Here is a 72089-nt window from a genome sequence, read left to right on the forward strand (position 1 = left end):
TAAATTTCTTGTCGATATTAATAATATTAATATGTCTCTTTTGAATTATATAATTTACGACTAAATCAACATTTTTTAATTCTTTAAATTTCTCAATAATTTCCCTTTTACTAATTCCCTTTTTTTCTACATTTACAATCAACTTTTAACTAAATAACAAAAAGAAGTTAAATATACGTAAGAGCTTTCACCATAAAGCAAAACACAAAAACAATTCTCTTCTTTAAATTATAAATAATAAAATTAAAAATGTGCTTCTGTAACACTTTTATTAACAGTTTAAATAGAGAATGTACAATAAAATGTAACGTCTCTATGTGCGGGGAGTAATAAAAACAAAAGAACCCAAGTAGAAATATCCGTAGCTCGCCGTAATTAAACACCGGCATGGTACTGATCCAATACTGGCTGTCGGTACTGACTTTCAGTACTGGCAGTGTACTGACTAATACACCGAATCAGTACTATGTCGGAGGTAAAAAAATATTAAAACCAGTACTGGCAGTACACTGTCATTCACACCGAATCAGTACTATGTCGGTGATATAAAACATTAAATGAAAAAGTCTTCAAATTATTTCACTAGGTAGAAAACGATGATTTTTTATTTAAAAAAATGTATATTAATTTCTTTCGAATACTTTCCCTCAAAATTTTGGATGTAATTGTAATGTATTATTATATACCTATATAAAATATATTTATGTTTTTTTAGTTATTTTAGTACTCATTGAAATATGTGCATTAAGTTATTTATCATGCATGCAATAACAATAAGTTGAGAATTTTTTTCTAATAGTTTTAAAAATAAAGCAAATGTAATTTTTTCACTGTAATTTTTAAATATTATTAATAATTAAATATTAAATTTAAAAATTTTTTTACCATTCATATTTTACAGTCGTCTTTTATTAACTTATTTTTAATTATGTAATTCATCAATCATTTTTGTCTGTTTTAATATTATTTACGGTAAAAATAATTTATTAAAAATATTTAACTGAAATTGATATCCAGTTTTATTTCATTAAATCTTTGTAAAAATTGAAAAAATTTTGTGAGTTTAAAAAATTTAAGAATAAATTCATTTTATTTTCGTGATCAATAGATAATACAAACTTTGAAATCAAAACTTTTGTATTAGGTGAACTACTTCAAGTCAGCACATTTAAGCCAGCGCGGCTGTGCGGTATGCGTATCTGACTTGCGTTCTAAGGGTTTAGGGTTCGATCCCCCATGCGTGCGAGATTTTTCGTTCTTAGTTTTAAGTGTTATAAGTACAATATTTGTTCATGTGTAATATCAATTATTAAATAATTATTAAATTAAGTATAAGTGCAAAGTAAAAAAAATTAAATATTATGAATTTAAAAAAATAAAAAAATTTACAACACAAATTATTTTTTGTAAAATAATTTATTAAAAATAAAATAATTTAATTAATATAAATGATAATTATTATTTTAATTATTTATTGTTAATAATATTTTATATATTCTAAATAACATTAACTATTATTGGCTTCACATTACCTGTTCGTGGTAAAAATGGGAGTAATAAGCTAATAAGGATGAAATTTGCATTGGAAAGCGTGTTTTAGCATTTTGTAAAAAAGTGAGATTTTAAGTCCGGATGAGTACTTTGCCAGTATTATGCCAGTATTATTCTAGTACTACGTTAGTACTGGTGAGCGGGACAAAATCAGTACTGGACAGCGTTACCAGCCAGGGTTGGTCCACTACTGGACCAGTACGGCAGTCAGTACTATTATACTGACTGGCAGTGTTGGGTCAGTACTATGCCAGTGGCACATTTCTACTTGGGAAAGATATATATAAATTAAAAGAGCATTGATGTACGTAGACCAAAATATGTCTTTGTAAAAAATGATTTTCAATGAAAAAATGTTTACCTTATTTTGTATATAACTCCACTAAATTAAAAAAGTAGCAAATTTAATTGAAAGTACATTTAATTAAGAAGAGATTACACGCTTAGTGAGCTTTATATCTTGCGGAAGTAAGGAGAACTAACAAGCAAGTGCATTTCAAAAAAATTAACATTTTTAGATGTTAACTGTCCTTTATTTTTAGGGTTCCGTACCTGAAGGGAAAACCCTATTAATGAGACTAGTGAAGCAAGGCATGTACCCCCCCCCCCTAGCGGTCACACGAATTTATCTAGAGGGCTGAAATTTGGTACACATATGTATTTTAACGTGTAGATTACAGGAAAAATATAACGAATCTCATAGGAATTGATTATCATAGCGTTGTCAAGGAAAAACCATGAATTTTTACGAAAAATCCATAAAAATGACTATGTACCCCCCCCCTGGTGGACACAGTTTTTCACATAGAGATCTCAAATTTGGTACACATATGTATTTTTACGTGAAAATTACAGGAAAAAAATAGCAAACATGATTCGGATCGATTTACATAACGTTGTCAAGGAAAAATAAAAAATTTTGAAAAAAAGCGTTTAATCCTCCTAGCGCACACACTATTTGACCTAGACAGTTAATATTTGGTATACATACGTATTTTTGCGTATAGATTACAGAAAAAATATAGCGAGCACGATTGGAGTTGATGATCATATTGTTTTTAAGGAAAACTCATATTTGTAGAAAAAATCATGGATTTTTCGAATAAAAAAAAGAAGAAAATTTTATCTTAAGGGCTTCAAATTTATACATTTTTAGGTATTTTACGTGTAGATTACAAGAAAAATATAGTGAGCATGATTGGAGTTGATAATCATAGAGTTTTCAAGGAAAAACTGATAATTTTCGTTACATGTGACTATGTGTCTATCTATGTGTTTTTATGCTCACATTACAGAAAAAATTAAGCAAAATTGGAATTTTTCCACCCGCCTTTACACTTTAACCCCCTTAAATTTTAGGTTTAAGGGTACGGAACCCTCGGTTTTAATGCGAGTGTAACTCGCACTTGTCCGATTTTTTATTTACAATATACAGTAATTTTAATTTAATATTAATATTTTTCAACATAATAAATGTCATTTAAAATAAATAACATTTAAACGTCAGAAAAATAATCATTTATAAAAACTAAATGAATATTTAAGAGGACAATGTCCTTTAAATTTTCGAATCAAATTTTCTAACAAACATACAACCACTGCAATAATCTTTGACAAATAACTATAATATTTTACAAAAAGTTACATAAAATTTAGGTAATTAGATTCAAAATTCTAAAGTCGACTTTTAGCCGCTTTTGGATGCGTTCTGGCCCACTGTGGACTGTCATGTAAATAGTAGGACGAATTCAATTTGACATAAATATATATGATATATCCGAATTTTTTATTTAATTTTACTATTGAGTATTAACCAAAGTATAAGTTGATAAAAATATATTTATTTGCCTATAATTACAAAATATCACAAAAGTATCTACAATTTTTTGAAATTAATTTTTACACAAATTATGATATACAATTTTAAGAATCATAGTATCTTTTCTTTAATGTTCGATATTTTCGTAGCATATAAAGTGTTTTAAGTTCTTTTTTCACAAACTCTCCATGTGCAATCATTTTGTCGATTTCCTCAGAACTCTGCTCATCTTTGTTTTTTCTAAAAGCTTTACGCAAATTTGTTCGAAAAAACTCATAACCTTTCGGATAGTCTCGGCCCATAAATAGTAACTATAATTGAAAAAATATTTTAGCAAATATGTTGTTTTATTTCTTATCAGTAAGTAATTGGATATAAATCTAGTTAACTGTAAATATAATTGCCATATTCGATCCACTATTTTGAGTTTTCAAATCCTAGTCAAACATCATATTTTAAACTTTTTTGTGCTAAAAATAATTTTTTCACCTAGTTGTCATAGGGTAAAAATTATAACAGGTGGTTGCTTTTTAGGATAAAAAACAGTTAAAAAGAAATGACTATAGGGTTATAAATTTTAAAAAACAATAAATTTTGTTTAATAGTTTGAATATTTTTTTTAATAATAAAATACTTATAATAGCAAACTAGGTATAAAAATATATAATAAATATTAAAATTATGTATATTATCCTTTTCTATTTTTCTTTTCTCTCGCATCTTATTTTTTTACATTATTAATATTCTTGGATCCATTATTCTGTGCAAATAAATATATAGAAATAAACATTAAAACTGAAAATTTTTAACAGTTTTAAAAATTGAGTATTTAAATTGGAATTATTATTTACCATTTTAATAAATTAATGTAAAATGGTTTGGAAATGATTGCTCGTATCAAGCAATATTATTTCCAACAAAAACCAAACAAAAATGTATTAAAATTACCAAAATATATCAAAGCTACATAAAAGTTAAAGGTTTTTAGAGATATATGCCCATAAAACATTTAATTTCAATCGTGCTTATGCTTACAGGTACTTTTTTAAATTAAATAATAAAATAAAGTTGTTCGACTAGGCAGGAGGGTAAGTCTGTTCCTTCCGAAAAATATGTATGTAAATATTAGTTTAAATGGAAAATATTTTTACGTCCAATTACTATCCAATAGAATTACAAATTACCGAAGTTTGAGTACGATTAGAGAAAATTGTTTTTCACACTTGTTATAAAAATAGTATTTTTTACATAAAGTTTTAATAAAATAAATTAAAATGACTATAATTATTACTGTTAATAAAAATATATGAAAAAATTATTTATGATACGCGTTAGGTTATATTGTAGACCAAAAAATTTGTTATTTACAAAAATATTGAATACAAAATTATATGAAAATAATTTAAATGAAATTCTTTTTTCAAGTAATAAATATTATATCGTAAAATGGCATTCTAAAATAAACCAAATTTTTATATTGATTCCAATTTGAAATTTGTAAATTATATATCAAATGACGATTATTATGTCTTGTGAAGTGACGAGGATAGTTATAACCTAACCTATCCTATATATGATTAAAATAAATTTGATATAATCAGTAACATTAAATGATTTAACATGTTAAATATGACATTTTATATATACTGTCACATAACAAAATATATTCTATTCCTTAAAAAAATTTGTTTTTTACATAAAAGGAGATTAATAAAATGTGAATAAAAATACTTGTGATTAATTATATATTGTTTTAAATTTGTATATGATTATCAAGAAACAAATTTGTATTATTAAAGAATTGAATAAATGTATATTATATTTTCATATATACTTTTTTATACTGACTATATATTAAATGTTACCTTTTTGTTAATAAAGAAATGTTATTTCATGCTATTAAATTGAAATAAACCGAATCTGTTTCTCACTCACAGTTTTGTAAAGATCGATAACTTTTCTCTTTTGACACATATTTACAATAAAGATTAGAATCGTCAGGAAGATTATCAATTTTCTATTTTCCAAAAGTTTGTATTTTCGAGAAATGTTGTAATTACTTTGAAACATACAAAAATGATGTAAACGTTATGACAAAAAGAATAATTATAATATAGCCAAGTTATTGTATCTTTTTTTATGACACTGATATTTTACTGTATTTTACTATAATGAACTAACAGATGATAAATTTCCAAGAATTATTCTCTTGTTCTTTTTTATTACATGAAATGTGATAAGGAAGAAATAATCAAAATGTAGATAGCGCTGAACATTTTTGTTGATAAACAAATATTTTTGAAAGAAAGTTCTGAAAAATTATGGGAGATGGAGTCACTATTACTTTTTACAGCAACTAATGAAAATTATTTTTCGTCTTAAATAATACTAAAAAATTTATTATTGATATTTTTAATATTATTATTATTATTATTAAAATTATAATAATTTTAATAATAATGTAAATTTTTTTAAAAAATTTTATTTATAGAAATTGGTTAACATTTTTTGCTATTTATTAAAAATGTTTTAAGACAGTACTATATTTTAAAATCGGTTATTTACGTTAAAAATATTTTTTCTTATTTTGCTCACTTAAAAGTTAAAATAAAACCATTTGTCATCCTAATGCAACACTTTATTTTATTTATACATTGTATACATGAGATTTATATTGAACACTTTGACAATTTTACAAGGTGATTTTTTTTTAATTTTTTGTAATTGAAAGCCCTCATTTTACTGGCAGCCAAATTTCTCCATCATTCATGTTTAAAGCTCTTTGTAACATTTCATTAAAAGTAACATCTCCTTGCTTGCCATATTGTCTTTGAATATCTTTAGCAGATTTTAGATATCTATAAGAAAATTTAAATTAAAAATTACTTCCTTCAATATGTTTATATTTAATTTGTGTTAAGTGAAATTCTTATACTTTTTACGATCAAAGACAATAATTAATAATTAATTATCTATAATTATTTATCACAATATAAGTTAAATTGTAAAAAGTTAAAAAGAACTAAATTATAAAATTTATTTTTATATAGGGGGTAAAATTACTGTAGCGAACTAAGTGAAAAAAAAGTTGATCGGATCAGGCTGTAACTTGCACATAGTTTAGTCCTAGGGGTGAGTTCTTTAACCACTAAGTATTGTTAGGTTTTTTTAAAACCTGTCGAAGAGGGAGGGGGTTGAATTTGTTTGAAAAATTTAAACAGTGAACATTTGAAGACTTGTAACTTTTAAACAGAAAGAAAAAGAAAAATTTGTCCTATATGTTTTTGAAAGGTTTATTCCTGCTCTTTCGAATAATGCAAAAAAATTTTCAAAAAATTCAAATTTTGACCCTTTTTTGAAAATTAAACATTTTTCGAATTTTTTTTAAGTTCGGTCCTTTTTATTTTTTTTTATTAATTTTTTTTTAAAGCTAACAATGTGTATTTCACCACAAAAAATATTGAGATGTTCTTTTTTGTTATTTTCGAGATATTAATTAATTAATTAATGTTAATAAAAAATGAAATATTTCACAAATTGCAATAACTTTATTTATTTGTGAAATATTTCATGTTTTATTAACATTAATTAATTAATTAATATCTCGAAAATAACAAAAAAGAACATCTCAATATTTTTTGTGGTGAAAATACACATTATTAGCTTTCAAAAAAAAAATAAATAAAAAAAAAGAAAATGACCGAACTTAAAAAAAACTTTGAAAAAATGTTTAATTTTCAAAAAAAGGGTCAAAATTTGATTTTTTGAAATTTTTTTGCATTATTCGAAAGAGCAGGAATAAACCTTTGGAAAACATATAGGACAAATTTTTATTCTTCTTTCTGTTTAAAAGTTACAAGTCTTCAAATATTCATTGTTTAAATTTTTCAAAAAAATTCAACCCTCTCCCTCTTCGATAGTTTTTAAAAAAACCTAACAATCCCAAGTAGAAATGTCCGTAGCTCGCCGTAATTAAACACCGGTATGGTACTGATCCAATACTGGCTGTCGGTATTGACTTTCAGTACTGGCAGTGTACTGACTAATACACCGAATCAATACTATATCGGAGGTAAAAAAATATTAAAACCAGTACTGGTAGTACCCTGTCATTCACACCGAATCAGTACTATGTCGGTGGTAAAAAAACATTAAATGAAAAAGTCTTTAAATTATTCCAATAGGTAGAAAACGATGATTTTTTATTAAAAAATATGTTTATTAATTTCTTTCCAATACTTTCTCTCAAAATTTTTGATGTAATTGTAATGTATTATTATTACATATATAAAATCTATTTATGTTTTTATTAGTTATTTTAATACTCTTTGAAATATGTGCATTAAGTTATTTATCATACATACAACAATAAGTTGAGAATTGTTTTCTAATAGTTATAAAATAAAGAAAATGTTCATACCAGTCAATAAAATTTTGCATATTAGAACATGCTTGTTTTGCTTCTTTACGCAAATTTTTTGCTTGAACTGTGTTTTCAGTCGTGTCAGAACCGTCATATTCAAAATTTGTTTCTTTTTCTAAGTCAGCGTCCGTTTCAACCGTACTGTCGAGAATTTCTTCATCCGTCAGCAATACATTGCCATCTAATGCTTCATCGCAAACTAACCACTCGCGAATTTCACCTTCATCCAGTAAGAAAATATTAGCTGATGCTGCAAAAATGTCATTTGTTACACCATCACTTTCAGAGACATTTGTCACTTGACACTCGTCAGGTGATTCAGGCCACAATTTATTCTAACATCTTTTGAGAGTTTCTTCAGACACTTCAGCCCAAGCATCCGATGAGTTATCGACAACATGTTTCAAATTGTATGCTTTCCAGTATTCCTGCAAAGACATATGTTTTTCAATCACGAGATTTTGAATGAATTTATTTCGGTATCGACGCTTAAGGCCAGGTCCAAGTGAGGCAGCGCCATCTACATTGATACTAAAATTTTGGAAATTTTTCAACAGCCTTTTCTTGAAAACAAGATGGTAAAATGCTTTTTCCTTTATGGATAATTGATTATTGGCAAGATATACACCAGCTAAAACTTTTTTTGAGTTAAAATAATAAAAAAAATTTCATGTCAATAAATTAAATATGAGCACTTTTTTCACAAAAACTGTAACAGTACTTTCTCAGAAATTACACTCAAAAATGCAATTTCCATTTGGAAAATTAATAAACGCTAAAAAATACACGACCTAAGATTTACCAATCACGAAAATAACAAAAAAAATTTTATTAAATATTTAACATATTGATACTGCTTTACTGATTGTGACAGCCCTTTGGTAGATTATGTATTTCAGGTGGTTAAGCAACAGCGCCAATCTCCTCCTTTCGGCAAAACTGCGAAACGTCTGGTGACATATATAACCTGCCAAACGGCTGTCATAATGAGTAAAATATGTTATGTTAAAATACTTTTTTTTTTGTTATTTTCGTGATTGGTAAATCTTAGGTCGTGTATTTTTTAGCGTTTATTAATTTTCCAAATGGAAATTGCATTTTTGATTGTAATTTCTGAGAAAGTACTGTTACAGTTTTTGTGAAAAAAGTGCTCATATTTAATTTATTGACATGAAATTTTTTTTATTATCTAAACTCAAAAAAAGTTTTAGCTGGTGTATATCTTGCCAATAATCAATTATCCATAAAGGAAAAAGCATTTTACCATCTTGTTTTCAAGAAAAGGCTGCTGAAAATTTTCCAAAATTTTAGTATTAATGTAGATGACGCTGCCTCACTTGGACCTGGCCTTAAATGTCTCGATAACCGATTGATCCATTGGTTACATCAATGATGTTGTATTTGCTGGCAAAAAGTAGCACGTGATATTTCCATCATCACTTATTAGTGAATTGACTTCAGGATGGCTAGGCGCATTGTCTAAAATCAAAATTGCTTTTGGTGGCAAATTCTTTGATTTCAAATCTTTTTGTACATTTGTCACGAACACCTAAAAAAAATTTAAACTCAACATTTTTAAAAATTAAATTAAGAAAAAAAAAGTTGAAAAAATTTTCTTACTTTTTTAAACCATTCCGTGAATAATTCTTGGACATCCACGCGTTTTTTTGTGCCGCATATGTGCACGGAAGTGCATTCATGTTTAATCCTTTGAAGCAACGTGGACGTTTCGATTTGCCAATCAATAGCAAAGGGATTCGATTTTTCCCGCTTGCATTAGCGCACACCATTACTGTAATTCGTTGTTTTTGCATTTTGAATCCTGGTGCATATTTTTCACAGATAGAAGCAAGTGTTTTCGTTGGCAATGCTTTGTAATTCAAACCAGTTTCATCTGCGTTGTATACTTGGTCACGTGTCAAATCATTTTCATTAATAATTTTTTGCAACTTCATTTTGAAATCGTTAACAGTTTCCACACTAGCAGCACTCATTTTTTCACCTTCAATATTTAATTCGCGTATACCGTGACGATTTTTAAATTTTTTCAACCAATCGTTGCTTGCTTTAAAATTAACACCGCCATTTAATTTCTCATTAAAAAATAATGCTTTTGCAGCCACAATAGGTCCCGAAAGTGGAATTCCTTCACTTCTTTTCTGAAGAAACCATGAATAAAGTGCCGCATCCAGCGTTGAATTTGATGCTTCTTTCATTGTTCTCTTTTTTTTGCTGGGGCCACTGAAAGATTCCATTCGCGAAGCATACTGCACGATTTCGTCTGCGCGTTTTTTTAAGTCGTTAATCGCAGTTCGCGGAACATTATACATTGAACTCAAAGAAACTGCAGTTGCACCTTTTTTTAGTAGCTCGATGATCTCTACTTTTTTTTCAACTGTGAGAACGTTTCTTTTTCGTTTTTGTTTACTTGAAGTGGACGCAACAATTTCCATTTTAAGTTAATAAATTTGATAAATTTTGTCAAAGGAACACTTGACACAATGTTTCAATTCAGACTAAATCAAATTCTCGAAAAGTTCACAATACATTGTGTGTACACGCAGTATACAAAAGTAAAAGTAAACAATGTGACCAATACAAACAAACAAAATACTAATGGTACAAATTTCATTAATAGATAAATAAAGTAAAAGTAATATTATGCAGATAGAAATTAATTTTTAAAAAAACCCATCTCGGAATGAGGACGGTTAACAGAGGTGACGGTTAAACGAGAGACGGATAATGGAGGTTCCACTGTATTACAGTATTTTGTAAAAAAATGAGATTTTAACTCCGATTGAGTACTTTGCCAGTATTATTCTAGTACTACGTTAGTACTGGTGAGCGGGACAAAATCAGTACTGGACAGCGTTACCAGCCAGGGCTGCAGTCCACTACTAGTCCAGTACGGCAGTCAGTACTGTTATACTGACTGTCAGTGTTGGGTCAGTACTATGCCAGTGGCACATTTCTACTTGGGATACTTCGTGGTTAAAGTACTCACCCCTAGGGTTAAACTATATGCAAGTTACTGCCCGATCTGATCAACTTTTGTTTCACTTAGTTCGCTACAGGAATTTTACCCCATAGGTATATTTACCTTCATTTAATAATTATTATTTTCTATGTCTCTAATACACATTTATATACTTTTATATAATCTTCTTTAAAATTATAATATAATTGTTATAAGAATTATATTTATTAATATCTCTTTCAGTTAGATGTTATTTCATATTTAACTCTTAACTGGCACAATTCCGCGTTCGAACGTAAATGGCACAACGGGTCTTGAATACAATTCAATACAACGGTATTGAATATTTTTGCACAAAAATTTAATCTGAGGTAGCTTATGATGTGTTTTTAAAATGTAATTAGTTTTATTAAAAATTCATGAGTTATTTAAATTTTAATATTATGACTTAAAAATTTAAGTTTATATTATTGATGTATTAATCTTTAAGGAAAAAATTAAGACAACAGTAATACTTGCAAAAAAGGTATTTATTTTGGAGAATAAAATGTGAATTTTTAGGTTAAAATTATGAATTTATAATTATTAATGTTTGAAGCTAATTTATTCTTTTGTATCGAATTATTTTTATCAAAAAAGTTGCAAAATTACTAAGAATATTTCAAACTAATATATTAAATTATAAAAAATATTGAAAAGCTACACATTCAATTAATTTGATCTCGAAAAGATGCTCGGGTCTAGTGGACCCATGGTGTCAGTAAAGGGGTTACACCACTTTGACCGCATGAAAAATACGCGTTTTTCAAGAATTTTTTTTAATAAAATTAAAATATATAACAATAATAAAAATGATGATGTCGATCACTCCGAGTCAAGATTAAAATGAATAAAAAAAACTATTCTTTACGTTTCAACTACACAGTCGTTCTTTTCAGAAACTAAAATTTTATTGTAGATGGGTGATTCTACAAACGAAGGAATTATGAGCGGTCAAGCTTATTTTGTATCTTAATTTTGAAAAAAAAAATTTTTTTTATGAAAATTGTATATTTAATTGGTTTCTATTATGGCACTAAGAAGCAGCCGATGAAAAAAAAATTTCTTGCAAAAAATACACATCAAAGTGCTCAATTCTCATTCGTCTGGCATGTCCCGCAGTGTAATTGACAGTTCATATTGTGAAAAAATATTATTTTTCAAGTGTTTGGCGGAAAATTCATACTGGATTAGTAATTTTGAATAGTTGTAGATTATTAATATGGAAACAATTATGACATTACTCTATACCTTATTTATAAAATATCTTCTTGAATTTTGTCCCTGGATTTTGTTATCATTCGTCTGGCAGTTGAAAACACGTTAAAATTATTAAAAATCAACATTCTAATGAAGTTACAGTTCGTTATTGTTGTTAATTAAACTAAACTAAATGTGATACCACGCGCGTTTTATTTAATTTGTTATTCTATTAACCAAGATTTCTCAATTTGTGACCAAGATTGCGTTGTGACCAGACAAATTCTCATTCGTCTGGCATCTATTTTTTTGAAAAAAATATTATTTTTAGGTCCTTTTATAGGCTTATGGATTGCAACTTTGAATTCTCTATCGGGTAGAATTGCTTATTTTTTTATTTAATGTTGTTTCTACCTTTTTTTTAAAAAGAACTGCTAAATTCTCATTCGTCTGGTTCTCATTCGTCTGGCACTTTTGAGACAGGATATACATTAAGCACTAAAAACAGCGTAAAACTAATAATTTTTTAACAATTTTCGATTTTCTTGACTTAAAATAATCGTCACTAAAATTTTAAGATATTACTAAACCCCAATCTTTAATTTTCATTTTGTATATATAATTATATTAATATAAATAAACAAATAAAAAGTACTTTTTTCCTGTGAATCGTATGAATATTACAATAAAATCGAAATATTTTTTATTATTAGACACTTAAAGTACTCCTACACATTTGTGATTTGTAAAATTGTGTTCTAGTAGAACACACGTAACTTGTTATAAACAAATTAAATAAACAAATTACTAATTAAAGCGATACCTTTTATTGATCCTTGTAAAATTTATTACTCGGGGGTTTTCGGGGTCGCTGATTACGAATCCGAGGTCAGTTTTTTAAAATTCAAAATGACGGATCCAATATGGCGGACTTTTTTTAAAAAATCGTTCGGATTTGCTTGAAACTCTCTACTCGGGGGTTTTTGGGGTCGCTGAAAATGAATCCGGAGTCAGTTTTTCGAAATTCAAAATTGCGGATGTAACATGGCGGTCAAATATTTAAAATCACTGGAAACTACTTACTTCAGACAAATATATTAAGTTTTTTCAAAAGTTGTCCGACATATTGGATCCGCCATTTTGAATTTTGAAAAACTGACCTCGGATTCGTAATCAGCGACCCCGAAAACCCCCGAGTAATAAATTTTGTATAAATCCATCCATTATTTTTTTATGTTAATGTGAATTTTCTATACACCATCTTAATTTCCTGGATAAATTGTTTATAAACAACCATAACTCTTGATATTTTTAATATTTTGTCTGGCCACTTTCAGATATCTTTTTTAGTGTCATTAACTTGAAGTTAAAGTACTTTTTAGACCTTAAATGAGAAAAAATGTTGTGTCCATATTTTCTTCATTTTCGTCCTTCGTTTGTAGAATCACCCAGATATAAGATACAAAAAATTGAAAAAAAGAATGACTTATAAGTAATTTTTAAATATACTTTACCTTAAAGATAATTAACATTTTTTAGAAAAAATATAAACTGAATAATAAATACGAAAGTTAAGATATAATGAGACATTTAAAGATCGTCAGTAATTAGACGTCTATATCGATACAATTGTGAATAGACGCACTAATCAGTTCCGAAAATATTACAGGAAATGACACGTGTGAAGATAGGGTCATTGAACCTATTCTAATAAGTAAATAGATATAGAAGGAGAAACGTCAGGGCGCGATCAAATAAAGATAGACGTTACGAAGTTTTCCTATCGTTTATTTAAAAATTATTTATAAGTCATTTTTTAAAAACATTTTTTGTATCTTATATCTACAATAAAATTTCAGTTTCTGAAAAGGACGACTGTGTTGTTGAAGCAGAAAGAATAGTTTTTTATTCATTTTAATCTTGATTCGGAGTGATCGATATTATCATTTTTATTATTTAATACTGCCGAGAAATAAATTAAAAATAATATTAAAATATATAACGTTATTATGATACAATTAAACTATAAAAAATATTTATAAATTTTTTTTAATTGCCTGTTTGACAGGTGATTTAGCGGAGTGCTGCAAAACTCGATGGTCGTGCGGTGGGCTAGATAACTCAGTCCAGAATTGAGCTAAAATAAAAGACCAAAAATCATTAGTTTCTGTAGCCCAAAATCTGGAGAAATACATATCCGTTTTTAAAAATATTAATATTTACAATTTCTGGCCAACTTTAGCTAACGGAAATTTAATCCAAAAGAAGTATTTTTTCATTCAAATCGATGCCCTATTTTTCACAAATTACGTAAGTCTCTTCCATTAAAAGGTAATATTTGCGGTGTTATGAGTTTAAGTTGTTATTTACACTCCCAGGATTAATTTTATTCAGCAGAAAAAAATTTAAAAAAGCTTTAAACGCATGAAACTGACTATCCTCATTTACCCCCAGATTTAGAAAATTTCCTAAAATTTGGGGTAAATGAGGACAGCATAGTTTTTGAGAAAGGTTTAAGAAAAAAGTTTCCTTAAGTATATTAATGTAGGGGAGAGTGGGGCAAAACCGCAGGTAGGCGGGTCAAACTGGGTATCCCCAGTTTTCCATGATAGGTATTTCCATTAGTGTTACCCATTATATATATCTTTTATATTACAACCAACATCATTTTAATTATATAACCACTATATAAAAATTTATTTATTATATTTTATGCGACTTTTAAATTTTATGTCAAAAGAAAATCCATTTTTTATCAAAAGTAAATCCCTTATAATAATTGAATAAAAAGTTAAATAGTATTTCATGATTTATATATTTTCTTGATAGTAACCGGTTTTGCTCCACCATCGGGGCAAAACCGGGTACTTTGCATTTTTTGAAAAACCTGGTTTAAATTCAAAAAAAAAATTTTTTCCATGCCATCGACCTTATTTTCTCATTCTCTAATGTTCAAGGAAGAATTTTCAACGAGACTTGAACTAATTTGTTTGATGGCACGACTATCGAGTTTTGCAGCACTCCGCTAAATCACCTGTCAATTAATGAAAAATTTCTAAATATTTTTTTTATAGTTTAATTGTAGCATAATAACGTTATGTATTTTAATTTTATTAAAAAAAATTCTTAAAAAACGCGTATTTTTTCATGTGGTCAAAGTGGTGTAACCCCTTAAAATTGGTTGTAAGTAGGGTAATGTATTCATGACTAGACCACCAAATTACTCAAATAATTTTTTTCAGTGAAGGAAATTAAAAACTATAATACACAGTTAAAAAGGTATTGTCCTCAGCTATAAGTTATATATATTGAGAATTTTTCCAGCTTCAAGGAAAAGATCGACTTTCTGAAGTAATGTTTTTTTGACAAAAAAATTGTATCCAGGAGTGTACCACCTGCTCAAATAGCTTAAAAATGATTAAAAATCAAATAAATATTGAAGGATTTTAATGTTTATAGAATATTTGTTAATTATAAACACTTAGAACATTCAAACAAACAAAAATATTAGTGGATTTCAATTAATTTCAATGTTAAAAATGTTGTCAATGAAAAACCTTTTTTCTATTTAATTTAAGGGAATTGTAAACAACGAATCAATTTCAATTACCTTTTTTTCTTCGTCAGATTTCTTTTTTAACGATTTTATTAATGACATTTTAAAAATTTGTAAACGCAAAATGTCATATTTACCACAGTGGTGTGAATTTAGTATCATTTTTGGATACAAAACAATCGACAATTATATACGGTCCATTCATGGATATAAAAGGTGGTTTACCACGGGCCGTTTGTACTAGATTTAACCCGAAGGTTCTGGCACTTCAGATTTTTTTGTGCAAAAGTGTTCTCTGTTATTAGAATGTTAAGAAATCTTTTTTGAAACTTTTTTTTCCTTACGGCCCTGAAAAAACAAATGAACCTATAATAATTTTTTTTGACAACTTCTCTGTTTGTGAAATTAATTTTGCCAACTAAATAATAATCGTTTTGTATTATATACGACTGTGAATTAGGAAAATATTATAAGACTAAAATTTTAGTGTTTTCGTTAATGGAAACATCTCTTTTATCTTGCAAAAGTATAATAAATTCACTTTTAAATGATTTTCATCTCACTGTAAAAAGTCATAAGGGAATTTTCCTGCATATTTTTTACTATCACTGATAGTATTATATTACCGAGAATAAATACGAGCTCGGAGAAAACCTACTTCGTTAGTAATCTGATCAATTTCAATTTCTTGCTCTACATCTTCGTCATATTCATCTATTTCTGCTCTCAAGCTAGAGTCCTGTATGTAAGGTGGTGCAAGATTTAATTTGTAGGTGCCAACAGTTAATTCCTTTAAAAAATCGATAGTTAATCGAGGAAAAAGTGACAAATGATCCAGAGTTAATGTAACCCATCTTCCTCTACGTCCTCTAAGATTCTGTTCTTCCACCCTTGCTTGCACAATATTGGCTTGCCGACTTCGCCTTAAAATATCCTCAGCCATTTGTGCATTTGCACCGTTCATTGTTATTGGGCCAAAATATCTACTAATAATCGCACCTGCAATTCGCAGAAAATTTTTTAAGTGAGGTACATGAGGGGTGGATATTTGTTGAGAAAAGAATTTAAGAATGCTTTTTAAATGTCCATTTCTTGCTTCCACTATCCACCTGGTTTTAGTTATTAAACGCGATTCATTAGCTTCATTCGTCGAAAGCTGATTTTCATTTTGAAGAAGCAAGTGTGGCATTTTTACATTGATTCCATGTCTTTGAAGGAAAGCAATTGAATCTCGGTAACCACGATCGACTATGAAAATATCATTTTGGTGAAACCATTCACGCATTCCACTCATATCATCTTGAAATTCGCTCAGCAATATTCTTGTGTCATTATTACTTGCATTTGAAAAATACGGTTCTTGAATGTCCAACATGTAAACGTCTGAAGCTACTAGTACCGATGGCTTGAGTAAATGTTTTTTTATGCATGCAATAGGATTGGTGCAAAACTTTGAAACATGAACTTTTCTCAATGTCTAGGTAAGTATAATCCGCGTATATTATAGCTTTAGGATCTTGAGGTTCCTTATTATACAAATGATTAGAAAAATCATTTACGTGTCTCTGAATATATTCATCTCTTCTTATAGATCGAAAACCTATATTCTCTGCAACAAATCGTGTCATCAAAGATTGTCAAACGTTCGAAATCGCAAGACTAGTAGCTTGCCTGGAGGTATAATTAAACATTATGCACAAAAATTCATCACTAACGCCCTGACGTAATTTGCAGAGGAAGCACACAAGATCATTTTTTGTTATATAACGACGTCCTCCTGGTATAATGACAGGTTCTCGAAAAGTAAACAGGTCAAGATATTGTTCCTTAAACGTTCCACTGATTGTCTTAAATTCATCATCTGTTAAGTGAGTCTCAATATTGAATTTATTGAAAGAATTGTAAATCATTTCCAGACGAGCACCTTGCATAAAACGCTGCAATTCACTACCTCTTATAATAATGTAAGGTCTATTCGTATAACGCAGTTGTTCAATAATATCTTCCTCTAGAAAACCTATTTCGTTTAAATGATTATTGCAACACAATACTTTTCAGGCACATAAATATTCCTTAAAACATATATGTTAATTCGGCAAGCTACACTTTACTGGTGAATTTCATTGTGATTATTACAAATTAAACTAGTACTATTCTAATACTATACTATTACTATACTACTACTACTATACTACTACTATTCCACTAGTACTATTCTAATACTATACTACTACTATACTACTATTACTACTATACTACTGCTATACTATTACTATACTACTACTAATATACTACTACTATACTACTACTATACTACTGCTATACTACTACTGCTATACAACTACTATAATACTACTACTATAATTCTACTATAATAATAATATTTTATTTGTTTTAAATCATCAGATTTGTACAAAGAGGTTTAGCTTTACATTTATCTATTACAAAGTTATTCAATTATAATTCTTCGCAATATTTTGGTTTTATATTAATTCTTATCGAGGCGTTACATCGGTGTTTAAAATTTCTGTTACAAACGATACTATTTTTTTAACATTGATTTTATTTAATGTGTTTAATACATCCATCCAATCATCTCTTTTCTCACTCGATTCCGATTTCTCGCTTATATTCCATCTGTTCAAAGAAAATCTCGCACAATCTACCAGAACATGATACAACAGGTCATCAAATTCATAAAGCCTCTGACAGCAAAAGTCACAATAACAATTTAGACTAAATTTAAAAGATCTCCCCCCATTTGAATTATTGGTTGAAATTTATTAATTAATCTCAGCTGAGCAATTAGTTTACCCTGTCTTAGAGGGATGCCCGTCAAGAAAAGATACTTCTGCGGACCTTTTGTCAAACCAGTCACCAAATGCGGGTAAAGAGGAAGGGAGGAGGAGTCTTGAGCTCTCCTTACGTCCATCTCTCTACTTTTTTCTATATATTTATTAATCCATTTTTGTTTATTTTCTTTTATAGAGTGCACTGTAAGGTTTTCCCACTCCCCCTCCGCTCCAATTTCAATAAAAAAGTTCCTGACCTGCCTTGCCCAATTAAATTTTCCCATTGATTTATCTCCTCTTCTCCGTCCCTCTAATACTTTCAATCTCATGAAACTCTTTTTTGGATATCGATCATCCATCATGTTCAGAACTTTTGCAATCCAATTAAGTATAAGCTTAAAAACTTCACATGACAGATGATTTTGTCCTGTTTCTAACCTAACTGCATAGCCAGGTGTGTTAATTGGAACATTTAAGATTCTCTTAAAAAAATTTGTTTGTATTTTTTCAATATTATCAAGATATCTCAAACTCCAAATCATGACAGCATAAAGAGGAACACTGAAAACAAGACTCTTGTACAGACGTGTGATTGGATCTAATGAATCCAATTTCATTCCCGAGATCAAGGAGATTGTCGAGTTCACGGCCAAATTAGACTTCTTGACAATCTCTTCAGTTGCATTTAGAAAAAGCGAAGATTGTGAAAACATTACTCCCAAATACACATAATTTTTAACTATTTCAACTTCTCTGTTTCCATATTTAAAATTCGATAATTTCTTATTGTGACAATGCCCTCCTCTCCTAAAAATAACAATCTTCGTTTTTTTCAAGTTAACTTCAAGGTCATTCAGTTTGCAATATTCCTCCAGGCACAAAAGTATCTTTCTCATATCCACCAAGGAGTGAGCAGGAATAGCTATATCGTCAGCATATGCTAAAAGAACAATCTCAGTTAAATGATCAATCGAAATACCTCTTATTCCTTTGGACTTAAGAAATTTCTCGAAATCTGCAATAAAAAGTGAAAACATTATCGGATTCAAGATCTCTCCCTGCATGACTCCTTTCGTGATATCGATTGGCTCCGAGATCCCACTTTTCAGTTTGACCGAAACATTAGCTTTACTATAAAACTCTTTCATAATATTAACAAACTTTTTACCACATCCCATTGCATATAATTTATTTAATAACAAACTGTGATTCAAAGACGGGAATGACGATTTAAAGTCTATAAAAAGTACAAATAATTTTCTACCATCCATGCTCAGTCTATTTTGAATTAGTGCATTTAATGTAAAGATATGATCAACACAACCCCTCTTTTTTCTAAAGCCAGCCTGCCTTTCCGGTATCTTATTTGTCTCTTCTGCCCAAGTTGTTAATCTATTTGCTAATATTTGCGTAAAAACTTTTGTAACATTATTAACTAAATATATAGGTCTGTAATTATCCGTGTCTGTTAAATTACCTTTTTTGTGCAACATTCTTACCAAAGTATCCGACCAACAATTTGGCATCTTTTCTTCTTTTAAAATTTTATTAAAAAGTGAATTGAGATATAAGATAAGATTGGCATGCAGGTTTTTTAAAAATTCATACGAGATACCGTCAGGACCAGGAGATTTTCCCTCTTTACATTTGTTCAAACTGGATACCGTTTCCTCCATAGTAATCTGTGAGTCCAAAAATGGGTTCTGTAAAGAATCCATGTGATTTATCAGGTTGTTATAATTACTTCGAGGAGGAAATAAAGATTTAAAATGATTTAACCAGTCATTCATTTCTATACATTCAGGAGGTTGGTGTCGAAATTTAAATTTGTTAACTATGTACCAAAAATGTTTAGAATTCTTCGTTTGATCTAGAGAGTCAATTAGAGTTTTATTATATACTTTTTTTTTGATTGCTATTAAATTATTAAAAAATTTTTTTGCTTCACAATATTTGACAACCTCAATTTCTTCAAATCCTGATTGTTTACATTGTTTAAGTAATAATTTGAGATTTTTTTTTCTTTCTTTGCATTCCTTATCATACCAGGGTTTTGAAGGAGTAAATTTTCCCGGGGTAACAATAGCCATTTCAGATTTCACTGCTGCTGTTTTAATAGAGTTCATTAAATTAAGTGTGAGAGAATCAATCGATGACATTTCAATTTCAGTGTTTTTAGGATATTGTATGTTTGAATTATATAACTCAACCTTATCTGAATTCCATTTATACAAAGGAAAATTTTGATTACTATTATTACTACAGTTTTTTTCATTTATGCCCAATAATCCCGGTTTGATGCAACCTATGTCCCCTACAGTGCGTCTGATGTTCCTTACAGTGCTTCGGACGTTCCAAATCAGGAAAACAGTTGTCCTTAACCTATAGTACAAGCACATAGTTTTGCATAGTTTTACATAGTTTCCATAGTACATAGTTTTACCATAGATTGCACGTCACGAAGTTTTACTGTCACGAAGTTTCAAACAATTTGACCGAAAGGGATTTTTAATGTATTTTGTGCGGGGTCCTTTTTGAAAAAGTAGTACGCCATATTAAATCCGCCATTTTGAATTTTCAAGAAGTAAGATCAGATTCGTAATCAGCGACCCCGAAAACCCCCGAGTAAGAATTTTGGGACAAATATGTCTGTTTATCTAGCTAAAAATCTGCTTGCGTGTATACACGTCATCGACAGTTTGAGCCCATACTTATTTTATGACGTTTATACACGTCATCAACTGCCAAGGGGTTATGAACATTTTTAGAACATTTTATGTCTGGCACATAATGTTCTAGAACATTGAAAATTAAAAATTGTTTATAATAAATTGATTTATATGTAAAGTTAAAGATTATTAAAAACGACAAAATTGAAAATTGTTTATAATAAAACGACTTATATGTAAAGTTGAAAATTGTAATATAAGAAAAAAGTTGTTTCTTTCTTTTTTTTATTTTTTAATAAAGGAGAAAAAAAGCCCTGATTATGGCACTCAGTCCAGAGGCCGAAACGTTGGCTATATAAATGAGATTAAGTACCTGTCTCTTTATGTAAAAACCTAAACTGATCCAAAATTGATGTTGATTTATATTTTATATTTTGACACAAAAAAACTTTTTCTCATTAAAAAAATTTTTATTCGTTATAAAAATTTTTTTTTATATTTGTACAAATCAAAAAGTTGTTTTAATAAATTGATCTATTTTTTAAAACTTATATATTCACTTACACATTTGACACTCAAGGGCTTAATTTTAGAAATTCATTCACAAAGTCATCCTTAACGCCATCTAGGGTTTAACGCGCGTATCACAGCTGCCGCTGATGGTAATGTACATATATATGGTAATTCAACAACTGTAAATCCCGATTCGTTAAAAATTATGAAAGTTATAATAAACCAAAAAATAATTACAAAAAATTTAAATGTGCAATATTTTGAAAAATATTTTGAATTTTTTAAAAATACTTAGGATTTATTTTTTGGCCCTTAAAGGAACCCAAATTATCAATATAAAAATTTATCAAAATAGCCTAAATCGTTACGATCACTTGACGTGGAGTCGCTCATTTGACATGTAAGAAGAACAAATTTTCTACGGAAACGAAAGATGAAAAGAAAGTGCGTCAAGAAAATAATTTGGCATGTAAAAACGATAATTGGAATAAAAAAAGTGTAGGAGTTGCAATAATGTCTTTTAAAGATTTTAATGAAAGTAAAGTTCCACAAAATTATTTATGTTTGATGAATGTAGAATGTAACTTTTGTAATGCGTTACATTATCTGTGTGAAAGACCGTCACATAGATTATTTGTTAGTTTCTATCATAAAGGAAAAGTTAAGTTAAGCGCCCAAGTAGCACGGAATATTGGTTAAATATCACGTTGATATCAAGTGGGAATACTCCTGTGACATTCAGGCAATATCATAATGTCCGCTTCACGGGGACATTCCTCGGTGATATTCCTGTGACATTCAGTGAGATTCGTATGATATTCAGGGAATATTCCCGTGAAATTTGTGTGATATTGAGTGCAATATTCCTATGATATTGAGGTAATATTTCTCTGATATTGAGGGAATATTCCAGTGATATTGATGAGATAATTTATAAAATTCTAAAAAAATTTGCTTTTTTTCATTTATTTATTTTTTTATTTAAATATTTAAAACAAACAACATTTTACAATATTATAAATTACAGAAATTTTCTCTCAATATCACAGGAATATTCCCTTAATATCACAGGAATATTCCCTCAATATCACAAGAATATTTTGCTCAATATTACAGGTATAACCCCATAATATTACGTGAATTTCACAGGAATATTACCGAGGAATGTCCCCATGAAGCGAACATTATGATATCGCCTGAATATCACAAAAATATTCCCGCTTCATATCACCTTGACATTCAAGCAATATTCCGTACTACTTGGATGGTAGATCCAATATGAAGAAATATTTTTTTAATTTCTAATATTAAATTTTTTTGGAAAAATAGAATTGAATAAAAGATATGATTAATGCACACGAACAACGTAGTCGGCCGCTTGCGGACGACAAAGTTGCTAGTAAGAGAAATAAGCAATAAAATATGGAGAACTGTCATATGAGTGTATTCTGTCAAATTTTTATATAATTCAATGAAAAGAGTTCTAAACATGATTTTTTAATAATAGAAAAACAGTCAAAAAATATTAATTTATTATTTTAAAGAGTTTGAAAGAGTAATAAATAGAGAAAATTAATGTGTTTACTGTGTACTATTTGTGTGTAGCGGGCAGCGAGTTACAAGTTACTTCGGTGAACGCCATATTTAACCCACTCTGCCAGCGCAAAAACTGAAAAACAGTAACTTCATTTCTCAAATATTTTATGTTGACCATTACATCTGAAAGCCCGTTATTTATAATTGTTATATAATCTTTCAGATACTATTATAGCAGATGAAAATATGGATTTTTAAAATTTTGCTGTTATTATTAATTTTTTTGATGTGATCTGTCTGAGTTATCAACAAGTAGTTTAAAAAATCAATTATTTTTAAGATAGAAATTCGGAAAATATTTTAATTTTTACAAACTTTACAAATTACCTGATTATGAAACATTTTAGTATGTAAGTTTACTTTCTATTGAGTATGTAGTTTTGTCGGTATAGAGAGAGATGTACACACTTCCTTTTATTACAGTGCCTTCTAGGTCTACTTTACTGAAAAGACTATGTACTCAATATAAAGTGATCTCACATACTAAAATGGTGTCGGTTAAATGACATTTCGGAAAAACTACAATTCTGTTAAATGACGTGTCGGTTAAAAAAAAATTTTGGTTAACTAACGTTTCGGTTAAATTACAATTCTGTTACTAGACATGTCGGTTAATTGACATTTCTGTTAATTGACGTCTCGTTTAAATGCTGATTCTGTTAATTTAATTTTCGGTTAATTAAATTTTCGGTTAAATGACGATTCAGTTAATTGACTAATCGGTTAAATGACATTTCTGTTAAATGGCGTGTCGGTTTATTGTCATTTCTGTTAATTGATGTGTCGGTGAAATAAAAATTCTGTTACTTGACTTAGCGGTTAAATGACAATTCTATTCTCTGGAAATTCAGTTACTTAACATTTCTGTTAAGTGTCATTTCGGTAAGATGTCAGTTCGGTCGGTCGAAAATTCTGTTAAGTGATTTTTGGTTCAATGACACTTCGGTTAAGTGACGATCCGGTCAAATGACAATTCGGTTAATTGGCCTTTCGGTTAAATGACTTTTTGGTTAATTGACATGTGGTACATATTCATGCGTCCCGAGTACATAATTGTAATTAATATATCTTCTTTATATTAGCTTAATATTATAGCATTTATTAGAAAACAAACGACTGATAAATAAAAAAGTTATTCAAATAAAAGACACTTAATTTAAATCAATAAATGACTAATTAATGAAGAAAACATTTTTTTCGCAGAAAAATGTGGTATTCATCATTATTAATGTTTAATTTTTTTGATCCTCCATATTGGATCTGCCATTTTGAAAATCTGTTATTATATTCGTAATCAGCGACTCCAAAAACCACGGAGTAACAAGCTTCTGGAGAATTTGATTATATATTAATTTTTTCTTTCCGCTTTATTGTATTCGCTATTTTGAATTTTGGAAATCTGATATTAAATTTGTAATTAGCGACCCCGAAAACCCCCTAGTATCATGTTTTAGGAATATTTAATAAGTATTTGTAAATTTTTTATGCATCATCGATGGTCAGTGTGTTAAATATTTTTCTCGTCAATGTCTTATTAATGGTTTACTGTGCTGCCATCTGGCGTTCAGCGAAGTAACCTGTAACTCGCTGTCGACGAACGCTTTCCGAACGAATTCCTACTCTAAAAATTTTTTTCTTACATATTTTTGCACTAAAATGAATAATCAATATGAGGACATCGAAAAAGTTGAATAGTTTTTTATTTTTTTGAAGGAAACTTCATTTTTTGCTGCGTTACGCAACAGCTTTTTTCTTAGGTTTGGGCTGATTTTTATTATTTTACTAGTATTTAGGATAGATGAGGCAGTATGATGAAATACATACGTTACGTACAGTATGTAAGTTACGGATTCTACGTAAATTAGACAAAGATACGAAAAAACTTACGCGGACGCTTGGGCCGCTATGCTACTGCGGATAGCGGATCTTGGGGAGAGGGGTCGTATATGACTGAAAGTATTTTGCGGACAATGTCGGGAGGGATCCGCAACAGCAGCCCAAGTGACCGCGTAAGTTTTTTTCGTACGTGTGTCTAATTTATGTTTAATACGTAAAATTACGTAAAATACGTAAAGTACGTATTATACTTAAATTAGACACACGTACGAAAAAACTGACGCGGTCAATTAGGCCGCTGATCCCTCTTAACCCCCTCGCCAAGATTTCTTTAAAACGCAAAAGAAAAGAACATTCCGCGGCCTTCGGCCGCGTACATCGACTTCCTTTTAAAAACCTTGGCGGTGCACAGTGTGTTATTTTTGTATTTTCATTTTCAAAACCTAATTTCTCTTAAAGAAATTGACCAAATCGAATAAACCTTGGAGCAAAATAAAGCTAAATAAATGTAGAATACAGCAAAATTATAGAGAATCCTTGATTTACTTTTTTGAGCTCCTAAAAATTGAGTGAAGTTAGCATTTTTTATAAAAAACCTGTAAACCATGGTAAAACTTAATAAAACATTTTTTGTAAGCATGTGGGATCATTGAATATAAAAAAAGTTTAAGTATTGAAATTCAAAATGGCGGTCTAAATTACCCAAATTTTGAAAAACTTTCTGATTTGTTCAAAGTACAGTATTCTAATGTTTTCGAGGTGCGTAATGAAAATTAATGCTCAAATACGTTGTCCGGTTGTCTTTTTAAGAACTCCTTCGAGAAGTTTTTGGTCAAATCGAATATTTAAGCCATGAGGATGACAAAATCAGTCACCCCGATGTCCAGGTATCTCTTTAACAACTTTTCTCAATATTCAATTCAAATATTTAACGAACCAGGATGACAAAAGTAGTGACCTCAAAGTTTAGGTGTCTGTTTAAGGACATCTTCCAGAAGTTTTTGGTCAAATCAAATATTTGTGGCATCAGGATCACAAAAATACATAACCTGTTGTCCAAGTGTCTTTTAGATAATTGTTTCTAGAAAATTTTTGATCATATTTGTAAATTGTGAGTTATCTTCTATTATTAATAGAAGATCAAGAAAGCTAATAGATTTTTCAATTGTGAATTTTAATTTTGAATGAGCTGAATTGAAAGTATTAAAAATAATGTCAACCTTGTTAGTTGGGGCACCAATTAAAATATCATATAACAAAAATAAAATAATATTTTAAAGTTAAACTTTCTTAAAATTTCGTCTTCTAAATCTTCCATGGCCATATTAGCGGCTACTGGAGAGATATGAGAGCCCATTGGTAGGCCATAAATTTGTTTGTAATATTTATCATTAAAAGAACAATATGAAGAACTTAAACAGAAATCTAAAATTTATATGAAATCATTTTTCGAAAAATTGGTGTGCCTTTTTCCATCTATTTTTAACTGCAGAAATAATTGAAACCCAAGAAATGTTAGTATACATTGATGTTACGTCTAAAGAAAAAATGGTAAAATTATCTGGAATAAATTTAAAACAATCTATTTTATTTTTAAATGTCCAACTGTCTTTAATGTAGTGTGTACTTTGTTTATTTAAAGAATTTTGTAAAACATTAGAAATATATTTAGAGATATTATAGATTGGATTACTATAGAAAGCTGTAATTGGTCTTAAAGGGCTACCTGGTTTGTGAATCTTTGGTAATTCATAAAATTTGGGAGCCTGTCCATTTGTACAATTAAAAAAATTATAAGTATTCATATTAAAATATTTTTTAAGCATGAAATTCTTTAAAATAACTTTTAATGCAGATTGTATTTTTTTGTGGAGTCTAATTTTAAAACGTTATATGTAGAAGTGTCACTCAAAAAAAGTCATCTATGTGATAGAGTTCAAGAGCACGAGAGACCCGTCCAAAATGGAAATGCAAACACTGGCCTTTGCTCACACGCTACCCTATATAAAGATTCTTTCAATTTTCAAGATATTTCAATCTTGGATGTTGAAACTAATGAGTATAAAGGAAAATATCTGGAAATGATACACATACAAAAAAATTTAAACTCAACAGTAAATTTTTATACTGATGTTGCAGGTTTGAGTCAATCGTATACTTTATTAATTTCAAATTTTCACTATTATCTCAAATCTCCACTATTATTTTTAAAAAATTTCTACTATTATTTTCAAATTAAACTCTTTTTACTTTAAATCTAGATCAATAATCGAATACCAACAATCGAACTTTAATAATCGATAATCGATTACCTCACATTTTAGATATTGTAATCGATTTTCACATAACCTGTACTTATCTGATTATCACTCTACTTCATTTCTTTCAACTTAACCCTAAATTTTTTGTTTTTGCTTCCTCGTGGAGGAAGCTATGTAGTCCTTTCGTTTATAAACTTTTTAAAAATGGTGAAAACAAATTTTCCTCTATATAGAAACATGTTATATGAGATCCTGATCAATTGTCCGGATGTATGTATGTGTGTGTGTATGTGTGTGTGGATCGTTTTTGTGAACACGATATCTTTAACAGGTTTTAATGGATTTGGATAAAATTTGGTAGGCTTATTTAACACATTAATCTCTCAAAAATGACGAGAGGATTTTTAAAAATACCCCAAAAAAAAATTTTATCGTCTTTTTTCCAAAAATTTTTTTTTAATTGAAAAAATTTTTAAATCGAAAAATTTAAGGTAATATATAATATAATCGTCTTCTTTATGTCAAGATGAATCGATTGATATATATAAAGTATAGATTTGATTGAAATTTAAAGAATTAAAGAAAGTTAAAAAATCAAAAATTCTCATTTTAGCTAAAAAATGATGTGTTTATTTAAATTCATGTTTATATATGAAATAATTTTATTCCCTGCATTGAAACGAATTGGTTGGTATATATAAAGTATAGATTTGATTTAAAATTTGAGAATTAATAAAAATTGAAAAATCGAAAATTCATATTTTAGCTAAAAAATTTTGTGTTTTTTTTAAATTCAAGTTGATGAATAAAATAATTGTATTCCTTGCATTAAAACGAATCGATTCGTATATATAAAGTTTATGTTACACTCAAAATTAATTAAAATTTTCTTTATTTTTCAAAAAATTTAATTAATTTAAAACATTTTTAACTCGAAATTTTTTAAATCAATCAATTGAATTGGACAAATTCATTGCTTCCTTCACGAGGAAGCGAATTTTTTGCTTCACACAATGAGGAAGCATAATGTTTATGAAATAAACATAAAGGACCCCCTCCTTGTTTGACTTTTTTCTTACACTTTTTAACATATAAAAAAATGTAAATTATAAATTTTTAGAAACCCTCTTTATGAGGTAAGTTTAATATGTGTATCACTTTTAAATCCAAATGTCGTGTAGGATCGCTCTTGCTAATGTATTCTAATAATGGGTGTTTTCGGCAAATCCTGCGATTTACTGCTAGTAGTACTCAGTGGTGATCAAATTATTTTTTCGTAAATTTGTGATCGAAATTGCAGCCTAGTTCACAGGTTTGCAATTTATTTGTTTGCTCATGCGCAATTAGACTTGTTTATACCACGCTTTCCGTTTGCCGGTTTTTGTTTGCTGCATGCATTAACTGTGATAATTAAATAATTAAAACTAAGAAAAGCAAGAAAAATGAGTGATCCAAATAATGAAGTGTTATGTGTAACAGCCTTCGTGGATCCCGAAACAGGTGGGCTGGTTGTTCGGAAAGAAGATCAGTTTTTACTTTGCGAAGTTTTAAGAGCCGATGGTAAGTATAAATAATTGTACTATTAATTGTATATATATTCTTTTTTATTTTTCGTCACCTATTGTTAAAATATTCCTTATTTCATTAATTTTTTTAATTTTTCACCTTGTTTACATTTTTAAATTTTGATCTGTATCAAAATTTTAATCAATTTAGGGGCTGGATGCTATAAGGGGATACGCGCCATTTACTTAGCATGGCGCATATCTCCTTATAGCATCCAGCTCCTCGTAAAAATTTAATTCTTCCACTTATTGTAATCCATAAAAAAATCTTCAATTTACTATAAAGTCAATGTAATTTCAATCAAGTATGAAATTAAATTTTTCATAACTCCAAATATTTATAATTAATTTAATTTCTATGTATTCTAAATTCAATTATTTTGAAGTCAAATCAATGAAAAATTTATTAATTCAAAAATTTAATCAATTAGAAGTTGAACTATTTGAAATTTTATTCGATAAGATTCTGATGTTCACATTTTTTATTTAAGGAATAGAGTCAATGCAGTACATGTCGCCTGCTTCAGTCATAGAAATTCACGATGTCACCGAGTCTCAAGCATCTGCTTCAGGAGAAAATGATCAGAACTTTGAAGACGACTATTGTGTGGACAATTTTCAAGACGACAATGAACAAAATTTCGAAAAGTACTATGGGGATGATGTCGTCCAACCAGAACCTGAAGTTAAAGTAAAACCTAGTGTAAAAACAAAAAATCAATTAACAGAAACACATGAAGAAGACGATGATGATGACGAGGATGATGATGATGAAAAAGAGGAGGAAGCAGAAAACAAAAATCGAAGTACGTTTAATTCATTGATTCATTCAATCATATTGATTATTTTAGTTAATTTAAATATTCATAGTTTATTAAAATTATTCATATTTATTTTTTATAATTTTTTTTATTTATTTTTTTATTTTATTCATTTATTTTTTTTGTCATTCATTTTATTTTTTTATTATTATTTTTATTTTATTTATTTTACTATTATTTATTTTATCATTTATTCATATTTAAAAATAAAAAATGTTTTTCTTATTTTTTTAGAAAAAGCAATTATTGTTTGGACAATTAAGATGACAAAAGCCTTAATTGTGACATACGCCGATGTGGAAAAAAATTCGTTTTTAAAAGATGCAAAATTGTGGAAAAGAGTTAGCAGTCTGCTAAATGATCTAGGTCACAATGTACCTCAAGAGAAATGTAAGTCCAAGTGGGATGCTTTGTGCAGAAGGTATAAAAAAACATTGGAAAATATTAAAAAAACAGGATCAAGTCCCGACAACAGCTTTAAACACTTTAATGAGATGAATTCAATTTTATATCGACGACCTACCATCAACCCACCAGCGATGGCATCGAGTATTAGAGGCTATCAAAATTTCTTTGGAATTACTTCCCTTACGCCAGCTAATAAGCGTCGTAAAATTTCTTGTTCTTCTTCCTCGTCCTCATCATCGATGAGCATGTTGACAGCGGCAATAGTCGCAATCGCAGCTGCTGCTTCTTCTTCCCCTAGAGGAGCTATTGCATAAAAAAGATAATAAATAATAATCAAATATGATGCAGTCAAAATGTTTTAAGTAAAATAAAACATTAAATTTACTTAAAAAATTCTATGTTAAGAAAGATGTAACGGATAGTAAACTAAATTTTTTAATGTTAATTGCAATCCACAAATGTTCAAAACATTTATAAAAAATGTATATAATTAAAATATTTTTTCAATCTTGTACATTAAATTTTTGCACCAATAAAAATACCTAATTTCATCCAATTAGATAATTTTCTATCCATTTTTCAGGTAGGGGAATAGTGTCAGGGTTGGACACTTGTCAGGGTTGGACACTTGGCTTTTTTTAAATAAGAACACTAGCGCCACCTGTGTGCGTAAGTGACGAAACTTCTAGTAGTATAACCTAACTTTTTGTGGCATTACATTTTTGGAGAATCAAAAGTAGCGTCTCTTGTGACTTCGGTGCAATCGAAGAGACAAAAAAAGTTTTGTTTGACTTGTGAATAAACCTAAAAAATGTGTAAAAAAAGCAAGAATTCGGCAAGATAAGCTTATTGAATGTATTGTGGGGTACATAATTTAAGAAGAAAAAAAGTGAAAAATCGAATCGCGACACATGTCTAGTTATGGTTAGCACAATTCGAAAATGATGCTTCTAGTTAGGGTTGGACACTTTATACAGTTAGGGTTGGACACCCATATTAATTATGAATCTGACACAATTTATAAATAAATTTTATTTTATTGATATTTCAGTGCAAAATTGTGCCAAAGATATTAGAAAAATAATACTTAAATTGTATAAATTTTGTTCATCATTTCATTGAGTTATTTGGAACAATAAAGCGTTATTTTTTATAATTTAAGTTCATTCCTTTTTTAAACCCATGAAGCATTACAATTTGTAAACAATAAGTAAAGATAAACATGAAAAAATAAGAATAAAAAACATTACAAATGTTATTTTACGTTTTTACCAATAATGCGTTTCGATTTTCAAAAAGTGTCCAACCCTGACTGAAAAGTCCAATCCTGACTAGATTTTTTTTTTTTTTAAATGTTTATAACTTTTTTAATTTTGGACCAATCAATTTACGGTCCACAGCAAAAGTATTCCTCTTTTGTAGATCTTTCCACCCATATACCACAATTGACTGAATTTATCTAAACAAAATATTTATAAACAAAAAACCAAAACTGTGTCCAACCCTGACACTATTCCCCTATTATTTAGAATCTAAATTTAATGCAAAGTATTAAAATTTCAAAAAATTGTTTTTGGTCATGCTAGAAATTTTATGTTTGAAAACATTAGAAGCAAAAGCAAATAAAAAATTTAGCAAAAAAAATGATAAAAATTGTGAAAAAAATTGAATTTTTGAAAAAAAGCAATTTAAACATTTTTTAAATTGCACTTCTTGGAAAAAATAAAAATTTTTTAAAACACACTCGCTTAATTGTTTAGAGTAATTACAAAAGCGTCTCTTTAAAAAATCTAGCAATGAAAAGTAATAAACCTTCTCAGAGAAGTTTAAAAATACGTTACAGATTTCATGTGAAAATAACCTTAAAAAAATGTTTCCCTTCATTTCCCTGCAAATTCCTTTACTTGTTCATATAAAGCAAATTTTAATCAATCGTAATTCTTATTGGTAAATATATTGACTTATCATATAAAAAATTTTATGGATTGTAAGTTTCCAGACATTTAAAATTATACAAATTTCAATCGTTGTTAATTTTCAACAATAACGCAAATGTAACTCGCATTGAAACTTTCAATTTTCAAACAAAATTTAATTTATATCTAAATATAAATCTTAAAAAATTTTGACATTTATTTTTCGATAAAATAATTTATAAAAAATATTTTTTTTTACTGTTATAAGAACATTTAGTTATAACCTCAAAAGACACATTTTTTGACAACAAAAAATATACCTATAACTTAGTATTTGCTTAATGGATCAATGAATTAATTAAAATATTTAGAAATAATTAAATTTATGGTTTAATGAATTAAATTAACATCCATTAAAAGGTACATTTTTGTTTGTATCTTAAAAAAATACATAAAAATAACAAACTCTCTTAACCAAAGTTTATTGAAAATCATATCAAAAAAGTTCATTCTCGATAACATTAATTATCTAATTACTTATTTAATTATATAATTAAATTTTAAATACATAATATTAAATACATACCTGCTGCCATTTTTGTTATATTATTTTTATTTTTACTGCTTTTTTTGCAACTTAACCGAACCAAGAAGCTACTGCGAGACAGTCTAGAGATTTTTCACTAACAAAGTTTTGGGGAAATTTTGGGGGAAACGTGAAAATTAGGTTATGTTTTTACAAAATTTACAGCACTTTTCACATTTTATCACAATTTGCAATTTTGGCACCAATTGCATGGATGGATATTAAAATATAGCCAATTGCGTTAAACGACAAAAAAAATATCACTTTTAGCATTTGAGCACCACTGAGTACTGCTAGCAGTAAATCGCAGGATTTGCCGAAAACACCCAATTTACAGGTGTTTCTTTTAATATCCACGTAATATTTGATGTTCGATGTTCAATATTTTTGAGATTTTGAAATAACAAAATTGTACCTGAAGAGGATGCATAATGCATCGAAACGTTGTACATTAATTTTTCAATAAACAGCAAACATAATAACCGTTTAATAGGCCTTGTAAAAAATTTGCTCAATCAATAAGATGTCATGTTGAAAAAAATCTGAATTTGTTATTTACGTTAAAAATTTAACAATTTTAAAAAAGTATATTTTTATTTAGAAAGTAGTAATCCATATCATCTCTATCCATCCATACTTCATGAAAGTGATTAATTATTCAAATAAAAAAGCAAAAAGATTTTCATTTTTAATAATATATTTTTTAAATATTTTTCTAATAATATTAAGAACATAATTGTTAACAAAAGTTACTTATTCTTAAAAGATTCATATTAATTTGTTAAAATTAAAAATAATAATAATTATTATTATAATCACAAGGATGATGAAAACTACAACCAATTTTTCAAAATTTAAGCACTTTTTTTTCGTTTGCGCTTCTTATTTTGGCCATTTTTGAATTGAGACTGGAAATTACTTTTTCACTGGACAAAGGATTTTTTATGTTGACGCTGCCCCATATTTGAACGTATCCTATAACAATTATGAATTAAAATTTTCTGTTTACTTTTTAGTAGACTTTTTGTTAGATTTGAGAAAATCTTCTAAAGATAAGAAATTTTGTTAAGTGAAAAAGACTTACAATATGCGAAAATAAAAGTTTAAAGTAAAAAGAAAAATAAAATTTTTTTAAGATTAAATCAATAGTTATAAGATTTAATGTCAGGAGTGATAACTTTTACAATAATAAATTTTTTTTTACTCATGAGAGTGTTGGCTCCATTTTTATTTAACCCTGGGTGTCGATTATGTAATTTGATTTGACGTCAAAATCAAATTCATTTTAAATTCAATGTCAAAATTAATTCAACAAATTCATTGTTTTATTTAACTTAGACGTTAAATTAAAATTTGACGTATTGAAATCAAAAAATAAATTTGACTTTGACGTCAAAGTCAAATAAAATTACATAATCGACTCCCTGGGAGCCCTTTTTCACCTTTGCCGATATATGTACACTTCAACATTGACTCTTGGGTAAAAATTAAAGGTAGAAGGCCTCTTACCAGAATGGTCTGTGTTAAATTCTTATTTTTCAATTAGTCATTCTTGGCTATCTTATTTACAATAACGCCGAAGCCATTTATCAATTCACAAACCTAAAATAGGAGAAAATGATTTTATAAGAAGTTAATATAAATTCAAAATAATAAAAAGCGTTATGGTACCATCCATCAATTCTTTTCATTATTTCTTTCGCATTTAAGGGGGTAGTCTGGTGTTTCGATGCCTTTTTGGGAGCTTATTTCAGGATTTTTTTTTATTATAAAATAAAATATAATCACACCAAATCTTTTTACTTCGTTTTATTCTAATCATGAAGTGTTGAAAAAAATTATAATCGATTATTTTTTACTAGATTTTGTTATTTATATTTAATATTAATGTTTATAACAAAAAAATGCTGGCGCAGATGATTTACAAAAATCTATCCGACCGATTGCTCCAATTTTTTTACAGCTTATTCTACAAAACCATGGTTCTGGTCCGTACTAGAATAAAACATTTTTGTTAATAAATAACAAAATAGCGGACTATATAAGCAAAAAGATTCAAAAATTGTCTCTTTTTTATTGACAAAAAGTTAAAAATAAAAAAAAGTTATCATTAAAATTGCGTAATTCTAGTACGGGCCACAGCCATACTTGTGTAAAATAAGCTAAAAAAAATTGGAGCAATCGGTCGAACAGATTTTTGTAAATCACCTGCGCCAGCATTTTTTTGATATAAACATTAATATTAAATATAAATAACAATGTCTAGTAAAAAATAATCGATTATAATTTTTTTCAACACCTCAAAAGGAGAATAAAACGATGTAAAAAGATTTGGTGTGATTCTATTTTATTTTATAATAAAAATAAATTCTGAAATAAGCTCCTAAAAAAAGGCCTACACACCAGACTACCCTCTTAATAAATTTGCCATTTTCTTGTCCATAATCTATTGAAATTTAAAGAAATGAGTATTGAATTTATTATTTATGCCAATCCATACCTTCTATTATTATTTATTATTCCTTATCATTCTGAATTTTCTTGATTTCATCCTCATCAATGTTTTTGTCAGCTTGTTTTCTTTATTGAAGGGACTAGCTTGCGTTTCGAAGTTCGTTATTCCTGTTCACTTGATTTGGATGTGGTTTGCTGATTTTTTGATTTAACACTTTTTTATAAGAATCCAACTTTTTTTCAAAACTTTCTCATTTGCTAAATTATATTAATTAATATATAAACATCATTAATTAACATAAAAATCTAATTATTATAATACAGTTTATAGAAAACAGAAAACAATTTATTTGCCTTTTTATTGTAAGTAAAAAAAATATTTTTATAAAAGTTTTAATTCTGGAAAATAGTGATAAAAAAGTTGTTACTAGAAGCAGAAAGAATTTCTCCTAAGAAAATTTTTGGTCGCAATGCTTTGTCTGGATATACAAATTCAACAAAATCTCCCACTTTAATATGCTTTCGTTTAGTGTCAATTTGTGTAGATGCTTTTTCTACTAAACAAACCCAGTAATCACCTCCTTTATTCTGTCCTTCAATAATAAATTGTTCCTCTATTTCATAAACATAAGTATAAATCCTAAAGAAATAATTGTAAAAATATTTCAAAAAATAACCTACATTTTTGTTAAGTTATTTTCACAACTGATAATAAATTAGTTTCTATAGAAACATATTGACATTTGTAAACTATTCAATTTCAAGTTAAGCACACATTTGATGCCACATAAGTTCAAATGTTACATTAAATTCTATTGGCAAATTCTATTTTAAACTATTCCAGTTTCAAAAAATGAAAATAAAATGATCATTTTTCAAGTGAATTTTATACTTAGTTTCAAAAACTGTAAAGATTAATTAAAAGTAAATTAAATTTTCTTTTGAAATTATACACTACCGTCAGAAATTGTCGGTACGACTAACGCGCGAGGAGTTGAAATTCGGTGCTGACTTTAAAGCAAGATATTTTAAGTTAGAATAAAGTTAGAGATTTCTTACTTAGATGGTTGGAAAGCTGATAAAATTCTGCTTCTGAATGTATATCAAGAAAATTTTTTTCTTTTTTTTGTATTTATAACACTGAAAAGATGTCAAGAAGAAATTATGCAATTTTCGTACTATCGTACTAATGTTTTTGACTTCCGGCATAATCTAGAATAATGTATGGAAAAATTTGACAAGTTTATAACATAATCTTTAAGATCTCAGCTTTAATTTGCATTTTTTAAACTTAAAAAATGTTTTGTGGTTTCTGAAATATGTTAAAAAAGGTCCTATCATGTTTTTCTACAACCCAGCAGCGAGATGGCAAAAAGTGATGATCGACGGCTGGGTTGTAGAAAAACATGATAGGACCTTTTTTAACATATTTCAGAAACCACAAAACATTTTTTAAGTTTAAAAAATGCAAATTAAAGCTGAGATCTTAAAGATTACGTTGTAAAATTGTCAAATTTTTCCATACATTATTTTAGATTATTCCGGAAGTCCTTTTGTGAAAAATATTACTTGTGCAGTACTAAATAAAAATAATTATAACTTTACAGAATTTCAAAAAATGGATAATGATACTGTGGGTGAGGACAGCATTGATTTTGATAGAAATTCTAAAAGTGAAAATGAATTTAGTTTGGATAAGGTAATTTTTGTAATATAAACAAAACCGTTTCATTAGAATTTTAAAAAGAAATTATTTTCTTTTAATTTTTAAGCAAATAATACAAACACAAATAATAATAATAATAATTATTATAATTTCTATTAATAATAAAAGCTGAAAATTTTATTATTAGCTTACAAGTAGTAGAAGTTTTTCTCCAATGATCCTTTTGAGGTAGATGATTCGAGTGCAAAACAAAATAAAAATAATAACTCCATTCAAATTAACATGATTGACAATGATACCACTGATGATGAAAACATTAATTTCACTGGAAATTGCGAAAGTGAAAATGAGTTGATGAGGATGAGGTAAATTTTGTAACATAAACTAAAAAATTCCATTACATTTTTTATAAGAATTTTTTTTCATTAAACTTTGGACTTATCCGACTTCTGATTGAAATATTTAAGGACTTAAGTACCTTAAAAAATAATTATTAAAGCTTGTCAAATTTGTTATGCATTTCGAAACATTTATTACTTATAATAATTATTATTTTTTATATATTTATTTTTATTATATTGTGCATGGAGAATAAAACCTGGAAAATTTTGTTATTAGCATGCCAATAGTGAATGTGTTTTTAATGATCCTTTTATGGAAGACGTTTCGAGCATAGAGGAAAACAACGATTTTGATCCAAAACATGGAAGAGAAAATGATTTGAATTTTATTGAGGTAAATTTTTAATAATGATTTAAAAAGGTTCATTAAATTTTTTTAAAAAATGATTTTTATTAAATTACTGCAATAGAGTTTAAGAAAAATTGTGTGAAATTTTTAATAACTTTCACTTTAAAAATATGTTTTCAATGCGATGATTGCTTTTAATTAATATAGTTTTCTCTACGTATTTAACACAATACACCTAAAGCAAAGTAATTTAAAAAATAATTTTTTACAGAATTTCAGTAATGAATTTCATTTTAATAATTCTTTTGAGAAAGAAACTTCTATTCCGGAGGAAAATTTTGAAGATGTTGAATTAAATGAAAATAATAGTTGCACAAGAGAACTAGAATGTAATTTTGAAGAGGTACATATATTTTTAAAATATGTATGAAAAGAATTGCCATATAACTAATAAAACAAAAATTTTAATTATATTGTAATGTTCAAATCAATTATGCAGTAAAAATATTTATTATTTTACTTCAATTTTTAATTTATTAAATTAATCAATTTATTAAAGATTATTTTAAAATAATTTTCCATCTAGTGTATTAACTAAAAAATATTTTTGAATAACAGTGATAATAATTATTGCATAAATTTTCTTAAAAATTATTTTAACAAAAAAATTTATGAACTTGATATTACCAAAAAAAAAAAAATTAATTTAAAAATAAATTAACCAATCATTTTAACAATTAATAAAATAAATTTTTACTATTAGAGTTCCAATAATAAAATTAATGTTGATGATCCCATTTCCATGAATAATTTGGAGTTAGATGAAGACAATAACGTTAACAATGCTAATGAGGTTGATCCTGATGACGCTTTGCATATGGAAGACATTTACGCCGATGACTTATCTTCAGAAGATGAATTTTCTTTCGATGACCAAAATGAATCTGAACAAGCAATCTTGCTTGAACAGCCGTTATATATAAACTAGCAACTTTGTCGTCCGCAAGCGGCCGACTACGTTGCTAGTGTGCATTAACCATATTTTTTATTCATTTTTTTTCAAAAAAATTTAATATTAGAAATGTAAACAAAAATTTCTTTATATTGGATCTATCACCCAAGTAGCAAGGAATATTGCTCGAATGTCAAGCTCATATCAAGCGGGAATATTTTTGTGACATTCAGGCGATATCATAATGTCCTCTTCACGGGGACATTCCTCGGTGATGTATCTATATGATCTATGTGACGGTCTTTCACACAGATAATGTAACGCATTACAAAAGTTACATTCTACATTCATCAAACATAAATAATTTTGTGGAACTTTACTTTCATTAAAATCTTTAAAAGACATTATTGCAACTCCTGCACTTTTTTATTCCAATTATCGTTTTTACATGCCAAATTCTCTTCTTGACGCACTTTCTTTCATCTTCCGTTTCCGTAGAAAATTTTTTCTTCTTACATGACAAATTATTTTCTTGACGCACTTTCTTTTCATCTTGAGTTTCCATTGATATTTTTTTTTCCTACATGCCAAATTTTTATCCTTGCGTATTTGCTTTTCATCTTCAGTTTTTATAGATAATTTCTTTTTTTTTGCATGTCAAATTTTTTTCTGCGCTCTTTCTTTTTTATTTCTGTTTTATTACGATTACGTTTTCTCAGGGCGAAGTCCCCTGTCTGCGATGTGTATTGAGTTTCCGACAGCAGTGCGTTTTTTCGCGGGTGTTCCATCTCTGTTGCGCTTGACATGCCGTCCCTGCAGTTTGTCTTTGTTTTAAACGTGTGCACGTGATTATACCAAACAGAATTGAAAAAGTAATTAATTTAGTATAATATAAATAAATACAGCGTGTAATAATAATAGAGTTAAATAAAAAATATGTCCAACAAGAATATGCAGGTAAGAAAAGTGTTGTTGAGGTTATTACTTATTTTAATTTTAGGTTGACTATAACGTTTTTAATATACAAATATTCTATTATTCATGATTTTTAAATAAAAAAGATAATTACTTAAAATTATTTTAATGCTTCATCATCTTATGTTGCTTATTTTATCATTTTTTTACAAAATAATATCCATATAATGTTATACAGTATAATGAATTAAAATATAAACATAAGAAATAGTAAACAGAGAAAAATGGATAATAAGGATTTACGTTTACATATTAATTCGTATCGCATCGTTTAGAATGATTAACAGTTTATTTCAAATATTTTTTATACAGAAATGAATGTTGGAATTGTGGTTGGGAGATAATCGATTTGACGAATATTCAGGCGCACACATGCTTCGTCAACTTTAATGACCAAAAACATACTTTAATTAAAAGTAGAAACGGAGTCATCAGCATGAGTAAGTATATTTTTACGATTTATACTTAATAATTTCATGTACTCTGTATTTATAGTATATAGCGATGTATTACCGGTTTTCGGGTTAGCATTTTCGTATTTATTTCATTCATTTCGGTAATTTTTAGTGCGTTACTACTATGATAGTCAAACGCAAAACAACACATGTTATAGATGCATCTATTTTATAATTTTGAATTCACAATTTCAACATTGTAATATAGAAATCAAATCTCTTTAAATTAAAAATGTTTTAAAAATTATTCGGTAAATTTTTTAATTTAACTTAAAATTTCTTATTTTGATTCTTTTTAATCTATGAAATTCAAAAAACTTAAGTAGTTTTCAGTAGATTTTTGTTTCAAATACGAGAAAAAGAGATAAATATCAGAAAAATGTTTCCAATGCTTACTTGATTTAAAATTCTTTAAACCGTAATGCTAAAATGTAATATTTAACTTAGAAAACTATCAGTAGAAAGTGCATCAGTATAATAATTGAGGAGGTCAATCAAATAACTCGATTAGCGCTTGAAACATCGCCCTTATGGTATTTCGCCGCTTCAGAAAAGGAGAAAAATTCAAACTCAACATTTGAATTTTTGGAAAACGCTATCTTGTAGTAAATAAAAAAACGCAACTTTTTTCTTAAATACTTTTTTTCGTAGGACGAATATTATTTGCATTAAAAATTGAAAACAACAAAATTTTTCTTTTCAAATTTAATTAAATTTTATAACATAAATCGTCGTTTTGAAGAAAAATGTGAATGGATTAACTTGGAATTTGGTATACAAACTCAGTTGGGTCTACTGAAACGAAAAAAATCATAGAAAACTTAAAAATTATTTATTGTTTAATTATTTTTTATTGTAAGCAATGACGTGTCAGCAATATAACTCTTTTACATTCAATGACAAAAAGTATCTATGGAAGTTTTGAGTTGAGCAATCGCAAGGAAGTTGTTCTTCAGTATTCAAGGAAGTTTTCTGGAAAATTCCAAAACAATTTATTGAAAAATAAAAAAGTAATGCAATTTTCAAGGAATACGCGCCGCGCGTCGCTTTCGCTGCAAAAGCATCTATTTGGAAACATATATTAGTGTCATTTTTATGTTGTTAAATTATTGTCATTATTATTACTGTTATTGTTATTATTGTTATTAAATTATTATTAATTTTTATTTATTTCCAAAAAATTATTATTATTATTATGGTTAATAATTCTATAAGCTTTTTTCTCGTTTGTACATGAGTATTTACTTTAAAAATTTTTTTATTTCTACAACTTTTTTATAGTGCACAATTTTAGTAATATTATCTGATACTTATGTTTTTAAACACTTTATTTATAAGTTTTATTTATAATATTAGAAATAATGAAAATGACATTTCAAACAAGGTTTTTGTTAATAAAATAATAAAATGTAACAAGAATTATAAAAATAGTTCATAAAAATAATAAAATTTATTATTAAAATAATGAAATAAAAACTAAAAACATTAGTTAATTATAATAAAATCTGTAATACTCTTTATTGTTTATTTGTATTAAATTGTGAATTAGTGTGATTTGATACGCGACATTCTGTAAATTTATAAACAATCTAAACATGAGTTTCACCTGTGAATCGAAGTTTTGATAAAATTTGAAGTTAGTGTTGGTTTGAATTTGTTATCGTACATTTCTGTTGTGTAAATTTTGTGGTTTTAAATATTTGTGGAAATTTTTTATTGTATATTGTTCTTGTCACAAAAGATGTCAAGAAATCTTTTTAGAGGAAGAAAAAGGTCAAGAAATTACAATTTTTGGAAACAGAACAAAAGAAAAGTTGATAGAAATACAGTAAGTTTTCTGATTTTCCTTTACTGATTGTGTTTGAATGGAATATGAAAATTAATTAAATGGATAGTATTTACAAATAAAATAAGTATTAAAGAGTTTGTGCCACATAAATTTTTTTAACTGAAACAAATGTTTCTAAGAATTTTTGAACTAAAATTAAATTAAATTCTAAATTAAAATATTTTAGAAAGAATTGAGCAAAATTTAATTTAATGAGAAAATATTAATATAAATAAATGTTCAAAATGTAGATATTTTTTTATTATTTTATTTTATTTTATATTTTATTTTATTTTATTTATTTATTTAATTTATATTTTTTATATGTTTCTTACTTTTATCGTTTTTTATTATTTTATTATCTATTATTGTTTTTTTATATTTACAATTTTTTTTATTTATTATAATAGGAAGAAGAATATACTTATGTTACTGGAAAATTAATTTCTGCGAAGCAATTTCACCCTGTGCAATATTGTTGCCCAAAAATGTGCTATCAAATGATAGAAGATTCGAAACAAGAAAAATTTTTCTATTCTTTTTGGAAAAATGCAGGTGATTATAAATCACAAAACATTTTACTAAGTGAATTAATTACAAAAAATCTCGAAGTTCGACTAAACTGAATTCTCAGGGAAAGAATAGAATTTTGTGGGAGTATTCATTCCATTCTTCAGTAAATCGTTTCGTTGTTTGTCAAAAGTTTTTATGTACTTTGCTAAGCATAAAAATAGGAAGGTTCACCACCATACAAAAAAAAGTGTTAAAAATTAATCTTTTGACAATAATACTGGGAGACATGAAAACCACGTTTTACGCTTAACTGAGGATCTAAAGAAGAATATTCTTGAACACTGTTTAACTATTCCTCATTCTCCTTCGCACTACTGTTTAGAAAAATCAAAATTGTTATATTTTGAAAATTCAGAATTGACTTTGACCAAATTATATTCATTATTTGTTGAATATTACATAAAAAAATTTGGAAAACCGCCATCAATAAAAAAGAAAACTTACTGCAATTATTTTAATTACAATCTGAACTTTTATTTTTCCAAGCCCAAAACAGATGTTTGCGATTTGTGTTTTAAATTTAAAAATATCGGCGAAACTAATGAGGATCTAACCCGCCACAAACAAAATGTTGATGATTATAAACTTTTGAAAACGTCTATGATATCTGAACATAATGTATTGTGTCTCGAATTTGATTTTAGGCAAAATTTGGGCGTACCAATATTACCAGTTTCCGATCAATTTTATAAAAGGTTAATTTGGTTGCACATATTTAATGTAAATGTTTTAGGTAAACGTAAGCGCAGTTATATGTACAATTTTTTAGAAGGAAGTTTAAAAAAAGGTGGCAACACTGTCTGTAATTTTCTTTTTGATTCCATCCAACGCGAACTAGACCTTGATTGCTACGACAAAATTTATTTGTTTTCTGACAGTTGCGGTGGACAAAATAAAAATTATTTGATGATGTCATTTTTATCTCTGCTTTCGAAAAAACTTCAGCTAGAAATCCAACACTTGTATCCAGTGCGTGGACATTCTTATTGTTCTTGCGACAGAAATTTTGGAATGTACGGTGCGAAAAAGAAAAAAATGGAAACAATCGAAACGGATCAGGATTATTTTGAAATAATTAGAAGCTCGAGAAATCCTCCATTTATTCTTATTAAAGATTCGGAAATCAGTGTGCATGATTTTGAAGTTCATCTTCCACACAATGTGAATATTCCAAAAGACGAAGTGAAAATTAGCGAAGCCGTGAGAATAATTTATTTTCCAAACGGGCAAATCGAATTATTTAGAAATTATACAGAAAGCGCTTTTCATTATATTTTAACTTCGGAGATTGAATTTGACAATTTGTTAAATACGCGTCCAGCTCTACCAATTGGAATTAGTAAAGAAAAGATACAGGATGTACAGTCTTTACTTCAATACTTAAGTCCTAAAGGCAAAATTTTTTTTAATGATTTAATTGAAAAATCCTGCATTAAATCAATTTAAACTAGTTTGACTGAACCGAAGTCAGTTAAAAAACGTTGTGAAAAAAGTAAACCTATTAAAAATGTTGCAAAGAAAAGTAAAACTATTAAAACAATTGCGAAAAGAAGTAAAACTATTAAAAAAGATGTTAAGAAAATAAAAAAACCATTAAAAATGGTTTAAGGGGGAAACACCAGTTGTAACTTTCGAAAAATCGATTTTTTTTTGCATTTTCTTAAAGTATACATATTTAGAAATGTGTCTGTAAATTTTAAACTTGATCCGGTGAAAAATAAATGAGATATACAGAACACTGCAGCGGCGCGTCCCGTGGCTTCAGACAAGGTGGCCAGCCATACCTGACCCTAACGACAGATGGCCTTTTCCTATGATTTAGAAACGGCAACCACTGCGGAAGAGTTATTATATGGTCCAGGAATCGATGACTCTTTGTAAATTGGAAACAAAATTTCTTCTGAACAAAAAAAAGTAAGTTGAAACTTTGAATGCGTTTTTCTCAAAATGACATTTTCCAAGTCGGTGACCACGATTACTCGAATACCATTAAACCTATTTATTTAAAATTTAGTGTGCTTCATTTACACATATAAGTCTAGTTCGTGATTGAAGGATTTTTTTTATGCAAAACTTTTTTTTATATAGCTGAAAATCGACCGTATTTTTTTAACGAAAATCATACTTTTGACTTTGACAGGTCGCCATTTTGTCAAATTTTTTTTTTTTAAATCCTTCGATCACGAACTAGATAATCTTATAATAAATGTAAATCAATTTTATTTTTGTATTTCAGACGAAGTATACTTGCAGAATGCTGGTCACCGCAATTCGCCTTTTTTCTTAAGGCGCCACTTCAATGGCTCATATCTCTAATAGTTTTTGTTAAAAAAAATTTTTTTTTCTTTCAAATTACAGCTTTTAACATCTACTTTTAACTAATAAATAGTATTCTTTAAAAAGATTCATTGTTCTTTTGGAAAATATTCTTGTAAAAAGCATTATTTCTTGAGTTACAACTGGTGTTCCCCCCTTAAAAATGTATAAAACAAGTTAAAAATTTGTTATTCTAAGATTGGAGTTAAACTTAAAAACTTTTATTTCGTTTAAAAAATAAAATTATTTTATTATTAACGAACTGTAGAATAATAAAAACATTATGATTAAAATTATTGAAAAAATTGACAATATCCGTAAAAATTGTAAGAATGTTTAACACAACTTTATAAAGTATTATTTTTATATTTTATAATTTTATTTAAAATCATCTAACTATTTCTTTGTTAACTGAATATATGTATAATAATTAGTAAAAATATAAAGCATGTTGTAAATTTATAAAGTTAATATTACTAAAAAATGTGCACTATAAAAAAGTTGTAGAAATAAAAAAATTTGTAAAATAAATACTCATGTACAAACGAGAAAAAAGCTTATATAATTATTAACCATATTAATAATAATAATTTTTTGGAAATAAATAAAAATTAATAATAATTTAATAACAATAATAACAATAAACAATAACAGTATGAAAAATTGCATTACTTTTTTATTTTTCAATAAATTGTTTTGGAATTTTCTAGAAAACTTCCTTGAATACTGAGGAACAACTTCCTTGCGATTGCTCAACTCAAAACTTCCCTAGATACTTTTTGTCATTGAATGTAAAAGAGTTATATTGCTGACACGTCATTGCTTACAATAAAAAATAATTAAACAATAAATAATTTTTAAGTTTTCTATGATTTTTTTCGTTTCAGTAGACCCAACTGAGTTTGTATACCAAATTCCAAGTTAATCCATTCACATTTTTCTTCAAAACGACGATTTATGTTATAAAATTTAATTAAATTTGAAAAGAAAAATTTTGTTGTTTTCAATTTTTAATGCAAATAATATTCGTCCTACGAAAAAAAGTATTGAAGAAAAAAGTTGCGTTTTTTTATTTACTACAAGATAGCGTTTTCCAAAAATTCAAATGTTGAGTTTGAATTTTTCTCCTTTTCTGAAGCGGCGAAATACCATAAGGGCGATGTTTCAAGCGCTAATCGAGTTATTTGATTGACCTCCTCAATTGTATTAAATTATGAGAAATATATCAACAGTTTAGGATTGTTCGAATTGTATACAATTTTTAAGCTTGAAAGTTGTAAATTATTTTTTAATTTTATTGTGCTTCATTAAAAAGCAAAGTTTTAAAAATTTGAACGCATAAAATAAAAAATATTAAAATTGTAGATTTTTGGAATTTTTCTTCAAAGTGTAGTATTTTTTGTTCAAATTCATATTTTTCAAATTTGTAAGACTTAAATTTTCAGTTACAATATCACTTAACAAGCTGACAATTGTTAATAACATCGGATTTGCAGATTGCTACTAAAATTAGTCAAATAAATTCCCTGACTTTTCCCTGACATTTTTTTGTTTTTCCCTGAACTCTTTTTCTTGAATTTTCTCACTAAAAAATCAAAAATTTTTATTAGTTAAAAATTTCCCTGGTTAATTAAAAACTCCAAGCTTTTTCCCTGACTAATTATAAAATTCCATGACTTTTTCTCTGTTCACCGACCAGACTTTATTTCCCTGACTTTTCCCTGATTTCCAGGTTTTCCATGACCAGTGGCCACCATGTGTTAATAATTTTGGAATTCATATAACTTGAAACATAAAATTAAATATTAATTTTTAAATTTTAATCAGCGAACGAACAAAATTATGATTTTACTTACATACATATACTTATTGTGTTTTTACATTCATAAGAAACGTATGGAATGGAAAGAAATGCTGTTTTAATAATGCAAGATATTATAAGTTATTCTAAAATACAAATACAATTACTTTGCAATATTTTGTTTATGTAGGAGAATTAACAGCAAAAGATAAGAAAGAAGCAGCCGAAATTCGTTTGATAAATGCGTACGCGGATAGACCTGGGTTATATAATAAAACAATCCAGAAAACTTTATCGCCTGAGGACAAAGAGAGGCTATCGGTGGAAGTTGCCGAATCTACAAATGCAAGTGAGTTTGAAGTTGTAATAATGTGTATACTTGACGTTCTTGCTCTGCTTGATACCATATTTTTGTATGTAATTAAATTTATGCCACGCATGCATATTATCCGTCGAAATGTGTCAGTCAAAATTTTATGAAAAATATTCAGAAGTTTATTAATAATAATCACTTGTTCAAATAGAAATAAAGTTTAAAAATTAAACATATTGAAATATATCAAGTCAAACAATATCAAATGTTTCAAGTTTTTTTAATGTAAATTTGAGATCGACATAACTCATTATGTTTTTTTTCGGATGTAAATTTCAATAACAATTGTAGACTTTATTGTAATACTTTAACGACCCGTAGATTTCAACGGAGAAGATGCATATAAATTTAATATTATAAGTTTAATTACATAAAAAAATACGATTTTCACTAGAATAACATGAAAATAAAATATTGTAAAAAGTGATATGAAAAAAACTGTAAAATGTACTCTTTATATCTTGAATGTTATGAAAAATTTTAAATTTTTTCAGCAAAAATTTTCTCATATAAAGCATGAAGGATTTATTAGTTTGAATTTTTGGGTTATATGCAGAGCCAAATGTTGTAAAATACTTAAAGTGTAAAGTCTTAATATTTATAATTTTCCATTCGTTTTGAACTTTGTTATCCAGCATAAGTTCAATATTTATAATTTACTTTTGTAGAAAACTATTATTAAAAATTTCAAATATTCCCTATATCTTTTTTCTGTAGATCTGTCTGTTGCCGACGTGAAGCGTATGATAAGGAATTTACGAGATCAATTTAAAAAGGCTTATAATAAGAACAATCCAAGCCTTTTCCGACATTTTCATAAAATGCTGTTTTTATCAGATTCCGGCAATGATGGGTATGTTGTAATATTATATTATGCATTTACAATAAATTATTTTACCTTATATAATCAATTAGTAATTGTTTAATGATATTTTTTATTCCATTACTATTTGCAGATAAGGTAAAATCATTTGACATTGTAAGTTATGAATAATTCAAAATAATTTATTTCTTTAATTTTTTTACTTACAACTGTTTAAAACTATGTTTCGAAACATTTGTATCCTTCAGAATTGTATACCTTACAGGACAGTGTATTTCAGAACATTCTTGGGAGGTTCTGGGAATATCTATTTGTTTGTAAAATTTTGAATATCTATGAACATATCATCGGATTAAATTATTAAAAATATGTGATAGAAATTATTCATTTTTCATTTTAATAACATTTGTAGAAGAACAAATCCTTCTGGAAAAGAAAATGTAGATTGTTCGAAGAGAATACAAGATGAGAGACCTTCCACTTCATCGAAGGAAGGATAAAAGTACGTAAAAATGTTTTTTTTAATTCAATCATATAATAGTTAATAAAAATAAGTTTAGCAGTTTAATCATACTTTGATTTCTTTCAGCAATGTCCAAGAAAGATGAATTACAAATGTTGCTTTTGGAAAAAATCCAGTCACACAATGTTCCAAAACCTGATCATACAGACATGTTATTTGCCGGTTTATCTGAATCATTTAAAAAATTAGATACAATACGTCAATTAAGAGTTCTCAGACATTTTGCTGAAATATTAGAAACAGAGTATACAGATCAAGAAAATCAAAGGCAATATGATTCAGATTAAAATGATTAGAGACACGTTTCATTATTTATAGAAAAGTTTTTTAATTTTTGTTTTTAAAAAGTATGAATATTGTCTTTAAATTACGTTATATTGTTTTAATAGAATTTCTGCTAATTAAAAGTTGCTAGATAGATAAGACTACAAGTGGCACATTTATTATAAAAATTAATATTAGATGTCTATTATTGTTTTGTAGTCTGTGATTCGTTATGTTTTTCAAACATTGCATAAGGATTAGTAAAATATTTTTGTGAGCTACTTTGAGCAGTAATATTTTCATAAATATTAAATGCTGTAAAATTTATTCATAATTTTTTTCTAATATCTGTAAGGATTTAAAATGTAGTGTAGTTAAATTATTAACAATAATATTGAAACATTTGTGAAAAAACCAAAAACTTGATTTAAGTTTTCAAGCTGAATGTGATTCAAATAGAAAAATAAAGTTTTATTTATGATAAATACATCTGTGTTTGTCTTCTCTTATCTTCTCTTCTGTTCTGTGTTACTATGAAACAACTAAATTTCAAAAGTTATTTTGCAATACTTTCTCATACTGCCATGGCAATTCTCCTTCAGGCGATACAAAGTAATTGGAAAAATCATCTCGCACTACGTCGGCATTAAGATTATTTGCAGCCAATGAATTTTGTCTTGGCATGTTTCTTAGTCCTGCAATAAACATTTCTGTAATTAAAAATTTATATGCAAAAATATGTATTAATTTTATTGTAATTAATTTGCAATGTAATAATAAACATCATTTCAATTTTTTAAAATTATTTATAAATACAATTGTAAAGGATTATAGAATTTTCTTAATGAAAAGGGTTACGTTTTAGTATACTTCAACAGCCATGCGATGAATTACATCTATTTAATTTCTTTTTTTAATTTATAAAAAGAATGTTAGAAGTAAATTCAGTAAATTTCATTTAAAAATTATTATTTCATTATGAAATGTACCTGATAGTTTCTAAAAATAGTTAAATGTGTATATTAACAATCATTGTGTGGCATACGTAAAGATTCGTTAATAATCTAGTTGTGGAGACAAGTTGTAGCTTGAATAATATTTCTGATAAGGTCAGTGGAACCTACAATTACCCTTCTATAAATTCTCCATCTAGCCGCCAGTATTCCGAAGGCACTTTTAACCATTCGTCTTGCTCGACTTAACCGATAATTAAATACTTTCCTTTGTATATTTAAATTTTTACTTCTAGGATAAGGTCGCATTAAATATGTTGTCAATGGAAATGCTTCATCTCCACGCTACATAAGGTAGAGCAGCAGTATTTGCGCTTATCCCTTCCGTCTTAGGTACATCGAATGTGTTTGTTTCAAATTTTTTGTACATTGCACTTTCAGAAAAAACTCCATCACTCCTTCTTCCGGGAGCACCAATGTCTATCGTTATAAATCGGTAGTGTGCATCACTGATTGACATTAAATTCATACTAAATCTATCCTTGTAGCTGGAATATTCGGAACCCGAATTTGCTGGTGCCTAAAGGAAATAAATATAATTATTATAAATAATAAAGTACAATGCGTACATATTTCAAACACGTACATGAGGCTCATAGTGCAATTTCTAAAGATTAATTCAGTAACATTCACTGAAAATGTCACAATTGAAACCTGTGACCAGTAAAATGTAAAATGAATTGCTTACATAATTGAAAAATTGGTGCACAGAACGCTTTCTAAAATATTTTTTTAACAATTTTAAACTGTAAATTAGTTTCCTCGATAAATTTTTTAAATTTTGTGTAAATTTTGTTTTAACATTTCATTACATATAACGGAATTGATTGTGCTTCACTTTAGTAGTATATGACAATTACGTACACGATTTAGAGTACAATCTCTCAGCAATAAATAACAGTATAAGAGAATATTTGTAAGTTGTATGTTTGAGTTTTGTTCTATCAAGTAAATCATGTAAGCCACAAAATATACTTTTCGAATAATTGCAAACAATATTTCTGTGATCATAAAAAGTCTTTTAAAATACTTATACATAGTGTATATATGTAGTACGAAGAAAAGTTTCGAATGTCCAAGAAGTACAAAATTTTTTTTCAAACTTATAAATATAAAAAAATTTTTAAAATATCAAAAATATTGAAAATTAAGGAATCCCACACAATTTTTTGCAAATATAATTGTAGAAAATAAAATTATAGTATGACCAAATTTAATAAGAAAAAATTTGAACAGAAATTTAAAAAAAATTGGTTTTTTAAAAATTATCTTGAAATGATGAGAGAGTTACTTGTAAAGCATTCAATATACTAATCGTATTTAAAATGCAGTGAGGAAAATTCCATTTTTCATCAAAACTTCTAGCATGAGACAACCATCCTTCTCTCGTCAAACGAGGAAAAGCTGTACGTTTCAATGATATCCAAATTGCTTTGCATGTCTCTCTTACAATTTTAGAAACTGTATTGTGACCAACACGAAATTGGTAAGCAATCGATTCCATGGAATCTCCAGAGGCAAGATATCTTAGACAAATATGTAACCTTGTACGAGCAGAAATTGGTTTACGAATAACCCATTTTTATGTACATAAGGTTGAACTTTTTTAATCAATTTCTTAAACATTTTTCTGGTCGCTCAACGGAGAAAATTGGTCTAACACAAAACCTTCTTTTTTTGGCTAATGACTCCATACTATCTACCCCCACAGCACCGAAAATTTCCTGAAAATTTCCTAAAGATTTATTTGCAAACTTCGGAAACTTTAATTGCAAAGTTTAGAGAAAATTGTATAAAGATTTAAATGTCCAAAATGAGTAAATGTTTGGCGTAAAACTTGACGGAAGATTTAAATTAAATTTTCCAGAAATTTTCGACGCGAAAATTGAGTGAAGATTTAAATTAAAGTTTCGTGAAATGTTTGGCGTAAAAGTTCACAGAGGGTCATTTTTTTCCCACTGTGATCCGGACCGATATTATATCTGCAGAAAAGTAATTAAAAAAGAAGGAAAGAAGAAATATTTTGTAGAAAATTTTAAACCTAAAAAATATATTTATTTATACAATTAACATATAATGAAAAATTTATATCAGATCGCTAATGCAGAATTTTTTTGAAATGATTCAACTTTAATGTTCGGTGGCATAATTTCTTCAGAAAATGATTCTCTACAATTAAACTGTGCGGGGATTTCTAAGCAAGCAAGCATTTTGGAAAATATGGCTATTTGTTTAAAAAATTGTTTTATATCTTTTTAAATAAGCGGCTTGCTTGATTAAAATCGAATGCATGGTTCAGTTTTACAGATTAATTTTCTAAAGAAAAATAAACGTACTAAATTGAAATTAAATCATTTTTAAAAAATTCTTTTTTTGTAATAGCGATATGATAAAAGTTTTAATCATATAAATAAATAATAATCACATAAATAATTTTTTTAAAATATAAATTTGTTTCTTGAAAATATTCCTTCTTTCAGAAAGTACAATTGAGTAGCTGCCTGCAATAACTCGCCGAGCGCTTGGCCGGTCGCTCTAACGCCAGTCAAATGTTCAAAAACGTGAAAAAAATTAAAAATCAAAATTTTGATTTTTGAAACGTGCAATCTTGTAGGACATAAGATGGCGCATCTTTTTTTCCTTTGAGTTTTTTTTGTAGATCAAAAAATAGAGTTAATATATGCAAAACACTTAAAAATTTTATTTCACAAATTTCATTCAATTTTTAAACATAAATCATAGTATCTTTGACAAATTTCAATGAATCTTATTGAAAATTAATATACATACGTATTTAGGTGCATAGAAGACGACAACATAATCAAAAATATTAAAATCATCAATTGTTTATTTATAATTAATTGTAAATGAAGACTTGTCAATAATAATGTTTACTTACCTTTGTCGACATAAAGTGTGTGGGGAACTTCAGAGTTGAAGAAACTTCCAGTGAGACATTTGTTTATCATAATGTAAGGAAGTTTTTTGTAAAATTGAAAAACAATTTATCAACAACTTTAGAAAATATAGAACGTTTAAGAAAACATGCGCGACGCGCTAGCGAGTCTCCGCGCGGAGAATTGCAAACAAGAGTTGTAGAGGACCGAAAATACAGAAACAAATATTGTCACTACATTCTTAGAAATGTTTTTCAAATAAAATATGAGTTAATTTTATGAAAATGCAAATTAAATTTGAACAACTGTTTTTTTAATATTTACTAAATAATCAATAGTTTTAAAATATTTTGGTGCTTGTATGTACTGTTTGTGCAGTTTGCAAATAAGTTTTTTAATAATTAATATTAAGGTATATCTTTATTTTCTGTTTCTTCATTTTTTTAAGAAATTAGTATTAGTATTAATTACATATCAACAGTGATAGTATGTTGGCTCCATTTTCAAAACATAATATATCACAACATAACATAACGTCCTTCTTAACTCTTGTGTGCAATTCTCCGCGCGGAGACTCGCTAGCGCGTCGCGCATGTTTTCTTAATCGTTCTATATTTTCTAAAGTTGTTGATAAATTATTTTTCAATTTTACAAAAAACTTCCTTACATTATGATAAACAAATGTCTCACTGGAAGTTTCTTCAACTCTGAAGTTCCCCACACACTTTATGTCGACAAAGGTAAGTAAACATTATTATTGACAAGTCTTCATTTACAATTAATTATAAATAAACAATTGATGATTTTAATATTTTTGATTATGTTGTCGTCTTCTATGCACCTAAATACGTATGTATATTAATTTTCAATAAGATTCATTGAAATTTGTCAAAGATACTATGATTTATGTTTAAAAATTGAATGAAATTTGTGAAATAAAATTTTTAAGTGTTTTGCATATATTAACTCTATTTTTTGATCTACAAAAAAAACTCAAAGGAAAAAAAGATGCGCCATCTTATGTCCTACAAGATTGCACTTTTTAAAAATCAAAATTTTGATTTTTAATTTTTTTCACGTTTTTGAACATTTGACTGGCGTTAGAGCGATCAGCCAAGCGCTCGGCGAGTTATTGCAGGCAGCTACTCAATTATGTAATTATGAAATGATTTCAAAGTTGACATAACCTATGTTTTTCAAAATAAATTTTATTTAAATATAAATTATCCGATTATGATTAATAAGTGAAAACAAAATATTATAATAGTAATTAAGTGACATTCAATAAATTATTTAATTTTACTTCGCTTAAAATGTGAAATATTGCAAATGATTGACATAACCTATAAGTTTTCGAACTAAATTTACTTATTAAAATTACCTGTTAAAATTGCGACAGTATCTGGATCGACTATTTTTATCAATTCTTGGGCTAATTCCTCTTTGCTTAAGTCCTTAAATTCCTTCATTTTGAAAAATATTGTTAATTATTACAACGTGTCATTCGCGGTGTTGATAATCAGCAAAAAACACCAATATTTTCCAGTCCAATATTATTCAATTGGATAATCACTTGGAATAACTAAAAATTGACTACAATAGAATAAAATATATCGAATATTGAAAATAAACTATAAACTTCTTGCGAGTAAAAAATAAATAATCTTGAATATTTTAACGCGGATGAAAAAACTAAAAACAATTTTGCTGTGTCAATTTGTTGATCAAGATGGCGATTACTGAGTCACGATTGAGAGAAGCGGTGGCGTATTGAAACTAATACTTGTTTACATGTTTGCTCCTATGATAAAGTCAGATTCTTCCTCATAGAAAAAGTTAATTTTATACCTACTTTTATTCTTGTATAAAGATTTTTTCACAATAAATGACTAATAATTAATTCTTAATTTTAAACTTACCTCATTATAAATTTGATGATTTCATTATTTCATGGATATTTTTACACCACCTAGCTACTATATGTATATGAACACCCGTTTTAAACACAATTGTTTCCTTGTAAAAATTGAAAACGATTAAAACAACTATTTCTTGTAACGTGTAATACAAATAATGCCAATAAATTATTTAATTAAATTACCTAATACACAAAGTACTTTATTATATGAAAGCGAAAACCCATGGAAGATGACATACGTCATGAAAATAATAGAGGTTACGTTCAACTGTCTAATTCAATTAGTAACTTGGGTGTAATAACTAATAGAATTAGTTAATTTGTTTACTATTTTAAATTAGTAATGTTCAAATACTAATTTTTTACTATTTTATTAGTAAAATTTCCAAAAATAACTAATTCATTAGTTGGAATTTAATTTACTAAATGAATTAGTTAATTTTTTACTAATTCAGATTTAGATAGTACGTAAAGAATTTTTTTTCTGCTTCATGCGAAATTGATGTTCTTTACCGTTAAAATACAATATACAATTCTTGAAATAATTGCATTGGTATATATGAGTTATTTTTATAGAAAAAAAACAAATGATAAGGGAGAAAGGTTGCAAAACAAATGCATGAAACTCCATAATGGAACTAAAAAATTGTAAAAAGTATTTTACCGGTAAAGAATACCACTTGGTTATACCCTACCGAAAGAGTGGTACTGGAATGGTACTGAATTGGACTTGGCTTGAGTTCCACTTCAGTACCACTACCTGATGGGCAGTGTCCAAGTTAGCCCCGTGAGGGGAAGCACTATACCCCCACTCTACCGGCCGGGCCATAAACACGGAGCTCGAGGGACACATTCACCGCGGGGGGCCTAAGCAGCGTTCTCGGGCCTAATGACATTTTCTATTTATGGCCCCTAATGAGTTTTTCATGAAAATTATAAAATTTTTTAATATTAACAATTTTAAATTTTTTTTAACATATTCACATTCCTCATAATTTTACGATTACGAGCATATGTTGTCCCAATTAAAAATGTTAATATTTAAAATGTTTATAATTTTTATTGAATTATGTCGCCTGAATCCCCCAGTATCGATCTAGTCATGATACCGAATAACTTTTTTAATAAAAATTAAATCTTTTTAAATATCAACATTTTTTCCCCTCATTTTTATGCGATTCAGACATAATTTTTTTTTTAAATGTTGAAATTTAAAAAGTCCTAAGCCTGGAAAAGTTGTGATTAAAAAAAATTAAAACTTTTTAAATTTCAACAATTTTTAAAAAAAAAAATTATGTCTGAATCGCATAAAAATGAGGGGAAAAAATGTTGATATTTGAAAAGATTTAATTTTTATTAAAAAATTTATTCGGTATCATGACTAGGTCGATACTGGGGGATTCAGGCGACATAATTCAATAAAAATTATAAACATTTTAAATATTAACATTTTTAATTGGGACAACATATGCTCGTAATCGTAAAATTATGAGGAATGTGAATATGTTAAAAAAATTTTAAAATTGTTAATATTAAAAAATTTTATAATTTTCATGAAAAACTCATTAGGGGCCATAAATAGAAAATGTCATTAGGCCCGAGAACGCTGCTTAGGCCCCCCGCGGTGAATGTGTCCCTCGAGCTCCGTGTTTATGGCCCGGCCGGTAGAGTGGGGGTATAGTGCTTCCCCTCACGGGGCTAACTTGGACACTGCCCTACCTGATTACCCATAAGATGACATTTTTAAAGTATTTCAACAATAGTTTTAAAGGTATATTAGATCAACAAAACTTCTCTCACGATATGCGTGTAAAACAGCAAAGAAAACATAATAGTTTGTAGAAAATTTCCGTTAAGTTTAGAAATTATATTGCAATCCCTCCTTGAACAATAGACCCCTACGTCCTTTGTAGAAGGATTATAATTTTAACCCGAGTTTTATGACTTGAAAAATTTGTAATTTTAATAACTCAACTTTAAAAAATATATATTGAGATTCTTTGATATTTCCAGATTATGAATATCTAAAATTTATCAAAAAATAATTACATTTCAAAAAGTTATAATTTATCTCGTATACCTTAAGTTTGATAAAAAAATGGACATCATTTTTGAATTTAGCTGCCAAAGATCATATCATATGCATAATAATGTATGAAAATAATATAAATCCATGAAAAACAAAATATAATATTGAAATAAATATAAAGTATTAGTTTAAACATATTGACAAAGCTAGTCGCTTTTCACTTTTATGAGGGTATTAACGGTAACTCGACCCTTTTCGCAGGTAAATTTCCCAGTTCCATTTCAGTACCAAAATGCACCAAATTAGTACTGAGCTGGTACTGAGCCCTCAGTTCCGATTTCCCAGTACCAATCCAGTACCACCCTTCCGGTAGGGTAACCACATGGTTATAATAAAATAAAAAAATCGATTATTTCTCTTTTGAGAATTCTCTTTATTAAAGGCAATTAAATTCAAATTTTCATTTTCCTATTATTAACGTTATTTTTTTATTACGTATTTGAAATATTCAAGAAAAAAAAATAATTTTCATAAAAGTAAACTACTACTTATTATCATCCTACATAACATAGAAAAACGCTTTTGAAGAGTTGTCATCATCTAAAGACGTCAAATTAAAAAGAAATAACATAACTTCCACATTTTTCGTTAAACAATGAAATAAAGAAACACATGTTGCTTTATTTTTTATATAGAATGTGCAGAAAAATGTTCCAGAAAAACAAAATTTGTAATGAAAATTTCACAAAGAATGTCCCATTTAGGGTTGATGATATTGCTAAATCGTAATTTCATTTGTGACTAGTTTTCTAATAATTGCTTTACAGACACTGAAAATTGAAAGGTCTTATAAATTGAGACCTTTAAGTTTTCAATGAATTGAAGGTAATATTATTTAAAAAGAAAGACGTACCTCATAGGTTTTGAAACGTCAACAAATCTCATCATTTCAAATAATGTGAAATTTTCCTTTTTTCCTTTTTTTTGATGCGGAAGAGCCACTTGGAATGTAAGTATTCCTTTTAGATTTTTCTGTCATATATCTGTCTCTAAGATATTTCCATCTTTTTTCATAATGTTTGCAGACGAGACGCCTAATGTATTATAAATTTCATTCCATGAATCATTTCTTTTTAACATAGATCGTTCTTGAACGGGCAGGAGATAATTATAAAGAGCAGGCCTTCGCGATACTTCTGTGATTAGAGATTCATCCCATTCACGGTTCCACTTTAATTTCTTCTTTTTTCCTATCTTACTACCCTGAACTTCTTGATTAACTGATAAAGAAACATTATGCAGATTTTTTTACAAAGTAATTAGCAGGTTAAAATGTATATATATATATATATTAATTTAAATTAAATTAATTAACTAATTTCATCATAATATTCTTATGTTTACGCTTACACCTGCTTATGCGATATAATAGAATTATATTTATTGCATATAAATGAATCGAAAGTGCCTATATGAATAATACATTTCAGATTAAATATATATAAAAATATAAAATAACATACAATATTAATAAAATAATATTACTTTATAACATTAATATTTAAAAAAGTAGACAGAAATTGTAAGAAATAAAAGGATGCAACATGAAGATAATAAATATAATGAAATTGACAATGCATTATATTACGTGAAAATTTTGTGATTAGATTACATTATACGATTAAATGTAACTTACTCATAGTAACAACATGACTGTCATCAATTTTTATAAATTGCTTGACTTCGTCATAATTGTGGAAACATGAATGATTTAAAATATCATTCATATTAATTATTAAATATCCACAATATCCACACTTATGCCTTGACTGTAACGTAATAGCAACAAAGATTACTTATACTGCATTATATTATTAAATATTTTACATTTTTATTACTTTATTTAAAACAAACTGCAGTTACCATTACAAATAATGAATATAAAATATTAAACTCCATTTATATGTCACATTAATTGATTCACTATTTAATATTTTTAATTCATTATACTGTATAACATCATATGGATATTATTTTGTAAAAAAATGACAAAATAAGCAACATAAGATGATGAAGCATTAAAATAATTTTAAGTAATTATTTTTTTTATTGAAAAATCATGAATAATAGAATATTTGTATATTAAAAACGTTATAGTTAACCTAAAATTAAAATAAGTAATAACCTCAACAACACTTTTCTTACCTGCATATTCTTGTTGGACATATTTTTTATTTAACTCTATTATTATTACACGCTGTATTTATTTATATTATACTAAATTAATTACTTTTGCTTCCTCGTGGAGGAAGCTATGTAGTCCTTTCGTTTATAAACTTTTTAAAAATGGTGAAAACAAATTTTCCTCTATATAGAAACATGTTATATGAGATCCTGATCAATTGTCCGGATGTATGTATGTGTGTGTGTATGTGTGTGTGTGTGTGTATGTGTGTGTGGATCGTTTTTGTGAACACGATATCTTTAACAGGTTTTAATGGATTTTGATAAAATTTGGTAGGCTTATTTAACACATTAATCTCTCAAAAATGACGAGAGGATTTTTAAAAATACCCCAAAAAAAAATTTTTATCGTCTTTTTTCCAAAAATTTTTTTTTAATTGAAAAATTTTTTAAATCGAAAAATTTAAGGTAATATATAATATAATCGTCTTCTTTATGTCAAGATGAATCGATTGATATATATAAAGTATAGATTTGATTGAAATTTAAAGAATTAAAGAAAGTTAAAAAATCAAAAATTCTCATTTTAGCTAAAAAATGATGTGTTTATTTAAATTCATGTTTATATATGAAATAATTTTATTCCCTGCATTGAAACGAATTGGTTGGTATATATAAAGTATAGATTTGATTTAAAATTTGAGAATTAATAAAAATTGAAAAATCGAAAATTCATATTTTAGCTAAAAAATTTTGTGTTTTTTTTAAATTCAAGTTGATGAATAAAATAATTGTATTCCTTGCATTAAAACGAATCGATTCGTATATATAAAGTTTATGTTCACTCAAAATTAATTAAAATTTTCTTTATTTTTCAAAAAATTTAATTAATTTAAAACATTTTTAACTCGAAATTTTTTAAATCAATCAATTGAATTGGACAAATTCATTGCTTCCTTCACGAGGAAGCGAATTTTTTGCTTCACACAATGAGGAAGCATAATGTTTATGAAATAAACATAAAGGACCCCCTCCTTGTTTCAATTCTGTTTGGTATAATCACGTGCACACGTTCAAAACAAAAACAAACTGCAGGCATGTCAAGCGCAACAGAGATGGAACACCCGCGAAAAAACGCATTGCTGTCGGAAACGCAATACACAAAGCAGACATGGGACTTCGCCCTCAATCTCTCATTCTCCTGTCTTATTATTTTCTGCTCATATGTAACTTCGCGCCTTGTCTTCCTTTTTCTTCCCTTCTCTTTAATTGATCGAATTACCTTTTTATCATTTTCTTTACACAGAAAATTCTTCATTTTTAAATATTCATGTGGTGAAATTTTGTTCACATTATTATCAGTTGTACGAATTATTTTTTTTCACTAGTGTCATTTAGAGAATGTTTAATTTTTAAATCTTGTGTTAATAGAACTCTGTTAATATTATTACTGTGCAAAGTATTAAAAACAGAACAAGAGTTTAAAATATAATTTTTATGTTCCTAAGTTCAATTTATGAAAAGACGGTTTTAATCATTCTCTATTATCGAATTCCTATTGTAAGACGTTCTTACTGCCGGCAAATGATTTAAGCGATTATTTTCAAACATTGACTTAAAATGGTTTCTCATTTTGTTATTATCAGTTTCATAATTTACACGGTTTGGCATTACGTTAAATAATATAGATGTTGCAAATGCTATTGCATATACTCCACACTAAACACTACCAAAAGGTTGTTGATTAACAGCATCAAAAACTACTGTTGGTTTAAAAGCCTCATTAAGGCTATCAAAAATATAAAGCCTTACTCTATCGTAATAAACACAAATTCAGTGACCATAATTGTTATTACCGCTAAAAAGTATTTGAATATGTTTATCACCTTCTCTAATTGGGACAATAAAATCAAGCATTTGTACATACAAAGTACTTTGCATATTGAAAAATGATTTGGAATCTTTTCTTAATAAATCTTCAAATTTGTACATATGCATGTAATTTAACAACTTATTTCTATTTTCAATAATTTTTAAATCTTTATCACTTAAAATAACATACTCTTTTATGTTTTATTTCGTTTAATTTTATTTTTGATTGATGAAAATCTAAATATCTTTAACCCTTTTGCTCACTCTCTCTAATATAACCAATTTTGCCTTTTATTAAATATAACCAATTTTGTCTTTAATTCAATACAACCAATTTTGTCTTTAATTCAATACAACCAATTTTACCTTTAATTCAATACAATTAATTTTACCTTTTACTAAATATAACCAATTTTTCCTTTTATTCAATATAACCAATTTTTACTTTAATCCAATATAACCAATTTTGCCTTTTATCCAATAAAACTACCAAATATCCAAAAGAATGAGAGAACTATGAGTAACTATGAATCAGTAACTACTGATCAGCCAATAAGTGCAAAAAGGACACTCTTATATGAGTAATCAGTAATTCATTAAAAATAAAATATATACATATTTTTACCTGTATTAAAACTCCGGAACAAATACCACAAAAAACCAACCCTTGGACAATAGAACCGTCTGTTAATGAGGATTAACTCTGAGGACCCAGGTAATAATTTCTTTTTCCACATTTATTATATACAAAAATAAACATGTACCAACCCTTGGCCAATAGAACCTTTGTTAATGAAGATTAACTCTGAGTACATAATGAAATGTACTGCAGACTTACATTGACATCGGTACGTCTGACGTCTCGAAATTTTTTCCGTGTATTATCACATGGAAATATAAAGCTAAAAGTCAAAAACTGAAGACGTAATGTATATCTTTCTTTCTCACATCAAGGAATATAACATATAATTTTCATTTAATATTGCAATTCTCTATCTAGAGGATTCAAAATAACATAAGAATATCTTCGCCTAAAAATCTTACTCTTCTTTCTTTCTGTTTTCAAAATAAAAAAAATATGTATATACCAGTATTAGACTCTCAGAACAATTACCACAAACAATACCAATCCTTGGACAATAGAGCCTTTGTTAATGAAGATTAATTCTGAGGGGCCAAGTAATAATTTTTAAATTTTTTTATTAAAATTTTCTGGGGCTCTAATACAGGTAGGGGAGAGTGATAAACAGTGGGACAGTTTAAACAGTAGGACACTTTAATTTTCTGAAAAACTACTTAAAGAAACTCCACCAAAATTTAAATGTAAACGATGTTTATGACAACACACTATCTCCAAAATTTTTAGCCACATTGATTTATTATTTACAAAGAAAATTGAAAAAAAACTGTTTTTGACGTTACGGAGTAAATTTTTTCTTGAAATCGAGTTAAAATACAATGCTGATTTTTATATAGATAGGACAGTTTTAAAAAAAGTGTAATTGTTACTTCGTTTACACATGTTTTTAAGTATAATATCCAATAATTTAAAATATTTTAAAATTTTACAAACAATTTTTATTTAAATAATTTCTTGCGATTGATCAATTTAAACAGTGGGACATTAAACACTGGGACAGGCAAAAATTTAAGTTTATGAAACGTGGATTTTGGCAACACTAATTATAAGTTGTGTCAGCTATACACATGCGCATTTATACTTATACAGCGACTAAAAATGTGATTTTTTTATGCTAAAAAACATAAAAAAATTCAAAATTTATAATTATTACAATTATTGTTCGGCAACATTTAAAAAATAACACTTGATAAGAAAACGACTATTCAAATTTTCCTCCAAATTGTTTTTAGGTTATGACCAAATTATGACGTATGATCAGCAGTACTGTAAACGTAAAAAAAAATAATAGCAATTTTTCATATGAAACTTGACATCGTATTATAAAAATGTAAAATATTATTAAATTATGAGTGTTTTGCAACATTTGTTAACGTTATTTAATGCAAAACATATATATGAGAGATTCTTTTTCAATCGCCCCAGCCCAAAAAGTCAATGTTCTGGGATTGGCTTCATACTTTGGTAAATTGTTGTCCTATATGATAGTAATAAATCCCTAAAATATAAACTCATTAAAAAAATATTTGTAGAAAGTAGAGGGGGTTGAAGTTTTGACGTTAAGGGTAACATTGTCATTTTCAAATCCGTATAACTATGACAAAAGTTAATGGATTTTAATTTATCTATAATGAATTTTAATGCATTTTTCAAGTACTTTTCAAAAATGTATACAAAATTAAAAAAAAAATTTTTTTGACCCCTTTTTTTTAAAATCAACCCTTATTTTTCGATTTTCACCCCTTCGGGTATTTTTTTTTTATTTTATTTTCATTGGAAAGCTGAAAAATATTTGAAAAATATTTTCTTTTTTTTAATATAACATTATTTTTAGGTATGATAAATAACGAAACGAATATGTGTCTAGAGTTTATAACATTTATTTTAATTGGAATCTATTTTGTTATTCTCATTCAAGAATAAGTGATCATTTTTGCTTCCTCGTGGAGGAAGCTTTGTAGTCCTTTCGTTCCCTCACAACAAAAGGATATTCAGGATATCCTTGGGACGTCCTGGGGATATCGATTTGTTTTCGGCGGTTTGGATATCCCTGGGATATCTTAGAGATGTCCATGGATATCCAGAGGATATCTTAGGGATATCCGAATCGCCAAAAGCAAATGGATATCCCCAGGACGTCCCAGGGATATCCTGAATATCCTTGTGTTGTGAGGGTTTATAAAACTTTTCAAAGTGTCGGAAACAAATTTTTTTCTTTATAGAAACATGTTATATGAGATCCTGATCAATTGTCCGGATGTATGTATGTGTGTGTATGTGTGTGTGGGTGTGTGTGGATCCCTTTTTTGTTTAGAAGATAACTTTAACATGTTTTAATGGATTTAGACAAAATTTGGTATGCTTATTTATCAAATTAATATCTCAAATCTGACCAAAGGATTTTAAACAATACCACAAAAAAAAAAATTTTATCGTCTTTTTTTCAAAAATTTTTTTTTAATCGAAAAAATTTTTAAATAGAAAAATTTAAGGTTATATATAATAAAATCGTATTCCTTACTTCAAGACGAATCGATCGATATATATAAAGTATACATTTAAGGTAAATTTAAAGAATTAATGAAAGTAAAAAAATCAAAATTTCACATTTAGGCTATAAAATTTTGTGATTTTTTAAATTGAAGTTTATATATGAAATAATTGTATTACTTACGTCAAGACGAATCGATCGATATATATAAAGTATACATTTGAAGTGAATTTAAAGAATTAATGAAAGTTAGAAAATCAAAAATTGACATTTTGGCAATAAAATTTTGCTTTCTCCACGAGGAAGCAAATTTTTTTGCTGATCGTAAAGAGGAAGCAAAATGTTCATGTAATGAACATCTGAATTTTCAACTTGTTTCATTAGTTAGTTTAATTATAGGATAGGATTGTGAATTTAAAAAATGCAATCTAATTTTAATTTGAAAATAACAATTTTATGTGACGTTTAAAACCAATTGTTTTCAACAGAGACAAAATAAAAAATAACTCTCCAGAACTTAAAGGCACAATATAATTTATGATACCAAAAAATGGTAGTTCTCTTTTATATTCTAAACGTATAACCATATTTGGTACGTATTTGGTTCCATTTATGGCACATCAGCGCACAGTCAAGAAATTTTCATGTTTTAACACTATTGGAATATATTTGGAAAATATAGAATAACCAATGTGAGATCGAAGTTCCGAAATCTGTACGCATGAGGTCCACAGACAGGAACATAAATAAACGGTTCGTTACAATAAAATCTCAAACACTGTTGTAGCTGATGACGCATCGCTAAAGTTAATGGCAAATTTGTTCTGGAATTAACAACTTGTGCACCTTGCTTAAAAGGCCTGTGTTTTGATTCCCACCTCATAGACCAAAAATTGATCAAAGGACCCAATTTCAGCTTCAAATCTGGGTAGTGAAGCATATAATGATGATTTGGTTTTATTTTACACTTAAACAAAAAGATATACATCTCATGATGTTCAGAAATGAGAGTTCGCAAGTATTCTGTTGATTCTCTATCAACACAAGGGGCTGTGACGATTTCAACAATTTCTCGAAATGTCAAGAAAAAAGCCAAACAGTGTCATTTTTTGGAACGTAATCTCCGACAAGTAAAGAAAAATATTTTATTAAAGTCAGCATCTCTGATGCAGAACACTTGACTTTTTTTTGTTTTAAATGATCCTCGGTTTTCGGTGAAATAACGTTACCCGTTTTCGTTAAACTGTAATCGAAAGTGAGAATTCGCTGGTTTAAAGTCAAAATATCAATGTAAGCCTTCTTTACAATGTAATGTAAAATTTTCCCCATATCATAATTCCCAACTCCAGAGACATCGTGCATGAGATCGACATGCGGATTTTCTGTTGGATCCACGTAACTGAGAATTCTGTTAAAAACACAAGCTTCCTCAATTCCAGTTTCGGACGGATTATTTTTAAGAACATCAGAGGAGTAATCTTGAGAAGTACGCAACGGCGAATCGTCAGCCACGGTTTAGATTTGAAGAATATTTTTATAAATTTTACAAATTCTGCAGGGATAATTCGCTGTAAATCTCCGAATGAATCCTAAAATTTCGTGCCTTCCCAAATTATCACAGAGAATCATGCAAAGAAAAAAATAAATTCTCAGGCCATTCACTTTAATACCATTTATTTCTAAATCAATTAAAGCGTCTATTAGATGTTTAAAAAATTTTTCATTGTCAAATACTTTATCTTCTGATAAGAAAAGTGAGCAAAGAAAAAGATTTTTAATAATCGAAAGACATTGTGGCGGGAAACAGGCTATGAAGTAATAGACAGCAACTATTTTGTATTCCGTTGCGTGAGACCCTAAAGTTTCGCATTGCATTAGAGTTTTGAAATTTCCTAGTATTGTAATATATAATGATATTTACTAAGAAAATGGATTAAATTTCGAAAATTACAAATTTTGTGGAAAGCATTTTAGAACTTCGATAAAATTTTTAAACTTCTCAATAATTTAAAAAAAAACAATAATATATACGTAAACAGAACTATCTAAGCTTACTTTTTTGTATTCGAAACAATTTATTTCCTAGTATTTGAACTAGTTTAGAGCGGCATTGTAAATCATAACAATTGTTATTTGTAACAAAGTCATTTGCGACGCCATAATTACAGTCATGTATGAAATTATTAACATTTTTTTCATTTTCCATTTCCTTTTTTTAATATAATATAATAAAGGAACCTAAGCAGCACGGTGTAACCCATCAACATCCCTTGAATATCACCGTGGAATATTACCATGATTTTCTAAGAAAACCAAAAAATATATATCCAAGTAATATTGAGGAAATTTTCCAGTGATATGAATAAAATATTCCACGGTTATATTAAGTTAATTTTTTTTAATCTTCCTGATTATTTAAATAACAATTTATAACACAATTCCTTGATTTCAACACTTTAAAAAAGTGGTTCATTTCATGACCATTTAGCTTCCTCAACTTGATTAACAGCACTTATATTATTAGTTTTAAAAAATTAAAAATTTAATTTTTGTGAAAAATAATGCCAGAAATTCAATTTTGACAAGAATCAATTAAAATTTCTATATAGGAAAAAGTTATTTAAAAAAAATTCAAAAACCGAATTTTTTAAAGATTCAAAAAAAAAATTTAATTTGAAGACTTTAGTATAATATGAACTTTATGTAGGTATAAACATCCAAACGTTTCTGTATTAATTAGTACACAATATTATGTGACACACACACATATATATATAAAGCTAACAATACTTCGTGGTTAAATTACTCACCACTAGGGCTAAACCATGTGCAAGTTTTTTCACTTAGTTCGCTACAAAAATTTTACCCCACATATATATATGCTGATTTTATTTATGTAACGTAAAACAATTAATAAATTATATTATTACAGGGAGAAGAGGATAAACCAGGCGGCTCAAGAGCAATCTCAATTCCTGGAAGAGGCCGAGGCTCAAGAAGACTGAAAAGAATAATTCATAAAATTCAATGTTTCTTTTATTTTTTTGTTATTATTATTATTATTATTATTAATCTTTAGGGTACAATCCCATGTGCTCAGAATGCGTCACTCAGAAAATAGAAATTCATAGAAGTAGAAAGAGTAGGGCTAACTATATTTCTTATCTTATGAATTTTTGCTCTTAGTTTTACGCATTCTCTTGATATGAGATGGCACTTTTTGTAACATACCAAACAAAACTATAAAACAGTAAGTCTTTATTTTGTCATGTTGTTTTGTTTTAAGTCAAATTGAAATTTTATCAACCCTGATGACGAAGACAGAAAAAATTTATATAATATTTATATTCGATATTTTGTTTACTATTATTATTACACAGGCACACAAAAAAAAAAAGTCAGGTCCCAAAAAGCACAACCCCATATTCCTATGTTTTTGGGGTCGCTGAAACCGAATATGACCATGAAAAATTTTTTTGCCGACCCATTTTCCCGCAACCACCCCCTTGCACCTACTCACGGGGGTTGGAGTTTCAAATTAAAAAAAAAGTCAAGTTCGGTGTCTAATCCTACGTTTTTTGGGGCGCTGAAACCGAAAAACGCCACCAAAAACAAATTCTTTACCCCCTTAACCCCCTACAACCCTCTGGGAGGGGGTTAAAATTTTAAATTTCACAAAAAGTCAAGTTCGGTGTCTAATCCTACGTTTTTTGGGGCGCTGAAATCAAAAAACGCCACCAAAAACAAATTCTTTACCCCCTTAACCCCCTACAACCCTCTGGGAGGGGATTAAAATTTTAAATTTCACAAAAAGTCAAGTTCGGTGTCTAATCCTACTTTCTAGAAAACTTTATTTTTGGTGATGTTTTTCGGTTTCAGCGACCCAAAAAACATAGGATTAGACACCGTACTCGACTTTTCGTGAAAAATGAAATTCCAACCCCCTCCCAGGGGTTGTAGGGGGTTAAGGGGGTAAAGAATTTGTTTTTGGTGGTGTTTTTTGATTTCAGCGCCCCAAAAAACGTAGGATTAGACACCGAACTTGACTTTTTGTGAAATTTAAAATTTTAACCCCCTCCCAGAGGGTTGTAGGGGGTTAAGGGGGTAAAGAATTTGTTTTTGGTGGCGTTTTTTGATTTCAGCGCCCCAAAAAACGTAAAAAAAAACTCAAAGTTGAAATATTCCCTCAAAAGCGGACATTAGGGGACTGTGGCAACTTTTGCATACTTAACCCCTTATGCCCTTTATTGACTTCTTTTCACACAATTAAAATATAATGAAAAAAGACGTGTTGTATTTGCGTTGATGACTATTGATAGAAGAATAATCCAGAACAAAAAAACCAAAGCCATTTAGATTCAATAAAACACTGGCTATCGCCCAAAACAGGATTTTGAACCTGCCATTTAAAATTTTTAAAAACTAATATTCTTAATGAGCGACCCTGAAAACCCCAAAGTAACAAGTTTGATGCGAATCCGACTAATTTAATAAAATTTTGGTCGCCATTTTAGACCCGCCATATTGAATTTTAAAAAACTATTATCATATTCGTATTCAGCGACCCCGAATAACAAGTTTCAGGCGAATTTAAGCCAATTTAAAAAAATAGTCCGCCATTTAAAATTTTAAAAATTAATGTTATCTTCGTAATCAATGACCTCGAAAACCCCCAAGTAATTAATTTTAGCTCGATTCATCGACTTTAAAAAATTTATTTACTTATTTGTTTATAACAAATATAATAATGTTCTTTTAATGCGACATTACAAATAAGTTCATTTGAATTGTTGCTTAAGTGATTTATGAACTTTTAAAATGAAATTTTATCTGTTCATGAAAAATATCACTCTCTAAAAGTTCATGAAATTTTTTTTTATTTTGTTAATTAAATATTTACAGAACAAAATTTTTTTGACAAAATTAAGATATTTAATATGTAGTCGATTACTTTATCTTTAATTTTAAAAAAATTATTTAAATTGGTTGACATTTGCGATCTCTACATTGCATTTATTTCAGGGGCCAACTCTGCGACAACTTGTACATTTATAACCCCTTATGGAATGCGTCCCCTCAATTACAGACCTATAACTTTGATTAACTGTGTTGCGAAGATCTTTACACAAATTTTATGTAATCGACTGGTTGCTTGGGCTGAAAAACGAAATCTTATCCCAGAATCTCAATCAGGGTTCACAAAGGGCAGAAGTTGTCTAGATAATGTTTTTAGTCTTCCTTCCGTTATTCAAATTCATTTAAGTAATAAGGGTTCTCCTTTATACGCAGCTTTTATTGATTTTAAGGGGGCCTTTCCACCTGTCTCCCACTCTTTATTGTAGAACAAATTGTTTTCGTTAGGCGTTAGTTCTAAGTTTATTAATATTATGTGTGACTTTTACTCTAAAACGAAAACTTGTATAAGAACTAAAGAGGGGGTTACACGCAAGGTGCTTAGTCCGTTCGAGTTTCTTCTTTTCATTTCTAATATGGAAGAATTTTTTATAAAGTATGGTTGCAGGGAGATCTTTGTCAGCAAGTCAACAGAGATACTCATGCTTGCAAATGCGGATGACTACGTACTTCTCGATGATTCTTTTTCTGAGTTGGCTAAAATGCTGCAGCTTTGGCCGAATACTGCGAGCGTAATGAGCTTGTCTTGAATATACCCTATTGAAAAAAAATGACTGTAAGTACGGTCCTAAATACGACCCTAAATACTACTGTAAATACGACCGTAATTACTACCGTGTATTTGAAACAGCATTTACGATCGTAAATACGACCGGAAATACGATCCTAAATACGACTAAAAAAACAGTCCAATTTATATGTATATGAGGCAAAATTCCTGAAATGTCCGAACAAAAAATTAAAAGTTCTCGAATTTACTCCATACTTTTCTAAAATGTTGTTATTGTTGGTGAAAGTCTAAAAATCAATTATTATTGAATTTAATAAAATAGTTTTTGAATTACAACGTTTTTAATTTTTGACTTAAGAAAAAAAAATTTTTTACAATGTACAATATTTATAAGTAGAATGCATAAAAGTTAACATATATATAATGATTTTTAAAGCTTTTTTGACGGGCTACACGCTGTTAATAAAATTTTTTTTTTAAATAACATTTGACCTTGAAATTCAAGGTCAAAATGTTAATTTACGTTTATCTCAAAATCGGATTTTTTAAAATTATTTTTAACTATCTCAATGGAAAGCTTGACTAATTTCCTACAAAACATGTAATTTTCAGAGTGGGATCTTTTAAAGTTTTTGAGATATTAATTAATTAATTAATTAATTAATGTTTATAACAAATGAAATATTTTACAAACGAATAAAGTTACCGTAATTCTGAAGTTAGCAATTAAAACTTAACATAATTCCGCATTCAACGAGCCCTGTATGAAGTATTTTGGATAAGTAGATTGTTAATAAACAATTAGTTAACATTGCAATTGTTTATTAACAATCTACTTTTATGCATTCTACTTATAAATATTGTACATTGTAAAAAATTTTTTTTTTCTTAAGTCAAAAATTAAAAACGTTGTAATTCAAAAACTATTTTATTAAATTCAATAATAATTGATTTTTAGACTTTCACCAACAATAACAACATTTTAGAAAAGTATGGAATAAATTCGAGAACTTTTAATTTTTTGTTCGGACATTTCAGGAATTTTGCCTCATATATAAAATTCTAATTTTTTTATATATATATATATATATATATATATAAAATTCGGGAAAGTGAATATTTTTTTTAATTTCGAATAAATTAAATACATTCAAAATATAAGTTCATGTCTTTAAAAATAGACATTTTTAAGATGTTTAATATATGCAGTTTTGAAGTGTTTACAAAAATAAGGCGTTACTTTTAACGACATTACAGTTACTTATTATTTAGATTGTGGTGAACGTAACGTATAAGTATTATAAAAAAGTACCAGTATTAGTTATTTTTTGTGTAATTTATTATATGGAAAAAATATTACATTTTAAATTGTATGTAAACTTTATTTAATAATTACAAAAATTGTTTCGATAACTTTTACCAAATTCTTTTAACATCTGAATGAAATTACTACTTTAAGTAAGTAAGTTGAAGCTTAATAAAGAACATTTAAAAAACTCAATAAATATAAATTTAAAAAATAAATATGAAAAATTATTTCTTATAAAATTAAGTAAGTTGCCGTGATGGATAACTATTTTTAAATAGCGGAAAAACATTTCAGATGTCATACATACAGAAAATACTCTAAAGAAAGCATAAAATCAATGTAAGAGTTTTGAACAAATTTTTTAAATTATAATTTAGCAACTGTTATGGAATTAAAAGCTATAAAAAACAAGAAATTCTTACCTTGTGCAAAAATTAGAGGTGACGCGTTTTGTGATAATCATAAATTACATACATATATATTCTATAAAAATTATTTTATAATGGTGAAATTTGATTTGAGATTTTTTGATAAATATAATTAATAGAGGTATGGATTAAAAGTAACTTATAATTATAATATACATATGATATTAAGAGGAATATTAGTGCAATAGTTATTAAATATCGATGATTTTCAGCATCATGAAAATGTAATTTATTTACTGTTTCACATTCTTTAGTAGGGGAATAGTGTCAGGGTTGGACACTTGTCAGGGTTGGACACTTGGCTTTTTTTAAATAAGAACACTAGCGCCACCTGTGTGCGTATGTGACGAATCTTCTAGTAGTATAACCTAACTTTTTGTGGCATTACATTTTTGGAGAATCAAAAGTAGCGTCTCTTGTGACTTCGGTGCAATCGAAGAGACAAAAAAAGTTTTGTTTGACTTGTGAATAAACCTAAAAAATGTGTAAAAAAAGCAAGAATTCGGCAAGATAAGCTTATTGAATGTATTGTGGGGTACATAATTTAAGAAGAAAAAAAGTGAAAAATCGAATCGCGACACATGTCTAGTTATGGTTAGCACAATTCGAAAATGATGCTTCTAGTTAGGGTTGGACACTTTATACAGTTAGGGTTGGACACCCATATTAATTATGAATTTGACACAATTTATAAATAAATTTTATTGATATTTCAGTGCAAAATTGTGCCAAAGATATTAGAAAAATAATACTTAAATTGTATAAATTTTGTTCATCATTTCATTGAGTTATTTGGAACAATAAAGCGTTATTTTTTATAATTTGAGTTCATTCCTTTTTTAAACCCATGAAGCTTTACAATTTGTAAACAATAAGTAAAGATAAACATGAAAAAATAAGAATAAAAAACATTACAAATGTTATTTTACGTTTTTACCAATAATGCGTTTCGATTTTCAAAAAGTGTCCAACCCTGACTGAAAAGTCCAACCCTGACTAGATTTTTTTTTTTTTAATGTTTATAACTTTTTTAATTTTGGACCAATCAATTTACGGTCCACAGCAAAAGTGTTCCTCTTTTGTAGATCTTTCCACCCATATACCACAATTGACTGAATTTATCTAAACAAAATATTTATAAACAAAAAACCAAAACTGTGTCCAACCCTGACACTATTCCCCTACAATAAAAAATTCAAGCCTATAAAAATAATATATAAGATATATCTATAATACAGTAATATAAAAATATAGTGTTACCAAATTTTGCATTTTTTGAGTTATTTATTATTGAAATTTGTCAGATTAAACTTGTTTGTTTTATCTTTACCTATATACGTAGAGCTCCTCTCAAAAATAAAACTGTCAATTTTTATAACAAGACAGTGTTGCTTTTGGGACCAGGAATAGGGATAAAAAATATAAATAAATGGACACAAA

General features: G+C 27.6%; 1 protein-coding gene and 3 long non-coding RNA genes across 6 annotated transcripts; 1 reads left to right on the forward strand and 3 right to left on the reverse strand.

The window, feature by feature from the left end:
• Positions 1-3552: 3552 nt before the first annotated feature.
• On the reverse strand, positions 3553-5585 carry LOC127278867 (uncharacterized). The gene is made up of 2 exons (XR_007842558.1): positions 5306-5585; positions 3553-3681 (listed from the first exon to the last, which is right to left on the reverse strand). It is a non-coding gene; the product is annotated as an uncharacterized LOC127278867 (long non-coding RNA).
• A 33490-nt stretch (positions 5586-39075) lies between these two features.
• LOC127278854 (uncharacterized) lies at positions 39076-48395 on the forward strand. 2 transcript variants are annotated; one of them, XR_007842552.1, is made up of 6 exons: positions 39076-39250; positions 39581-39708; positions 46432-46590; positions 47332-47467; positions 47703-47939; positions 48027-48393. XR_007842552.1 is itself a non-coding variant. In XM_051300775.1 (6 exons), exons 2-5 carry the CDS (start codon positions 39705-39707, stop codon positions 47935-47937), a joined length of 387 nt encoding a protein of 128 aa, XP_051156732.1. In that variant the 5' UTR covers positions 39076-39250; positions 39581-39704; the 3' UTR covers positions 47938-47939; positions 48027-48395. The 2 variants fall into 2 exon arrangements, 1 of the variants encoding a protein (XP_051156732.1); XM_051300775.1 differs by having other exon boundaries at positions 47850-47939; positions 48027-48395.
• Positions 45099-46438, reverse strand: LOC127278855 (uncharacterized). Its single transcript, XR_007842553.1, has 2 exons — positions 46297-46438; positions 45099-46224 (listed from the first exon to the last, which is right to left on the reverse strand). It is a non-coding gene; the product is annotated as an uncharacterized LOC127278855 (long non-coding RNA).
• Positions 48396-48596: 201 nt separating the features above from the next.
• On the reverse strand, positions 48597-53857 carry LOC127278856 (uncharacterized). 2 transcript variants are annotated; one of them, XR_007842554.1, is made up of 3 exons: positions 53516-53857; positions 49355-49757; positions 48597-48919 (listed from the first exon to the last, which is right to left on the reverse strand). It is a non-coding gene; the product is annotated as an uncharacterized LOC127278856 (long non-coding RNA). The 2 variants fall into 2 exon arrangements; XR_007842555.1 differs by lacking the exon at positions 53516-53857 and adding an exon at positions 49824-50417.
• Positions 53858-72089: the final 18232 nt, after the last annotated feature.

Source organism: Leptopilina boulardi, unplaced genomic scaffold (genome assembly GCF_019393585.1).
Source record: "Leptopilina boulardi isolate dan_hultmark-lab unplaced genomic scaffold, ZJU_Lbou_2.1 LbouV2_212, whole genome shotgun sequence".
Taxonomy (NCBI): Eukaryota; Metazoa; Arthropoda; class Insecta; order Hymenoptera; family Figitidae; genus Leptopilina; species Leptopilina boulardi.

Excerpts from the sequence above, each read along its gene's own strand:
- LOC127278854 (XM_051300775.1), top strand. Across the intron at positions 46,591-47,331 it reads TGCCGAATCTACAAATGCAA|ATCTGTCTGTTGCCGACGTG; the intron begins GTGAGTTTGAAG and ends TTTTTTCTGTAG. Across the intron at positions 47,468-47,849 it reads TCAGATTCCGGCAATGATGG|AAGAACAAATCCTTCTGGAA; the intron begins GTATGTTGTAAT and ends TAACATTTGTAG.